The 72,089-nt window shown below is 38.1% G+C and overlaps 2 protein-coding genes across 10 annotated transcripts; both read right to left on the bottom strand.

The window, feature by feature from the left end:
* Positions 1–21,739: 21,739 nt before the first annotated feature.
* LOC132626622 (uncharacterized) lies at positions 21,740–40,276 on the bottom strand. 2 transcript variants are annotated; one of them, XR_009577521.1, is made up of 9 exons: positions 40,084–40,276; positions 39,802–40,005; positions 38,025–38,133; positions 37,566–37,636; positions 37,191–37,256; positions 37,006–37,118; positions 30,115–30,214; positions 29,052–29,181; positions 21,740–22,015 (listed from the first exon to the last, which is right to left on the bottom strand). XR_009577521.1 is itself a non-coding variant. In XM_060341551.1 (8 exons), exons 1-8 carry the CDS (start codon positions 40,193–40,195, stop codon positions 21,921–21,923), a joined length of 870 nt encoding a protein of 289 aa, XP_060197534.1. In that variant the 5' UTR covers positions 40,196–40,275; the 3' UTR covers positions 21,740–21,920. The 2 variants fall into 2 exon arrangements, 1 of the variants encoding a protein (XP_060197534.1); XM_060341551.1 differs by lacking the exon at positions 29,052–29,181 and having other exon boundaries at positions 40,084–40,275.
* A 2,335-nt stretch (positions 40,277–42,611) lies between these two features.
* On the bottom strand, positions 42,612–61,051 carry LOC132626621 (uncharacterized). Of its 8 annotated transcripts, none has more exons than XR_009577518.1 (5): positions 59,242–61,051; positions 53,271–53,485; positions 51,135–51,192; positions 45,015–45,072; positions 42,612–43,333 (listed from the first exon to the last, which is right to left on the bottom strand). XR_009577518.1 is itself a non-coding variant. In XM_060341546.1 (5 exons), exons 3-5 carry the CDS (start codon positions 53,288–53,290, stop codon positions 42,884–42,886), a joined length of 528 nt encoding a protein of 175 aa, XP_060197529.1. In that variant the 5' UTR covers positions 53,291–53,485; positions 59,242–60,344; positions 60,888–61,049; the 3' UTR covers positions 42,612–42,883. The 8 variants fall into 8 exon arrangements, 5 of the variants coding, with proteins under 5 accessions (XP_060197529.1, XP_060197530.1, XP_060197532.1 ...); XM_060341546.1 differs by lacking the exon at positions 45,015–45,072 and having other exon boundaries at positions 59,242–60,344; positions 60,888–61,049; XM_060341547.1 differs by lacking the exon at positions 45,015–45,072 and having other exon boundaries at positions 59,242–59,556; positions 60,888–61,049.
* Between the last annotated feature and the right edge of the window lie 11,038 nt (positions 61,052–72,089).

Raw genomic sequence — 72,089 nt, 5'->3', positions numbered from 1 at the left:
CGTATACATACTGTGTGACGAATAAGCGCTAAAGGTATGTGAAGCTAACCCTTCTTTTTGGCATGATCGTTGTGAAATGAATATACGATATATATATATATATATATATACATATATACGATTCCAAAGGAAATTCCTATTCTTAGAGCCACTAGGATGGCTATTGTTCTTGATTCCCATAACGTATGTTTTGTTATATATATATTGATATGTACACATGATTTCAAAGTTCCATTTTGATATGATCCACAGAGACATCCGAAAGGTATATGGTATGACTATTATTTGAAATTGCGAACGATGATTCGTGTTGACTATCCTATTGAGTCCTAAAAAAGATGTTTTGAATTGCATATAGTTTCTCACTACTCTGCTCGTGCATACCCCAATATATCTTTCACCGAGTCCCGGGCCGGGTATGTTATCGTGCACACTTCCACTGCATTGTTCGCCGAGTCCCTCATTAAAGGGTCAGGTACAATATATATGTATATATATATATTCTGGAGTTATGCTGTGTTATGGTGTTATGATGTTATGCTGTGTTATAGAGTTATGCTGTGTTACGGAGATATGCTGTGTTACGGAGTTATATTATATTCTGGAGTATGCTGTGTTATGGCGCCAGAGACGGGGTGGCGACCATATTCACCGAGTCCCATAATGGGGCCGGATCTGACATATGATATTGATGTGCATGAGTTATGTCTCAAAAGCAAGTACTTGGTATTCTGGTTATTGTACTCATTTTCTGTACCTCTTATTTCAGTTATGATCCCGTTTACTGTATTTCATGCTTTACATGCTCGGTACATATTCCGTACTGACCCCCTTTCTTCGGGGGGCTGCGTTTCATGCCCGCAGGTGCAGATACTCGCTTTGGTGATCCGACAGCTTAAGATTTCCCTTCTGCTATTTTGGAGAGTTCCGTTGTTCCGGAGCCCAGACTTTGGTATAGATCCTTTTGATCTAAATATATGCATATGTTGTTTAAGGGTACGATGGGGCCCTGTCCCGTCATATTTTACTGTTAAACTCTTAGAGGTCTGTGGACATGTGTGTGGGTCGTATTCAGACGTGATCAGTTGTGTGTGTGCTATCAGTATGCTTATTCTATCATGGTAGCAGCCTCGCCGGCTTGCAAATATTATCATGTTGTGGTAGCAGCCTTGTCGGCTTGCATTTATATGAATATTTATGTGACAGTTCTGAGACCATGGTTTGGTCGTTATATGATCCATATTGAATTTGTTGTGAAATGAACATATAGCTAAAGAGTATGTATACGGGTGTCCAGGATGGGCACCAGTCACTGCCTACGGGGTTGGGTCGTGACAAAAGTGGTATCAGAGCAGTTTATCCTCGGAGTGTCTACAGACCGTGTCTAGTAGAGTCTTGTTTATCGGTGTGTTGTGCACCACATCTATTAACAGGAAGCTACAGGATATTTAGGATGTTACCTTTCTTTCATACCTAAGATCGTGCGATAGAGCCCAACCATAGGAAATGAAATTCCTTTTTACTAACCGGTTATTTCAGCTGAAGAATGACATCGACAGAAGAAGGCGACTGATGATATTGGAAGCTACAAAGTACACAGGTAAACAACGGTGCGAAAAGGCATGTCGGATAAGGTAAGAATATCGAAATATGATTGAGATGTAAAGTTGAAGGATGAAAGAGAAGGTAGATAGGAAGGTATAACAGGACAGATCGTTAAAGGATCAGGTACGTCTCGAGGTGCGATATGTGAGGTAAGTCCCGGCATCTCTATACTTTTTGCTGGAAATTAGGAGCCTGTGTGGATATGATATGATATATACGTATATATGTTGGCCCTGTTAGGCATTGTTGGTATTTCCTGCGTGTAGGTTTTGGGATAGTAAGAAGTACATAGGAAACACTGCCTAAATTCTCCAGTAATAGAAAAAAAAAATAATGAGATATAAGTTCATAATATGTCTTGAAAATCGATACCGATAGGGTAAATTTGTTATGTTGGACTAAAGCTTTAAGAGATAAACCCACGTCATCCATAAGAGGCATCATTCTTATTTGGGAGACCTTGTTTTGAAGAAGCGTATATGAGTAGCGAATTCGCAATTCATTTGAACGGACTAGAATACGTTCCAACCACATTTTGCCTTATAAAAAGCTCATGTTGTAGGGCAAAAACGTCGAGCAATTAAGTTTCACTTTATTGGTAGAGTACAAAGCATACAACAAGTAGTTTGTGAACTGAATGGTTCGCTCTCGACCCAAGAACAAATATGGAGGTAAACCATGTGAATCAAGCACTAATAAGTCTTGTGGTGCTTATCATATTCTAGTTTTCTTCTGGTGGTGGTTGGGGAATGCTTCATAGTAACATTTTATTAGTTCTTAATCAACTAATTGGAGATGGAATTCGTGGAAAGAAAACTCAAACTTGTGAGCTGTCATGGATCATCTGTTCCACGTGCTATTGATAAAATGCTAAGATTATTTGGAAGGGCTTGTAATACTAAGGGATGATTTAGGAAAAGGTGGCAAATCTTAACAAAGCATCTTATTGAGGTATCTAGTGGACCGATAGGTAGGGATAAATTACAATGAGTTTACAGTTAAAAAGAGTAGTAGTATGATTGAGATAAAAGTACGGAGAAAGAAGAGTTACGACGAATTATGAAGGTATTGATAAGGCAGTTGTGAGATATTAAGGATTGCTCTAGGAATGAGTAAAGCCTAGCAAGGAAGTAAATAAAAATAATAAAAATAATAATAATAATAATAATAATAATAATAATAATACGATGTGACTAGTATGAAATGGAAAAGAAAATGTAGAACAAACAAGAAAGACTTACAAAGTTCTATAGGGAAAGTTCAGAATAAAAGACAAGTGGTAATGAAAGTGAAAGCGAGTGGGATTACAGTATAGCGATGCGTTATGACATATATAGCTTGGAAAACGAGTAATACAACTGAAGGAACTGAAGTAGCAACTGAAAGATTTATTAGAAAAGGGCTTCATAAGGCCCTGTACATCACCTTGGGGAGCACCGGTATTATTTGTAAGGAAGAAGGATGAGTCGCTGCGGATGTGTATTGATTATAGGCAGCTGAATAAAGTAACAATAAAGAATAGGTATCCCCTCCCCAGGATCGATGATCTATTTGATCAGTTGCAGGGTGCTAAGTGTTTCTCGAAGATAGACCTGCGGTCAGGTTATCACCAGGTGCGGGTAAAGGAGGCAGACATTCCGAAGACTGCATTCAGGACCCGATACGGGCATTACGAGTTTAGAGTGATGTCCTTTGGGTTGACCAATGCTCCAGCGGTATTTATGGATTTGATGAACAGAGTGTTCAAGCCATTTCTTGATCTGTTCGTAATCGTATTCATTGACGATATTCTGGTCTACTCACGATCAGAAGAGGAGCATGCAGATCACTTGAGAACGGTACTTAGGGTGCTCCAGCACCAGAAATTGTATGCTAAGTTCTCTAAATGTGAATTCTGGTTGACTTCAGTAGCATTCTTGGGACATATTATTGGAGCCGATGGCGTTCGGGTAGATACGCAGAAGATTGAGGCGGTGGACTTGGCCTAGACCTACGACACCTACTGAAGTACGCAACTTTCTAGGGCTAGCAGGATATTACAGAAGGTTCGTAGAGAAGTTTGCCTCAATTTCAGCGCCTTTAACGAGGCTAACCCAGAAGGCAGCTAAGTTCCAGTGGACCGACGCTTGTGAGCGGAGTTTCAAGTTGCTGAAAGATAAATTGACTACAGCCCTAGTTCTAACTCTTCCCGAGGGACTGGAAGGCTATGTCATTTATTGTGATGCTTCCGGTGTTAGGATAGGTTATGTGTTGATGCAGCATGGCAAGGTCACAGCCTATGCCTCCCGACAGCTCAAAAAGCACGAAATAAATTATCCCACCCATGATCTGGAGTTAGCAACGGTGATTCATGCTTTAAAAATATGGGGACATTATTTATATGGCGTGCATGTTGACATTTATACAGACCATAAGAGTCTCCAGTACATCTTTAAGTAGAAGGAGCTGAATTTGCGGCAGCGGCGGTGGCTAGAGTTGCTGAAAGATTATGATGTTGATATTCTATACCACCCAGGGAAAGAAAATGTTGTAGCAGATGCACTCAGCCGTAGATCTATGGATAGTTTGGTAGATGTGCAACCAGAGCAGAAGGAGATAGCCCGTGAGATTCGCCAGTTAGCTAATTTGGGAGTCCGTTTGGCCGATTCTGATAACGGCTGGGTTTCTGTTCGGGGAGTTGCTGAGTCCTCTATTATAGAAGAGATAAAGAGACACCAGTACGAGGACCCTATCCTTGTACATCATAGGGATGCAACTCTTCAAAAGGAAGAGGCCCCATTTAAGGTTGCACCTGACGGGGTACTACGATACAAAGATAGATTATGTGTACCTGAGGTTGCAGGGTTACGATAACAGGTGATGGGAGAGGCCCACTGTGCCCGTTATTCTATTCATCCAGGGTCAACGAAGATGTATCATGACCTCAGATGCTTGTATTGGTGGGATGGCATGAAGAAGGATATAGTAGAGTTTGTTGCCCTGTGTCCGAATTGTCAGCAGGTTAAGGTCGAGCACCAGAAGCCTGGAGGATTATTACAGGAGATGAAGATTCCGACCTGGAAGTTGGAGGTGATCAATATGGACTTCGTCATAGGTTTACCTCGCACTCTGCAAAAATATGACTCTGTTTGGGTCATAGTTGATAGGTTGACAAAGTCAGCCCATTTCCTTCCAGTCAGGACTACATATTCTGCTGAGGATGTCACGACCCAACCCCGTAGGCCGTGACTAGTGCCCGATCTGGGCACTCAAACACATTCTAGTATATAGCAGAAGCCGACAAGGCTTTATTTCCAATTTAGATAATCTCCAGAAAAATTTCGCAGAGTTTCCTTTGTTTTACGGACTATCCCATATACCCTGCACGCAGAAAATACCAACAAAGGCCACACAGGGCCAACAAAGCAACATTTAAATATATGCGGACCGGCCGCCGCGGCGAATGGAATCGCCCAAACACAACATAAGCACACAACTGTACAGAAAGACCCCAACCCACAACCATGTCCACAGACCGACAAAGTCATATGACGGGACAGGGCCCCGCCGTACCCATGAACGAGAATATACATATATAGAAGTGACAGACTGTACCAAAAGATGGCTCTGAATAAAAGAGCGCTCCAAAAATAGCAGAATGAGATCCTAAGCTGACGGATCAGCAAACCTGTCGTCGGTACCTGCGCGGCATGAAAACGCAGCCCCCGAAGAAAGGGGGTCAGTACGAAATAGGTACTGAATATGTAAAGCCTGAATTACAGAAACAAACCCATAACTGGTGCAGAACATACAGAAAGTAACCGGAAAATCCAAAGTATCAGATACATAATTCCAAAACATGCAGAGTGTGTACAGAACATATGTCATATCAAATCCGGCCCCTGCCAAGGGACTCGGCAAACAGAACGTGGCAACCCTCCCGACGCTGGTGCCACAACACAGAAGAATCAGAATAGGGTATAACCCCGTAGCATAGTATGTCATATCAAATGGCCATAGCAAATCATATCAGAACAAGCGGACATGACACATCATACTCCACAAACCCATGTACGCAAATACCTGCCCCCTCACATCGAGGCACGGCGAACAATGCAGGGGATCACGCTTGACAACATATCCTGGCCCGGGCTCAGTGTGGGAAACATTGGGGCATCCACGAATGGAGTAGTGAGAGACTAATGCAATTAAAATATCATGAATGTTTCCATAGACTCGATGAGGCATATCAAAGACAAACCGATCTAATGAAGTCGGAAGGAATCATAGTAAATGATTTTCGAGTATCAAAACAATTTATCAGACTTAATGGAATATTTAAAACGACGTTTATTAGGTAATTAGAATGGTAGTCAAAACATTTCTTTCAAAGACCGCTCGAAAAGAAGACTTAAGTACATTAAGGGCAAAACCGGAAATAGTGGGCCCACCTCGGAACAAGCAAGGCGGTGGGCTCAAATTATGCATTCTCAGCTTATGGGGTCACCTACGAAGGTTCTACGGGCATTCTATAACTTTTCATAAAGTTTGGGGAAGGTTTGCAAATGTAACAATTTCAGACGCGGGTTCCGATGAGCAGAATATCCTCCGAGGCGTAAATCTGATCCTAGTACTTCTAGGACATGCCAAAAGAAGACTCGGGATAGCTTTACATACCTTTTGAGCTTTTTAAGCCTATCCAAGCTCACTCCCCGTTTCGTCCAAAATCTGCAAATGGTCACATTTACCAATTGTAAGTTATAGATGTTACGAATTCAATTCAACTCATACTTGTCTACCGAAATTTCGGCAGCACTTCCCCTATACATATAGCACTCCCGAGAATTCAACTCGGCTCAGAATCATCAACAACAACCCAAACAACAACATCAACATCAACAACGAACATCAAAAACATAATATGGCACAACTAGTTCTACTTGCCGACAATTGCCATAACCTTCTCTCCAACCCAAACTTTCAAACTAATATCAATGATTTCACACTCATTATCAATCAAGGTTATCACAGTATAGATTTAGAAACATTTCATATCCTTTCCTCAAGTTATACACACGATATACATAATATACAACTTTTCCGCCAAAGTCATAATTCACTCAAAACTTCTAATCTTTAACAAACATATTCATAATATGTTTCTAGCTTCCAACTTCATCAATACTCATCATAATTTGCAACTTAATAACTTCATTTTCATAATGTCGTAAAATCATTCTAAAACGACATAAACTTCTACATTCCATTTCATAACAAACTTATATCGTTTTACTTTCATGTACCTTGCAAACATCACAACAACACTACTAACTTGCTAAACAAAATTGATTCATTATCATTCTACCAAAGACACCCCACGGCTACATCACTATTTTTCAACTTCTATTAAATTCATTCAACTTTCATTTCCAATATGCATTTCACCCCAACCACAACTAGAATATGATATAAATTCAACACATTATAATTATACACATACATATATACACGGCCACATGCCTATATACATACCCACTTGGTAAACTTCCATTTTTCCGTACAATCAACTCATTCCCACATACTACAACACAAACAAAACTTCATAACACAAGAATAAGGGATAAATTCTTACCTTTTCCTCTAGTCTTCTTCACTTGGACAAATGATCAAATTGATGAACCAAGGCCTCTTTCTTCCAAACCAACTACACCAAGTTGAAAAGGGACCTTGAATTAGTAGGAATTCAACAAGAAATTAATTTTTGGAGGGAGATTTTTTATGGTGATTTTCCAAGGCCAAACCCGAACTCCTTTCTCTTGCTCTCTCTTTGTTTTGTTCTTTCTCTTCTAACTTTTCTTGAACCTTCATATGTATATAATAGTCCCTTAATTAAATGGTCACATGGTATTAACCAAATCATGGGCTTGGGCCATTGGCTTGGCCGGCCACCTACAAAATTTTTGGGCCTCATTTTACTTCTTATTTTACAAGCCCAATTGGCTACAAATTTTATTTTTGCAATTCCCGAAGCTAATTTCTGAAATTCCACGTTTTGCCCTTAGCCTTCCTCGACACCTCCATATTAATATTCTTTCATACACAACTCCTATGTCAAATAAAAATTAATTATAACCTTATTTCTTACAAGTCAAGGATATCTCCAAATTTTTCCCAACGTGTGAAAACACGGGATATAACAGAGGATTATGCCAGGTTGTACCTTAAGGAGATAGTGAGACTTCACGGGGTTCCCACAACTATTATCTCTGATAGAGGAGCCCAGTTCACAGATAACTTCTGGAGATCCTTCCAAGAGGGATTGGGGACACAAGTGAGTCTCAGTACGACATTTCACCCTCAGACTTACAGACAGGCCGAGCGTACCATTCAGATATTACAAGATATGTTACGGGTCTGTATTATGGATTACTGGGGTAGCTGGGATGATCATTTGCCACTTATTGAGTTCGCCTATAATAACAGCTACCATTTGAGTGTTCATATGGCACCGTATGAGGCCTTGTATGGGAGGAAGTGCAGATCACCTATTGGTTGGTTTGATGTTGGTGAGACCTAGCTGATAGGCCCAGATATGATTCAGCATGATGTTGATAAGGGGAAGCTCATTCAGAAGAGATTATTGGCGGCCCAGAGTCGGCAGAAATCATATGCAGATAATCGACGTCGACACTTAGAGTTTCAGGTTGGTGACTGGGTGTTCCTGAAGGTGTTGCCCATGAAAGGTGTCATGAGATTTGGCAGGAAAGGGAAGCTAAGCCCGAGATATATTGGACCTTATCAGATTGTCCGTAGAGTAGGCCAGGTTGCCTACGAGTTAGACCTACCGGCTGATTTGGAAGCAGTGCATCCACTCTTTCACGTGTCAATGCTTCGCAAATGTATAGGCGATCCTTCCAGGGTATTCCCCGTAGATGATGTCCAAGTGGCAGAGGAATTATCCTACGAGGAGCAGCCTATAGCTATACTTGATCGGCAAGTTAGGAGGTTACGAATTAAGGACGTGGCTTCCGTCAAAGTATTATGGCGAAATAACAATAGGGAAGAGATGACTTGGGAAGCCGAAGAGGAGATGAAAGACAAGTATCCTTACTTGTTCTCTACGCCTACAAGTAACTTCAACTCCTCACTTGATTATATTAATTGCCTGATAAACTGTACGTTATAACGATAAGGGAGACGCCCCAAAATTTGTATAAGACCTTACTGGACCAATTCAACATTCGAGGACGAATGTTCTAAATGGGGGGAGAATGTTAGACCCCGTATTTTATACGTCGAGTTATTCGCGGAGGAATCGACATGAGATAGAAACCTCGGATTTCTAATTTCTAAACTAGAACTAATCGGTTATAAATTTTACTTAGTATAAAAATGTTATTGGAGATTAGGAATTACTTAATTGTGGTGTTAAGTAAAAATTTGTGACAATAGTGAGTCAACAAGAGCATCAACGTCCAAGGTAAAAGGATGACTCAAAGTCATCTAAAATAAGGCTAATGGATGACATACAAATGTGCAAATAAATGTTGATTCATCCACTACATTTTCAATATATTGTGGACAATTAAATTGGAAGAAATATACATGCTACATTCGGCCATAGGACTGAAATTTGGAGGAGAAAAAGTTAGTCATGCAATTGAATAATGAAGCATCCACTACTTTATGAAAGTATACATTATTTTGTGAAGACATAACATGGTGGAGGGATCATTTCACATTAAAAATTGATCATCCATCTTGGCATGATTACAAAGGACAAAGGGTGCTATATGAATCATTCAACACACTTACAATTGTCTTGTAAGCAATTGAAAAGAAATAAGAAAGGAGACAAAGGGGGGTGTTTGGCCAAGGAGGCTAGCCGAAAGTTGAGGAAAAAAATTAGAAAATTTTAAGTGTAAAGTTAATGGAATGACTCATGCCATAAGTGGAGCATGTGAAAACTTGTAGGCATCAAAGTTGAACCAAATAATGACCAAGAAATCAGCCATCACAATTCATTTCAACTACACAACACAAAGAAAGAAAACCTAAGCCTAGAGAGAGAGAGCATTCGGCCAAGCTTGGCTGATTTTTGAGCTCTTTGAGTCTTGATCCAAAAATTATTTTCCAAGGTGTTTCAACCCTTTAGAAGGTCCCTAGAACGTGAAGATAGTCTTTGGAGCAACAAGAACCATTTTTATCTCAAGTCACCAACTCTAGCCAAGTAGAGAAGTCAAGTTGTCAAGGTAAGATCTAACTTTTTTTTTCATGTATTAAGGGTGATGTAGATGTGTGAATATAAGTTGTATGCATGAAATAAGGTGTGTTGATGTTGGAACATGGTAATAACCATGAGGTTATAGGTGTTGATGTTGAAGTATGGTTGTAACTTGATGAACATGAATCGCATGCATAAAATCATGAACGTTGGTGTTGGAATGTTGTTGTGACCGAGGGGACTGTTTTGGTGGAATTAATGAACTAATTTTCTTTAATAAATATGGATGTTACTATCATAGATCTCATGGTAAAAAGAATGAAAAGAATTGGAAGGTTAAAGGTGAAGTTGTGTTAGTATGAAAATAAAGTGAATCTATGATTTTATGTGAGTGATGTTGAAGCATGTTGAAACCGTGTGTGGACTGTTTTGTGAGTAAGTTAGTGAACTGTTTTTACTTGATATTTTGATTGTTATTATCATGAAATTTATGATGGAAATGAAGGTGTTTAATGGTTGGAGTTGAAACTAAAGTCGTTTGTGAGTTGTTGTAAGGATTATAGAAATGACGATGTAGCGTAGTTGCGTATGAATTGATGTTGTACTTGTCGTGTGGATAGCTGGTCATAACTTACTGAAATTATATGAAAATAAGACATAAAATGATGTGTAAAAATCGTATGTGGTTGGCTTAGTATGTTCGTAAACGTTTGCAAGAATTCCGAACATTGTTATGTTGTCGGTTAGGGAATGTTTTGGATGTGCTGTTGGTTAGGGACTGTTTTGGACTTGTGTTTTCATTAAGTTGGAAAGACTAATTATAAGTTAAGAGTATACATCATGTTGTATGTTGGATGGGCTGTTATAAGTTGTTACATGCAAACGTTAATACTACGAACTATTAGAAGTAGCTTGAGAATGTAGTAACCGTATGTGAATTGTTATTGCTTGTTGTGAATGTGGGCTGTTTGGAATATTGTGTGGGCTGCCCGGATTGGTATTGAACACATAATTATTGATGTAGGATTGGTTGTATGTGGTTGGTTTGGATACAAGAGAAAATGTCGTCTAAACATCTAGAAAGGAGTTACTAACGTTAGAATACGTTTTGAATCTCCCCGTAACTTAAACGTAGTTGTTGGCATCTTAATATAGGTTGAAGTATTATTGGGCAGCATATACATACTGTGTGACGAATAAGCGCTAAAGGTATGTGAAGCTAACCCTCCTTCTTTTTGGCATGATCGTTGTGAAATGAATATACGATATATATATATATATACGATTCCAAAGGAAATTCCTATTCTTAGAGCCACTAGGATGGCTATTGTTCTTGATTCCCATAACGTATGTTTTGTTATATATATATTGATATGTACACATGATTTCAAAGTTCCATTTTGATATGATCCACAGGGACATCCGAAAGGTATATGGTATGATTATTATTTGAAATTGCGAACGATGATTCGTGTTGACTATCCTATTGAGTCCTAAAAAAAATGTTTTGAATTGCATATAGTTTCTCACTACTCTGCTCGTGCATACCCCAATATATCTTTCACCGAGTCCCGGGCCGGGTATGTTATCGTGCACACTTCCACTGCATTGTTTGCCGAGTCCCTCATTAAAGGGCCGGGTACAATATATATATATATATATATATATATATATATATATATATATATATATATATATATATATATTCTGGAGTTATGTTGTGTTATGATGTTATGATGTGTTACGGAGTTATGCTGTGTTACGGAGTTATATTATATTCTGGAGTATGCTGTGTTATGGCGCTAGAGACGGGGTGGCGACCATATTCACCGAGTCCCATAATGGGGCCGGATCTGACATATGATATTGATGTGCATGAGTTATGTCTCAAAAGCAAGTACTGGTATTCTGGTTATTGTACTCATTTTCTGTACCTCTTATTTCAGTTATGATCCCGTTTACTGTATTTCATGCTTTACATGCTCGGTACATATTCCGTACTGACCCCCTTTCTTCGGGGGGCTGCGTTTCATGCCCGTAGCTGCAGATACTCGTTTTGGTGATCCGACATCTTAAGATTTCCCTTCTGCTATTTTGGAGAGTTCCGTTGTTCCGGAGCCCAGACTTTGGTATAGATCCTTTTGATCTAAATATATGCATATGTTGTTTAAGGGTACGACGGGGCCCTGTCCCGTCATATTTTACCGTTAAACTCTTAGAGGTCTGTGGACATGTGTGTGGGTCGTATTCAGACGTGATCAGTTGTGTGTGTGTTATCAGTATGCTTATTCTATCATGGTAGCAGCCTCGCCGGCTTGCAAATATTATCATGTTGTGATAGCAGCCTTGTCGGCTTTCATTTATATGAATATTTATGTGATAGTTCTGAGACCATGGTTTGGTCGTTATATGATCCATATTGAATTTGTTGTGAAATGAACATATAGCTAAAGATTATGTATACGGGTGTCCAGGCCGGGCACCAGTCACGGCTTACGGGGTTGGGTCGTGACAATCAACACATTTGAATTGTACTGGTATATAAAGCAACTGAAGCAGCAAAGTACTGGAACTGAAACTGATAACTGATAACTGTAAACTGTGATAGCAAAGGAAGTAGAGATATGAATACTCCCTGCTCTGTATCTGAATCATCTATTTTTCTGTGTTTGCATATGTGGGGCCTCGGCCCAATAATAAATGCACGCTATGGCCTTGGCCTAGTAATGCGTTAGTCAATGGCCTCAGCCAAGTATACGTATACATAAGACTGTGCCCTTGGGACATATGTTCAATTATGGTTAATTAATAAAGACTGAGACCATAACAACAATGAATAATACTGAACTGAAATAGACATGTTGGACTGAACTGGAAGCATTGACTGTTTCTGAGCATACTGAATTTCTAAACTGAGACTCATGTGGTAACAATACATAAGTCTACAAATATTACATGCTGAGTTCATGATATTCAAATTGACAACCATGAACGAATTTTGTAACTGCAACCCTAGAAGATAACAGTTCTACAACATATCATGAAACTAGGGGTAAACTGTATTCTTAGTCAAATTACTGACAAGTATGAAGAATGAGGCATAGGGAGAATAAAAAACGCTCCCTAACGTAGATAGTTAGCCTCACATACCTGTATGCGCTTCAAGTCCTGTAACTATGGTCTGAAATTGAGTAGAATCCCAAAAGCCTAAGTCTTCAACCCTTAGATTGGTTTTCTTGAAAACCCTAGGTTAAGAACATTGAATTCGTGCTTAATCTTCATAATCTTATGTTGGAATTCACTTGGAATAATTAGAATTGACTTACAAGGCTTAGAATAGGCTTACCTTGGTGTTCTTGGTGATGGGAGAGGGTAGGAGGTCGTTCGAGGGCTTGAAGGAATGAAAAATAATGATTTGGACTGATATAGACGAATATATACTGTTTTGGAGCATTGAAGTTTACGGCCAATAAAATATGGGCTGTATTTCATTACATGGTCCGTATTTCGGGTCGTATTTCAGGACTGCTCTGCAAACCTTTAGTAAAATGGCCATAAAGTTTTGTACAAATACCCGATTGACCTCCATAATATACCGTTGGAAAGGTATGTCAAAGATATACAACTTTCATGAAGGAAGTTTTCCAAAATTCCCAATTATTAAAGGGGTTATGGTCGCTGGAAATAAGACTTTCTACAAACTCACTTGAAAACATGACCCGAAGAGTGGCTTCCAACTTTGCTTTGCTCAAAGACTCTTCTTATGACTTGATTGTTTTTCAAAACAATTCTTATATTTCCCATATTGGTGCCAAAACAATGGACAACATTAACTCCTTCCTCAATTACGATCACTCAATTACGGGTCGTATCTCAAAATACGATCCTTATTTAACTATATAATTTCCTAAGCCAAATTTCTAGAATACACAGTGATTTTGGGTGTCACTTTACGATTTGAAATACGAGCCGTATACTGAAATACGGTCTGTATTCTGGGGCGTAAATCCCCATCTGATAACTGTAGAGAATTTTCCAATTCCAACATTCTTTATCTGATATTCTAAGTCTAGAATCATGGTCAAAGCTTAAGTTAAAGGTCCGAGGTGATACACTATGCAACTCGCAAAACATGAGCATGGATATAATTGTCTTACAAGCCCATGAGTTACATAAACATGATTGTAAACATGACTCGTAAGTGTAATATAACATGAATATAGATATATATTATAACTTGTATGAAAACATGGAAACACGTAGGATTTCATGGAATTAAGCATAATAATTCATAACTTGCATTCAAGTACCCATGGAATTCAAAACATGGGTATTCATGGAGTACGGACAGATTCCCAATAACCAAAATGGAATATCAAGAATACAATAACAAACTAGTAACAAACATGGTGTAGCATGATACATGTAACTTAGGGTCGTCATGACTTTGAATGGAAACCCTAAGTTTTGGTGAATCTTTGTACTTTCATGGATGAACGTGGCGTGGGGAAGAACAAAGATGTTCTCACACGTGGATACAAGCCCTACATACCTTAATTGGTCCAAAACTTGTAATAACGGTCTGGACTTGGAGAAGAATCCCAAAAGCTTGAATCTTGAACCTTGAACCTTGAACCTTGAGATGGGTTTTCTTGAAAATCCTAGGTTTGAAACTATGAATTTCTGCTTAGAATTCATGTATATATGTTAGAATTTTCTTGGGAGGCTTGGAATAGGCTTACCTTAATGTATGAGATTGATGGGAGAAGTAAACCTTTAGGTCTTGAGAGTATGAAATATAGAATTAAAAATTGAACCCCCGTATTTATATTGTTTACTGTGTCGGGAAATGTACAGTCATCATGTATGGCCCGTACAATAATATAAGGCCTGTACAATGTGGTCATACCTCGAGTGGCAAATTCCAGAAGCTACGATTTTTCTCCTGTGAGGTACGGTCTGCAAGATACGTCCTGTACAATAATGTACGGCATGTATAATTGATATAGAACATTAATTCACTGAACTAGAAACGAATTTTGATCCTAACACTCCACGTCTTGGTTTTCTAAGCCTCTGAATCATGAATGCAATTCGGTTTTCTCATCATGGAGCTCGCTCAGTAAGCCAACCCCGTCTCAAACCTATCCTATAAATTCAACACTTACCCAAAAATTCATTATTCAGTCATTCCTACTTCGTAGAAAACCCCTTGAAGGGTGTTTTCCTCTCCTCTCAAACGAAAACATAGGATTTCAAAGATAATCCTTCTCAAGCGATTCAAAGCTACGGTTTTGGTGTTCTTCGTCAGAGTATCAACCTAGTTCACTTGATTGGAGTGTTTACAGGTATGTAGGGCTTCTATCTACGTGTGAAAATGTCACGACCTAACCGGAGGGCCATGATGAGCAGCCGGTGCTAACCCACCCGGGCACTTCTTATCGTATATCCTCCTTCATGTCTAGGTGAGCCACATAGCTTATTCATAATTTCTATACATCAATAATATTAATCTCATTGGGCAGCAACGCATTTATATCATCACCGACAACAATGCTTATATCCATATGCACAAGCCGACGAGGCTAACAAAATAATATACAAAATATGAGCCGACAAGGCTGAAAGACATCTAACCATACACAACTGTCTACGAACCTTTAAGAAGAGTATTTAACATCATATAGGCGGGACAGGACCTCGCCATGCCATATTTATGTACACAAAATAATAATACCAAAAGTTGTAGCTCCGGATGAAATGGAGCTCCTCTATGCAGTCCCTGAACAAGAAATCTATGGATCAAGCCTATCTCCCTGTCCACCTACGGGCATGACGCAGCGTCCACAAACAAAAGGACGTCAGTACGAATAATGTACTAAGTATATAAAGCATAATCAACATCATAGTAAGAGCATAAGAAATAGCATAAGATGGAAGAATCGGGAAGTAGTAGAGCCATTTGTACCTCTAGTGGCCATCATCATATTTACTTACTTGTCCCTCATAGGGACCTACATATATATATATATATATATATATATATATATATATATCATACCCGACCATGAAGGTTCGGTGTTTCACATACCCGACTATGACAAGGCTCGGTGTTATACATACCTGGCCCTACCAAGGCTCAGTGTTGTACATACCTGGCCCTACCAAGGCTCAGTATTATCTGTACCCAACTGCAGAGGTGCGCGCGCGATAAGTATCATACCCGGCCATATAAGCTCGGTGTTACATAATAGTCATATATAATTAGACACGTATACATAAAAGTCCATAAGTATCATCAACATCATTACCATCATCGTTTTCGTTATATCTATCTTTAGAGGATCAACTATCATATAAGGAAGGTAATAGCATTGTGAAAGTACCGGGGATCATAAGCTTTAGTAACTTAGAGATAGAGTCATTTGGAAGATATTATGGAACTCATGAGAGGGTATATAGCAAAGGAGTCATGCCTTAATGAAAGAAGGGTTAGCCTTACATACCTTTTTGTCCTCTTAACTAATTAACATTCACCGTCGAAGCTTGAACAATCTACATTTATAAAGATTCATATCATGGTTAAGCCCTAATGATACTCTTACATTCAAACTAGGACAATTCATGATCTAATGGAAATTGGCCAGCATTTCCCCTATTTCGTCATCTTCCACCATATTACAAAACAACTCCCAACATCCATAATAACACCCACAATATCATAATCAAGTAATCACATTCCATTGAGCCTTCAAAATTCATTCTCATGCTCAACTTATACTAACAACTTCACACCCATTCTTAGCACATTTTCATACAATGTTTCCTCATCACTATTACTACCTTCCATAACAATATTATATCCATATTATACTAAGAATCATTACTCAAGTTAGCTTACTACTCAAAATCATCATAAAAGTTGCATTTAGCCCTCGTTTTCTACTTTCTTCTTCTACCCAAGTTGTTCAACAACCAAGCATTCATGATACCATGAAATAAGCATGAAAACTAACCTTTTATCTCATGGGAATGAGCTTTAGAGCAGCTATCATCTTATGTAAAAACCCTAGCTTCAATACCCAAGAATCTCTTGTAGTCTACTAACCCTAGGAAACCTTCTAACACATGAACACTTTGACTCTTGCCTCTTGATCTTTGTTTTCTCTTGGGTTGGAGAGGAATATGCTTGGAGAAGGGTTTGGAGCTCTCAAGACTTGTGGAAATATGAAAAATGAAATAAAAGAACAAGGCCCATCCAAAAAAAAAAAAAATCTGCCCGATGGACTTATACGGTCCGTATAAGTGGACCGTATAACACTACCATGAAAAAGTCCCTTTCTGTAAAGGTCGAGTTATACGGACCCCCCTTATATGGACTGTATAAAGTTATACAGACCGTATAAGTGGTCGTATAACTCCCAGTTGTACGAAACTTCTTCTCGTTGATTCGTTTGACTGCCAATCCTCGTGGAACCTTCTTGGCACTTACATAATACTTCATTAACCATACAATAGGCCCTATAGCAGTCCCTCAAGACATCACCAAATAAATATTAGCTCAATTATAGAGAAAACCTTTCCGAACACGACTTATATTTCACTTCCTTCAACAAACTAAATTTCACATATTCGTATGACTTCAAAATCTTATGGTGCGCACTTTAAGCTACCTAATACTTCCCTTAATCTCGTAAGGATATCATAATTACCTTAAGCTCACATTAGCCTATCCACAAGGCAACAAATTCGGAATTTTTCGACGTGTAACAGGAAACATCGTTGTTCTTTCCCACGCCACGCTTAATTCACGAAAATGCTATTTCTCTTCAGAGTTAGAGAATTATGTCTCAGTTCATGATAAACCTCAGATAATTGTATGTATATATATATATATATATATATATATATATATATATATATATATATATATATATATATATATATATATATATATATATATATGCTCAATCATGTTTCAGATAATTATATTCATGTATATCATTACGGTTGCCATGAATCTGTCTGTGATCCATGTATGCTCATGTTATCATTTCCATGAGTTCTCAGATAGAAGTTATGAACCCAAATTGTTCCATCTTCATATTTTCACATGTTTTCATGTCGGGCAGATATTATTTCTATTCGTAGATATATTCATGTAAAACTATTTACAAATGATGTTTATGAATTTCATGGGTTTTAAGTAAACCATGTACATGTTCATTCATTTGGGCATAGCATAGAGTTGCCGAGAAGGGTCATATACTTAAAACTACGTATGACAGCATAGGATAAGGATCGCTCCGTCCCGTTAGGACGATTCCTCCATGTTACCCATTGCGGGTAATTTAATGGATCCAGTCATGTCATGTTCATGTCTCATAATCCGGCAAGGTACGATGACTTAGCAGATGAGGCAGATATCAGATGCCACGTGCTCACGTGGTGGTTACATGTCGGTTATACTAAGGCTCTCCCATTTAAAATGTTTTACTCATGTTACCGCTTGATCATGCTAGATCATGATCATGTCGAGGTTTCAGAGTTTACAGCCTCAATTACACTCTACAATTACAGTTTCAGTTTCGCATTACTTCATGTATCCATGTTATTGATTTGGGTTGCCCGTCCTCGAGCACCCGACTCACTGTTCATTCATTCAGTTTCTTTACATACAAATACAATTCCAGTGTACTTACGTCCTTTTTTCCCGAGCCTACATTTCACGATTCTGGTACTGATTTTCAGGACGACGGGTCTGTTCGTTAGGACTTCATCATATCAGCTCTTTGGTGAGCCCCATTTACTTCGGGGCATTGTCTTTTACTTTTCAGCAGTCATGTTATATTAGACAGTCAGGTATGATGGGGTCTTGTCCCAGCAACAGTTCAGTATTCCAGACTCATTTCAGAGGTTTCATAGATTAATCAGTATTTCATGTTGGGTATTCAGTTATGTTCAGCCTTGTGGGTTACACTATAATGTTTTCAGACTATTTTCGCACTTATGTTTTAAAATAATATTTTTAGTATTATTATGAAGCCGCATGTTTTATCCAGATTATTCATGTTTTTAAATTATTTTCCGCATCAGTACATGTCCCATGTTGATTCAACAAGCCATGTGGTTCGCTCAGTCACTTGCAGTCAGGCACCGACCTTCGTGTTACGTCTAGGCCCAGGTTCGGGGTGTGAAAGTACCATTAGCCGAAGGTTAAGGAAGTTGACATTTCGAAGACCGCTTTTAAGACCCGTTATGGCCATTTTGAATTCCTTGTCATGTCGTTTGGATTGACGAATGCACCAACAGCTTTGGACCTAATGAACAGGGGTTTCAAGCCTTATTATTCCCCATTGTCTTCATTGATGATATCTTAGTTTGCTCTCGTAGTGAGACTGACCATGCAGAATATCTCAGAATAGTGTTACAGACACCTCAAGATCACAAGCTTTATGCGAAATTCTCAAAGTGTGAATTTTGGCTGAAATCAATAACGGTTCTAGGCCGTATAATTTCTGGAGAAGGCGTGAAAGTGGATTTCCAAAAACTTGATGCAATGAATAATTTCCCCATACCCACTTCAGCAACAGAGATAAGAAGTTTCTTGGATTTGGCTGGGTACTACAGACGGTTCGTAAAGGGTTTTTCCTCTATCTCAGCTTTGTTGAATAAGTTGACTCAGAAGAAGGTCAACTTTCAATGGTCAGATGCATGTGAGCGAAATTTTGAAGAATTGAAAACAAAGTTGACTTCTACCCCAGCTTTGACGCTTGGGGTGGGCATGGTACGGTATGATACAGTATTTGATACTTCGGTATGGTAATTGCAGTTTTCGATTTATAAAAATACTATACCATTACCATACCAAATTAATTTGGTATGGTTCGGTATTTTTAAATTCGATTTCGGTATTTTGCGGTATAATTAATCGGTACCATAGTTTGTTCGACATCGACGTACATATAGAGAACTATGACTTCGACTACTCAAGAAACGTCTCAATTATATTGTATTAACACCGTACACATGTAAAAATATTCAAAAGAAAGTACAAACAATCGCCTTCGTAAGTCAATTACACAAAAAAGACATTTAAATCAATATAGAGTAGTTAAAATTTGAACGTTTAAACAATTAGTTTTCTAATACCAGTAGTTTATATATTTGTTAGTATTATAATACTAAGATATATGAATTATATATGTAACTATATACTTCAGTATGGTATTCGGTATTTCAGTATTTTCTTTATGAATACCGAATACCATACTGAATACCAAACTTTTTTAAAAAGCATACCAAATACTGTACTGAATACCATTATACCGAAATCGCGGTATAAAAAATTTCGTGTTTATACCCCTATTTGACGTTACCAGATGGGAGCCGAAGGGTTCGTAGTGTATTGTGATGCTTCAGGAGTTGGTCTTTGATGCATTCTAATGCACCATGATAAGGTAGTAGCTTATGCATCCAAACAGCTTAAGGCTCACGAAAAGAATTATCCGACTGATGATTTAAAGTTGGCAGTTGTTGTCTTTGCACTAAAGATATGGTGTGGTAGTATGGGGTTCATGTTGAGACAAACCCACCAGTATATTCAAGAAAATATAACGAAACCCAGCTTAAAAAACACATAATTTCACCTTTCCAGAAATTTCGTCGCTTTATATTGAAGAAGTTGATATGAAAATTTGAAGACTTCATTAAAGCTCATTTAAAGATGGAAAAATATCATTAATAGAATGATTTCTCTTATTTAGATTTCATAAAATGGAGTAGATTGAAAGCTGTGGATGTAGCGATTATGGAGGAAGAATGAAGATTGAAGAAAATGAGAGTGTGGTGGGGACCAGGCTTAGAATATGGGATTTTTATCTTTTCTTTATTTTTTCTTTTTTATTAACTAAATAATTTTAAAATAATTTTTCTACTCATATTTTATATTTAATAATTATTTTGGATATATATAAGCTACGTGTATTTATTTAATTCGCCACTTTAACATGTCATCGGCAAGTGTGTTACACACTCTTTACATATTTAGTTGAGTCAATGAAAATTGTCAATGGCACAGTGGAGGTGTTTAAATGGTACAAATTTTAGTTGAGATATCCAAGTGAAAGATGTTGCAAGCTTTAGGTGTATCCCAATGGATTCAGCCTAAAATAAATATGTGTAGGTTCATTTTGTAAAAAATGCTCAAGAGTATTTTTTTTTTTTTAAACTGATTTTCTAATACTAATAAAAAAAATAGATATTAAAAAACTGATTTTCTAAAAAAAAATTAAAAAAAAAATGATTTTCTAATACTAATAAAAAACACTTCTCAAATGCTTTAGTCAAATCACTAACTGTTGGTGCTCCAAATATGTTTTCGAACTCACTGAAAAGCACTTTTGAAAATGAGCATATTCCTAAATTTTCCCTAATAGATTCTTAGTGTAATTACACTCCTGCAATTGTGGTCAATTTAGCATTCATCAAGTAATTGTTTAGCCAGACAATTCAGCCAAATCAATTAATTACCAGCTGTCACATTCAAATGTAGTTCCACTTGCTTTCAAAATTAATTTTACACAGCATCTTCCGGAGAGTCTTCTTTTCCCCTATCTACCCCCACCCATCCAATAATAATCAAACACAGCTTACAAGGTGGACAAAGGGGTAAAGGGGAAGACAAATATAACTGGATATGAACACCTAAGTCTCTATTTCTTTCTCGCAGCAGCTGAAGAATAAGAACCATGGGAGACAGATTCAAACCTCAGTTGAGAGAAAAAAAAATCATTAATTTTTTTACATTTGTTAAGCCTTGATGAACAGAATTATCTAATGTAAGAGTTGGTGAGAGGTAGCCCCATGAGATATCATTGTGCATGTACGCTATCCGTACATTAACAGTTAAAAAAAGAATTTCAAGCAACGTAATACCAACATTCACTAGCATTTCAAAATGCGAATGAATGAGTTTATAATACAATACTAAATGCAGCATCAAATTTTGTTAGGCCCTCACATTTTTGTGCTCAAGAAGACCAAAACATTAAAAACACACTTCAGCTAAATATTGCTAACATGTTAATGTCAATGGGTTTCATCTCTGCACTCATTGTATACTATAACAAATCAAACCACCACTTGTCTCTACTATTACTCGACTCATTCTGATCAGCAGCAGCAGATAAGATCTAGCTTTATGCCCTGCATCAATAAAGAACCAGTTACTCTACGGCTAGTTATAGCTGGAAAAGAAAAAACAAATAAACTAATTTGACTGCAGGGAAATAAACGGAAAGGGAGCACAATGATTGGCTCTTTCTTTCAATTTCTTTGTGAACAGATATTTTTAGTGTTGTAAACATAGGTTTAAAAAAGCACACATACTTTTACAGACATACAAGCCAGCTCAATGTTATAGCAACTAATAACAAATCCTTTTATATCATACCTAAAGTTGGAGCTAATTGCATCGTGACACTGTCTGTGAATGGGAGTTCACTGATGGTAAAGAAAATTATTGCAGCAAAGGGAAAACAGAGTTCAAAAGCTAAGCTAAACTATGGCTATTTTATTTCCGCCAAAAAGATGAAAGTTGAAATGAAAAGAGCTTATTTATAGACCTAGCTAGCTGTATTAGAGAAGCTAAAATGCACTGCTAAGGTAAGCCATAATTAATTTTGCTAAAATGAGCTTAACTCACTTGGTAATAAAAGGCTATTCACGTGAGTTGGTCATCTAGACAGTTAGGTCATATCAGATCCCTCCCTTCAAACAACCCTTGTCCTCAGGGTGTGATAATATGAAAATGAAAGAACTAACACCGTCAGGATCAAATGGAAATTGTGAAGAACACCAAATATATCAGTTCTTGTCTTTGAGTCAATCTTGCAAGCTGTAAACAAGAGCATTTTCCAATTGAATCTTGCGCCTTATTTTATGCCGCCACCCTTCTTTAGCAACTCTGAATTGTTTCATTAGACCCAAAAGCTTCCATTGTACTGATATAATCCCTCTCAGACAATATGCTTATACCACTTTTTTCCAACGATAATAGGGCCTTTCTTCTTGGAATCTTGTTTTCAATTTGCAGCAGTTCCACCAACTCCTCGCCAGCAACTTCTCTGACTAGCTCATATAGCTCTTTTGGAGATGGTTTGATTGCATCGAGCATTTTTGTCCTTCCGCATTTCTGCAATAGAGTTTCCACCTGCTTGCAAATACCCCACACAGCATTCTGCCCATCTATAGCTTCAACTAACTTATCCTCAAGAAGAAAATAACAATACCCCTTGATGATTAATATTGCATTCTTGGACTGTATTCATAGATAGGCCTGTATATTTTAATTGTTCCATATGCACTAGCAGTTGCTACATTTCAAATAATCTTATTGCTCTCTGGATCATCAAATGTTCTCCGCAATCGCTCATGTTTCCAACTTTTCTGTACATATCAACAAGTGCATTTTCAACAGTTATGTTACCCTCAACACAAGCCTTTAGTGCAAGGTCATGGACAGACCTTTCCAGATCAAAAACTGCCAGCTCTTTGCAAGCATTACGCGCACTTGAAACCATGAGATCTACTGGTTTGATCTTCTTCTTCCGTGCTATAAGAAACACCATAAGAGCCTTGCAATTCGGAGGAGCTGAACTTGGATCAAAAGGAGAGGCTGAAAGCTGTTGAAAGACTGAACTCTGAACTTGATGGTCCAGTTTTTTTCCTTGCACAGCTTTGGCTTCAGCAGCGACAAGAATAGTTGGTTTAAATCCCCTGTATAACTCCCATATACTACTAGCTTCTGCAACGTGTAAACCAGAATCAAAAAGGGCATGCTCAAAGATATTTGCCTTTGAATTGCCAGTCAATGGATATGCAGAGACTGTTCGGTCAGGTTCTTGAATAAAGCTCAAGTAGTCACACCACAAAGAAACAAATAGATGCCAGACCACTCAAGCTCAAACAGCTGTGCAATTTCATGAAAAACCTCAATATCTGTACTGGCACAAACCCTGAAACTTCAAAAAAAAAAAAAAAAAAAAACTCGTTTGGGTTCAAACGCAGCTCCCTCATCTGACCATACAAATCCAATCTATCAACCCCCAATCCGTTCAATGCATAACCATTTATCATAAAATGCCACGAATTCATGTGTTGATCTCACGATATGATAAAGAAATTTAAATGAGCTTTGCCATACTACAAACACTTCGAAAGCATATTGAGCATCTTTATTGTGAAGATCACTTCCTGACTGAGTGATCATAACCACTAAACTTTCCACCACTTATAAATTCCTGCAAAGAAGGATCAACCTGTGCCATGGAATCACTCACAGTTAAACGTTATTCCATCTCTTGTCGCCAGCTCAATCTCTTTGCCATTGATTCCAAATTATAGAGTTCCCAAACAATTGTGGCAGTAAGATTAGTCAGCTGTCTTGTCACAATCATCACATCCCAAGCAGAACTCAGTTCACGACTGAACGTGAAAATGCTGAAATCCCAATCTTAGAGTTCTAGGCAAACCAGTAAACACCAGAAATGCCAGAAGATATCCTGAGCCAAATCCTTCTCCCAGAAACAGATTTGTGAAAAGTAAAGGCAGGTGAGAAATATTATTAAGATGCATTACATAACTGTCTTACACTGAGCCTTATTTATATACATCATTTACACATCACTGAGTACCTATTTTCCAATGTAGGACTCTATGCATAGCATTATATACAGCAATTATCTAATACTCCCCCTCAAACCAGTGCATATAAGTCATATATACCGAGCTTGCTACAGATGTTACTGATACAAGGACCACTGAGGGACTTGCTGAAAATATTTGCAAGCTGATAATTCGACTTCACGAATTTTGTAACAATATCTCCTGAGTATCATTTATCACTCCTCCCTCTCCCCCCCTCCCGCCTTCTTTCCCAACGGTAAGTTTAGCAACCCCCACCCCCCCCCACTCCTTCCCTGGCAGTGACCCCCCATCAGGTACGCCTCCCTCTCTCCTCTTTCGCCGGCGAGCACCGACGGTAGGCTATTTTTCCAGCCAGATCTCTCTCTTCTTTCTCCTCTTCTCTTCTCTTTTCTTTGCTTTTTGCTTCTTGTCTTCTCGTTTCTGCACCCGGAAACCCCTCACCAGTAGGTTTCCGTCCAGGTCAGCAGGTTCCGGCGGTGAACAGTAATTTCGGCAGTGAACAGTAACTCCGACGGCGAACAGGTTTTTTTATATTTTTTTATTTTTTATTTTTTCCACCCGGAGTTGGTACCTTTGGTGGCTCATATCAATTCTTGTGTCTTTTAGCCTTGTTAAATCTTGCCTGCCATGCATTCTTGACTCTTGATGTTACATTCTTGCCTTTATTCATCTAGCTTATAGTGCTATCTTTATTGTCGTAGTAACCTAACTTGCCTGTAGTCTCTCGCTAACTGTGCTTTAGTATTGATTTCTGTTTGTTTTATTTCAATCTTTGATTTGCTTATATTTGCCTTAGTGGCTTTAGTGAGCGATGGTAGACTAGGGTCATGTTCTCGATCGGGGACGGGGGCTAGGGTTAGGGGGGGTAAGTGGGTTTAGGGAGCGTCTAGGTTGAGAGTAGGGTCCTGGAACATTGGGACTTTGACGGGAAAGTCCATAGAGCTAGTTAAGATTCTAAAGAAGAAGAGGATTAATATAGCTTGCGTCCAAGAGACCAAATGGGTAGGATCCAAAGCTAAGGATGTGGACAGGTATAAGTTATGGTTCCCGCGTAAGTCGACGTATAGGAATGGGGTAGGCATTTTAGTAGATAGTGAGCTTAAGGACCAAGTCGTAGAGGTTAGGAGGGTCAATGACCGGATGATGGAGATTAAGTTAGTCGTGAGAGGGTTTACCTTGAACATTATTAGTGCTTACGCGCCACAAGCAGGCTTGGACGAGAAGGAGAAGAGGCGCTTTTTGGAGGATTTGGATGAAGTGGTGGGAGGTATACCGCCCACTGAGAAGTTATTCTTAAGAGGAGATTTCAATGGACACATCGGGTCAACCTCGAGGGGTTATGATGATGAGCATGGAGGTTTCGGCTTCGGAGTCAAGAATGGAGGTAGAGTCTCACTTCTGGATTTCGCTAAAGCTTTTGGATGGTAGCCAACTCGAGTTTCCCGAAGAGGGATCAGCACTTGGTAACCTTCTGTAGTTCAACGGCTGCGACGCAGATAGACTTTTTGCTCCTTAGAAGAGAGGATAAAGGTCTTTGTAAAGACTGCAAGGTCATTCTGAGTGAGAACCTTACGGCCCTTGGTGATGGATTTGGAGATTATGAGGAAGAAGAAAAAGAAAAAGAGGGTCGTGGATAACCGGCCAAGGATCAGGTGGGGAAGTCTGACTTTGTCGAGTGCCCAGGAGATAGGGGAGAAGTTGATGGCTATGGGGGCTTGGGAGAGTAGGGGGGATGCGAGCAGTATGTGGGATACGACGGCGAGCTACATTAGGGATGTTCTAGGAGTCTCGAGAGGTCGCCGTGGTGGACAACGAGGGGATTGGTGGTAGAATGGAGAAGTCCAAGGGAAGGTGGCATACGCGAAGTTAGTAGACAGCAAAGATGATGAGGAGAAGCGGGCGAATAGGGAAAGGTACAAGATTGCGAGAAAGAAAGCGAAGTTGGCAGTTTCGGTGGCAAAAACGACAACTTTTGAACGCCTATATGCAGAACTAGAGGACAAAGGCGGGGATAAGAAGTTGCTCAGGCTAGCCAAGGCGAGGGAGAGAAAGGCACGAGACCTGGATCAAGTAAAGTGCGTAAAGGATGAGGATGGCAAAGTATTGGTGGAGAAAGCTCTCATTAGACGGAGATGGCAGTCATACTTCCATAAACTCTTAAACAAGAAAGGTGACAGAGACATTGTGTTGGGAGATTTGGAGTACTCTGAGAAGCGTCGCGATTTTGGGTATTGTAGGAGTATAAAGGTGGAAGAGGTTAAGGGTGTTGTTCGTAGGATGCGCAGGGGAAGAGCTACCCGGCCTGACGAGATCTCTGGGAAGTTTTGGAAGAGTGCGGGCAGGGCAGGTTTGGAGTGGTTGACTGAGTTGTTTAATGTTATTTTTAAAACGGCGAAGATGCCCGAGGAATGGAGGTGGAGTATGATGGCTCCTTTATACAAGAACAAGAGTGATATTCAAAGTTACAACAACTATAGAGGGATCAAGCTGTTGAGCCACACTATGAAAGTGTGGGAAAGGGTGGTGGAGATGAGGGTGAGAAAAGGCGTGTTCATTTCAGAGAACCAGTTCGGATTCATGCCGGGGCGCTTAACTACAGAAGTCATTCATCTTGTGAGGAAACTGGTGGAGCAGTATAGGGAGAGGAAGAAGGACTTGCACATGGTTTTCATGGACTTAGAAAAAGCCTACGACAAAGTGCCAAGAGAGGTTTTATGGAGATGCTTGGAGGCTAGAGGTGTACCTATAGCGTACATTAGGGTGATCAAGGACATGTATGAGGGAGTCAAGACCAGGGTAAGAACAGTGGGAGGAGACTCGGAGCACTTCCCAGTGAAGATGGGGTTGCACCAGGAATCAGCTTTTAGCCCATTTTTATTTGCCTTAGTGATGGATTGTTTGACGCGGAAAATTCAAAGTGAGGTGCCATGATATATGTTATTCGCAGATGATATAGTCTTGATTGACGAGACACACAGCGGAGTGAACGCTAAGCTGGAGGTTTGGAGACAAACTTTGGAGTCTAAAGGGTTCAAGTTGAGTAGGACCAAGACAGAGTACATGGAGTGTAAGTTTAGTGACGTGACCTATGAGGCTGGCGTGGAAGTGAGGCTTGGTACCCACGCCATCCAAGAAAGGAATTTCAAATATCTTTGATCTATTATACAAGGAAATGGGGATATTAACGGTGATGTCTCACATAGTATTAGTGCAGGGGGGATGAAATGGAGGCTCACTTCAGGAGTGTTGTGTGATAAGAAGGTGCCACCAAAACTTAAAGGCAGGTTCTACAAAGTGGTTGTGAGACCGACTTTGTTGTACGGGGCAGAGGGTTGGGCAGCCAAGAACTCTCACGTCCAAAAGATGAAAGCTACGGAAATGAGAATGTTGCGATGGATGTGTGGGCACACCAGGCGAGATAAGATTAGGAATGAAGATATTTGAGATAAGGTGGGAGTGGCATCAGTGGAGGACAAGACGCAGGAAGCGAGACTGAGATGGTTTGGGCATGTGAGGAGGAGAGACACAAATGCCCCAGTGCGGAGGTGGAAGAGGTTAGCTATGGATGGTTTCAGAAGGGGTAGAGGTAGGTCGACGAAGTATTGAAGAGAGGTGCTTAGACAGGACATGGCGCAGTTTCAGCTTACCGAGGACATGACCTTAGATGGGAGGTTATGAAGGACTCAGATTAGGGTAGAGGGCTAGTAGGTAGTCGCAATTTTGATCTCTAGTCTATTGTCCTTTGATTCTTGCTACTATATGTTGTTTCTTGTACTTCGATTATCTTATTTATCTGTGGTAGCTACTGCTTCCTTTTCTCAGACTGCTCTATCATGACTTTTTCGCTTTCTTTAGTTTCATTTTCATTTTGCTTTGAACTGCTTGTACGTATCTGACCTTTTCTCGTCGTGTTTTCTCTTGAGCCAAGGGTCTTCCGGAAACAGCCTCCCTATCTTCCGAGATAGGGGTAAGGTCTGCGTACACTTTACCCTCCCCAGACCCCATATTATGGGATTTCACTGGGTATGTTGTTGTTGTATCTCCTGAGTATCTTTTCTCTGACGAAGTGACAGTCAATCTCAATGTGCTTAGTCCTCTCATGAAATACCGGATTTGACACAATATAAAGGGTCACTTGATTATCACACACAAGTTCCATTGATTGATTTCTCCAAATTTTAACTCTCTGAGCAACTTGCAAACTAGCTCACAAGTTGTTATAGCTATTGCTCAAAGAAAACCTAGGATCAGTCCTAATGACTTGAATTTGTGACAAAAATAGATGCGGGATAGCTAAGTTTCTACAACAGATATTTTATTAATAAATCAACAAGAAACAAAAAATTCGCCTGATAGAAGCATCTGTGCATTGCATACAACAACAACAACAACAGCCCAGTGAAATCCCACATCTTGGGGTCTGGGGAGGGTATAATGTACGCAGACCTTACTCCTACCAAGGTAGGATGGCTGTTTCCGAGAGACCCTCGGCTCAATAGAAGCATTGCATGACGAACAAAATTGCTATAGTTACCAGGGATTGAACTAGCAAAGCTGTTCAACTACACTCCATAATTTTGACAGAATTCTACATATTTTAGGGAACAAAAGGCACAAAGCTTCCGTAGTTTTCAGTCTTCAAACCCGTCATATTTTAGTTGCTCCTGTACGGTCATCCTTTTGTTATTCAACACAGAGAAGTGGCAGATATTTATTAAAAACTATGTCTCTACAGTGGAGAAAGTTCATGCTAAGATAAACTGAAAGATAAGTGCATAGAGGATTATTGTAGATGTAGGAAGTGGCTACCAATGTTTGACTAACGTAAAGACAATATACTATATTAAAAAAATGGAAAGCGAAATAACAATGGAAGCTAGTGAAATATAACCTCAACTCTATTAGAATTGGAGTGAGAAATTAACAAAAAATGATAGACAGACAGAAATAGAAACTATTAGAAGCAGAAATTTTATAGGTAATATAATTAAAACAAAATAAAGGCACTTAGTGTATAATATGTCTAGGTTAGTGTCAGGGTGGTTTCGTTGAAGAGAAGTTTTAATCAATTGTGACAAACAGTATTAAAAAGTCAAATCCCACCATCCCATTCCCCACACAGTTCCAAGAAACGTATTCCCACGTGAATAGAAATGAAGCAAATATTCCTTTGCAGGGTAACCATCAAAGGGCCAAAGTATTCAAATTCCTAGAGGATCACCCTATAACAATACTCTGAATTATATTTCCATGACCATGACATGCTTGGAATCTAATTTACAAATATATGATTTATCTAAACAAGGTACACATTGGCAATTCATATCGGATCCATTAATTTGCGGTTCAGGCAATCTGCATCTTTCAGTCATGCATTCACAGTCGATAGACAAGATGCCAACCTATCTTCCCTAAAGGAAACACCGTAAATAAGGCAAGTGGAAATTTTGTCAGAGGAACCACACCATAAAATAATTTAGAGCCATTAACTAATGCTAGAATGGAGATGTTCATTTAATGACAACTACACTTCCATGTCCTCAATTAACATAGACACAACTACAAAATGAAAAAGGAACAAAGTGAAAAATACATACCTAACCCTATTTCCGCAATTTCAGCTTGCTGGAAGGAGTATGGCCTAGTATTTTTCGTGTGGAGGAATGAGTTCATCTTCTCAACAGCAACAACTAATTCCTATAAAAGTATTTCAGTACTTTAGTGTATGAGTGGAAGCCATAAACCATGAATACAAGGGAACAAGAAAGATGAAACAGAACAGAAAAAACAAGAGAAAGAAAAGCATTACAGCAATCCAAAAAGCTTTTTTTTTGTTGAAGGTGAAAAACAAGTATAGCAACTTAGAAATAAGCATTTATCATCTTCTACAAGACTTACAGCAGTAGGGTAACTGCTGAAAGTTTAATTTTCTTTCTGAATGTCTAGAAAATGGAACGGCATTGCTCCAAATGGAATATCAAAGTTTCGATTGAAGTTCAGTTAAAGTATAGTTAAGTGTCCAAAAACACTCTAACAGCTAAGAATACAACACTCGGAAAAAGAAGTATAATGGCATTCAGTACATTAGTACCTGTAGAATTTGAGAAAGAAGTAAAGGCTTCTTTGTATTAGAGTATGTGTCTACATCCTATGAGAAGGGGTATTTACACAAGTGAATGTTAACTGATTAAGGAAAGACAATCAATTACAATAAAAGGAAATATTTTATTCCTATAATTACTGTAAAGGAAAAATAAAGTCACCTAAAATCATGCTAATTAACTAACAATCAACGCTCCCCTTCAAGTTGGAGCAAAGATGCTGCACATGCCCAACTTGCAAACCAAAGGGAAAAAAATCCATTTGTTGAGGCCTTTTGTAAGCACATCCGTTAGATGTTTTTTTGACAGTACATGAAGCAAACTCAAGGTGCCACTAGTAAATTTCTCTTTGATGAAGTGCCGATCAATTTCAATATGTTTTGTTTGGTCATGTTGAATAGGATTCTGAACCATACTGATTGTAGCTTTGTTGTCGCATTACAAAAATAGTTTTCCTTTTCCAGATAATTTCAATTCTTCTAGTGACTTTTGTAGCCAAAGAAGCTCACAAACACCCTAGGCTACAGCTCTATATTTTGCTTCCGCAGTTGATCTTGCAACTACACTTTTCTTCTTACATCTCCAACTAACTAGGTTCCCACCTACGAGTGTACAGTAACCGGATGTAGATCTTCTGTCATCTAAAGATCCAGCCCAGTTCGCGTATGAAAAAAATTCTATCTAGGTGACCATGCGTAGAGAAAAGCAAATGTTTCCCTAGATACTGCAATAATGTGAAGGCTTGCATATGAGTATCTCTGGGGTCATGCATGACAAAGTTGATTGAACAATGGCAGAGTTAAAACTAGAGTTGCTCTTAGTATAGGAAAGACCGGCAAATTCTTATCATAAAAAGGGTCAGCTTGCTAGATGGGTTTATGCCCTGTTTGATTTTATTGAGATGATGTGCATGGCGGGTTCGGCTTTGGGGATAGAAATGAGGAAAGAGTTTCACTTTTAGACTTCGCGAATGCTTTTGAGTTGGTCATAGCTAACTCGAGCTTCCCAAGGGAAGAGCACTTGATGACCTATAGTAGTGCGGTGGCTAAGACTCAGATAGATTACTTGCTCCTTAGGAAGGGTGATAGAGGTGTTTGCAAAGACTACAAGGTTATCCCGAGCGAGAACCTCACTTGTATAACGAGCTCGAGTGCAAAGGCGGGGATAGGAATTTGTATAGGCTCGCCAAGACGAGAGAGAATCTAGCGACCTGGACCAAGTGAAGTGCATCAAGGACAAGAATGGTGAAGTGTTGGTAGAAACCGCAGAGAGTTGACAGAGATGGCAGACGTACTTCCACAAGCTCTTGAATGAAGAAGGGGACAGGGATATCATGCTGGGGGAGTTAGAACATTCCGGGAGTCGTAGAGATTTTGGGTACTGTAGGTGCATAAAAGCTGGAGAGGTTAAGGAGGCTATCCGTAAATGAGGAGGGGAAGAGCGACGAGCCAGATGAGATCCCAGTAGACTTTTGGAAGAGCGCAGGGGAGGCAGGTATGGAGTGGTTGACTAGGTTGTTTAATATCATATTTAGGAAAGATGCCAGAGGATTGGAGATGGAGTACAATGGTCCCGTTGTACAAGAACAAGGGCGATATTCAGAGTTGCAATAACTATAAGGGTATCAAGTTGCTAAGCCATATTATGAAAGTCTGGGAGAGGGTAGTCGAGATAAGGATGAGGAGGGATGTGTCGATATCCGAGAACCAATTCAGATTCATGCTGAGGCGATCGACGACAGAAGCTATTCATCTTGTCAAGTTATTGGTGGAGCAATATAGGGACAAAAAGGAAGACTTACACATGGTGTTCATTGACCTGGAGAAGACATACAATAAAGTACCTCAGGAGGTCCTTTGGAGATGCTTGGAGTCTAGAGGTGTGTCTGTGGCCTACATCAAGGCAATTAAGGACACGTACGAGGGTGCTAAGACCCAGGTTAGGACAGTGGGAGGTGATTCAAGACACTTTCCGGTCGTGATGGGGTTGCACCAGGGATCAGCCCTTAGCCCATTTCTATTTTCCTTAGTGATGGACGAATTGACGCGACATAGTCAAGAGGAGGTGTCGGGGTGTATGTTATTTGCAGAGGATAGTAGTTTTGATTGACGAGAAGTGTACTGGAGTTGACGATAGGCTGGAAGTTTGGAGAACCTTAGAATATAAAGGTTTCAGGTGAAGCAGGACGGAGTACATAGAGTGAAAGTTCAGTGACGTGACGCAAGAGAGAGATGTGAAAGTGAACATCGAGGCACAAGTTATACCCAAAAGAGGATGTGAAAGTGAATATCGAAGCACAAGTTATACCCAAAAGAGGAAGTTTCAAGTATCTTGGGTCCATAATACAAGGGGACGGGGAAATTGACGATGATGTCGAACACCGTATTGGAGCAGGGTGGATGAAATGGAGGCTCGCCTCCGGGGTTCTTTGTGATAAGGTGTCATCTAGGCAGAAAGGTAAGTTCTACAGTGTGGTGGTTAGACCACCATTGTTGTATGGGGCAGAATGCTGGCCAGTCAAGAACATTCACGTTCAGAAGATAAAGGTAGCGGAGATGTGGATGCTCAGATGGATGTGTGGTCATACTAGGAGAGATAGAATTAGGAATGAAGATATACGGGACAAGGTCGGAGTGGCCTCCATGGCGGACAAGATAAGAGAAGCGAGACTGAAATGGTTCAGGCATATGAAGAGAAGGTGTGAGAACGTGCCAGTGAGGAGGTGTGAGAGATAGGTGGTTGCAGGAGTTAAAAGAGGTAGAGGTAGGCCGAAGAAGAACTAAGGGGAGGTAATTAGACAAGACATGGCACAGCTTCAGCTGACTGAGGACATTTGGGGGGGGCTAGCCTTTCCATCTCCTCTCCTCCTTTTCATAGTAGTACTATTTTGGTATCGCATAGATCATTATCCTTATGTGTGTAGTACTATGTGTTGCTCCATTTGTTTTGTATCTTGACATTTTGTTGTCTTATTTTTCTTGCAATCCTGCATTGACTACGTTTCTTTTGAGCCAAGGGTGTATCAAAAACAGCCTTTCTACCCCACAAAGGTAGCATACATCCTATCTATTCTCCTCAGACCCCACTTGTGGGATTACACTGGGTATGTTGTTGTTATTGTATGTCTAAATCTGAATACACATTTGAATATTTGGATATCACATATTCACATCTAGATCTGAACATTGAAAAATTAAGACTGTTTTTTTAAATCTGACTGGAAATTTTTTATTTACTTAAGATCTAATAAATGTAGAATTCAAATAAATTAATAATAAACATTGTATCCACAAAATGTTAGAGAAAATATTATTTTACATAGGGTTATATAAATTGTTTCATACATGAGCCACACTCTAAAAGCTTGTGGTGGTGGCGGGCAGTCTTAGTGGTTTGCGATGATAGTTATAAGGTAGTGGCTGGTGGTGTGCATGGTTGTACGGACGAGGTTGGTGACACTGGTGGTGTAGTGGTAGCCGGTGGTAATGGATATTTGGTGATGGTTCGTGATGAAGATGGTGATTGTCCAGTAGAAGTTAGCCATAGAGGTAGTAGGTGGTGGTGACTAGCGAGAAAGATCGTTGGTGGTGGTGATTATGTGGTGGAGGTTGGTAATAGTTATGATTGGTGGTGGTGACTAGTGATGAAGGTGGGGTATAGTAGAGATGGTGGTGGTAGTGCAGTAGAGGCTGGTGCTAGAGGTGGTTGTGGCTAGATGTAGTGGTGATGGTGGTTGTGCAGTAGAGACTGGTGCTATAGGTGGTTGGTGGTTGTGGCTTAGATGTAATTGTGGTCAGTGGTCAGTGGTTAGTGGTGATAGTAGTTGTTGGTGGAGGTGGTTGGTGGCACGGGTAGATGGTTGTGGAAGTGGTTGGTGGTGGCAAGTTATGAAGGTGGCTAGTGGTGGATGTGGTTGGCGATGGTAATAAATATAGTAGTGGAAAAAGTTACATTCACGAGAAATTTTAAATGGACATCTTAATAATATTAAGACTTAAGATTAGAATGCTAATAACTGGTAGTGACACGGAAAAAAATGCACTTAATATGTTGACAAACGGATGATTCAGGTTCAGACCTCCATTGAGTGCAAACAAATGGAGCCTGATGGAGGTCTGAATCAATTCAGAACTCGGCCATTCAGTGCATTTATTGTTTTTCCTAAATCAATCACTTAATAGGTCTAAATAAATCTTATTCAAGCAGATCTTGTACAAAGTCTGAAAATCATTCAGACCCTTTTTTGGCTTTGTTATTTCTTCAATGTTAAATTCTAATTATTATAATATAAACTTCTCTTTCTTTTTCAATCTAACTCCCTGAATAAGCACATCATCCATAGCGAAGGACTTCCCAACCTGCCTCTTCAATTCACTTCTATCCTTCGTCGCCAGATTAATGAAACCAATAAACTATCATCTAGCCTCTAACACAAATGACACAAGAAACATTCTTCGTATTTGAAATTGAAATGACCACAACCATTTATTTCCAATTCCTTGTATTAACTTCTATTGTTGACCATTTCTTCTTCCCAATCACACCTCCATTGGCCCAAAAAATGTGTATAACCGAAATGCATCGTCAGACAATCACTTTGATGACAGATAACTAAGCATCATTCCATGAAAAACAACAAGATTTAGAAGACCTTGAACTCTTCCAAAAATGCACCACTAATAGCTTCTCTAATCTCCTACCACCCACCACCACCTTGACAGTGGTGGTTTTTCTTGAGTTACAGCGGCAAAAATGGTGGGTCTGATAGTGCAAATAGGTGGTCGGATGGATTTTGGGGATTGGAAAAATAAATGAGTTAATAATTGAATATGTTTTCTTCTTTTCTTTGAAATTTGAGTTTTGAAGCTTAAAGAAGGATTTTAATGGAGATCTGAAAGTTCAAATTTGCTGGTGGATATACAAGGGCTACGGCAGTGGGGAAATTTCTATATGTCAATGTTGGACGCAAGGGTTAAAAGTTGTATCTTTTTTTTCTTTTTTGGTTATGTTCATTAATTCTGGAATAAAATAAAATTATGCTTATTCAGATGTTGCTAACAAACAGTCTTAATTATTTAATATTCAAACATAGAGATAACATCTTAATAATCAGATGTGTATTCAGATTCAGACATACTAATCTTAATAAAAACACATTGCCACTTAATCTCACTTAGCACTAGTCACGACAACCCCTATGCTGGGTCGTGATATATGTACATACAACAACAGATTGGTTATGGAGGATTTTGGAACAATCAATGGCCTACACAAGTTTGCTAATAGGATAAAAGGCACTAGAAACACAAAGACACGACAATTCATATCATCCTAGTGTTGGTGCCATTGGCAAGGGCGAATATGGTTTGTGATAAAGAAGCGGAAAGATAGAAAACAAATGTATGTTATCAGTCATATGATGTGAGGCGCACTAAATCACTGGACAAGAGACAATGAGTGAATAACATATGTAACTGAGTTACGGGTGCGTGAAACAGAGATGACTGAAGACGCCTTAACCACCCTGAATTTCAGGAACCTGTTGTAATCGGTAAGAGCAACAACAATAATCAGACCTCCCGAAGGTGCACAATGATTCTCTATTTGGGATATATTAACTTAGCGGGATGGAGGTCAACATATGGATGTTAGTTCATGCTATAGGGAACTCAACAAGGAAGGGGGCAGCAACAAAAGTTGGCCTTGAAGCACCTACGGACGAGAGGGAAGAGAAGATAAGTAAATGGTACCTTTTTCTACTTTTGATATTATCAAGCTTCGTCAATTTGATAGGGAGCATTAAATAAAGGTCTTGTGTACACTCTCAAAGTTCAAAGAGGACTGAGGGAGGTATCCATATTTTACCTATTTGTCAAATTTACTGTGGGAGGTATCCACATTTTACCTATTTGTCAAATTTACTTTTTGTATAACATCCATATGTGATGACAAATTTTATATAGTTGTCCTACATAAATCACTCAAGGTTCAAATCAGTTGAGGTAACACTTGAGGGAAGTAACCACACTGTTTTGAAGTTGATATACTTTAGTCTTTAGCTATTAATAATTTGACATTCATTTAGGTGTTCAGCAACCCTTTTACAAAGATCTCAAAGCACAAGGTCATGCCACCTTCCAAAACTACTAAGATAATTCTTACATGCTTCTTTTTTCCTTTTAGCTGCAGGACAACCTTTTTACGCATAATTTCCATAGTATAGTGTAGTCCATTTGAAATTTTATCTCACCAGTAAAACCTTCATGGGTGAATTCTATTTGTATCAGAGTATATTCCTTAGTCTGCTCAGTATCTACTCTTAAGCACCTTTTTTTTTCTTAGAAAAGGACTGCCAAGAAAATGAGATCACCAGTACAGAAACCTCACCTGCCATGAAGCTAAAATCTTCATATGTTTGGGGAGGTTTTCATATTCATCTTCTGACACCGTTATCAATGACTGAGTATCTTCAGATGAGTTTAATTCATCGTTCATTTTCCCTATGTTCAGAAAGCAAGAAACACATTTAGACGAGTTTGCGAAGTTAAGGATGTGGAATGTGAATTTCATACCATCACTATCATCCTGTTTCTTCTCGGTGGATAGATAGAATCCCTCTTTCTCATATATCGTATTAGCTACAAATCAGAATACAGATGAGATAAAAGAAAATATTACAAGTAAGAATTTATCATAAAGGAAAGCTAGAGCAAAGGCATCAAGAAACTTTCTTCCTCCATACAAATCTAAAGTATACTTTGAAGGGAAAGAGGGGGGGGAGGGGTGGTGGGAATATGTCAGATACGTCTTCGCGATGCCCCTGGGGTTGAAGACAATAAATGTAATATAAATCTACAAGTGAAGAATCTAATGCAATTCATGCCTCGAATTTTTTTCTTAATATTCCATCAAGATATGGCAATTTGATTCCTCAGTATGAAACTCACCTTCAGATGCTATGGTAGCTAGGCAAACATCAGAGAGACCAAGGTTCTGCAAATTCAGAGAATCATCCAGCCTAAATATGTTAAGTAGCACACATAAAAATCTCCTTAAAAAGGGCGGCCCAGTTCACGAAGCATCCCTGGTTAATGCAGGGTCCGGGGAAGGGACGCACCCCAACTTCTAAATAATCATTCAAGATTCAATTTTATGCAAGTTGATGGTGCTGCAACTCTTTCTTCGTCATATTATTTTGATTGTTTTTTTTTTTTTAAGGAAAGATGAAAATAAGCAAAACCCCTAATTTTCTAGGCAGAGGAAAGCCATGTTGAGCATGGACCTGCACTGAGTTCATCGAGCGAAAGAGTATCCATTATTGTGATTCGGCTACGAGCCTAAAAGTTTAGGAGGATTCAAGTACAAGATTTCAGCTTGATTAGAGATAAAACAATCATAAAGGATACAAAGGATCATCTTCAATTTTCTTGAAGTCTAAGCTGCAGTCAGCAGATAAATCTTCCCGAACTTTCGCGTCTTCTTCTTCTCCTCCACTGTCTTCATCAATAAGATCGACTTGTGCAGCAAAGAAAATAGCAAACCACTCAATAAGTAAGTACTAAAAAAAGTAAGATGATAATCATTCAAAGCAAAAAGCAGAATGTTATAAGAGAAACAGAATTTCTGATATTCCCCAATATGACAATTTTACAAGTTTAACGTACAACATTGGTGATAAATAAAAGGTACAAACTACAGAACACTAATACTAGCTCCAATGGGCATTCAATAACTTAACTTTTTTGAAAATTTCCTGAAACAATTCTTTCTAATATTACCTCAACATAGCTATCAAGTAAGAAAATTTTCATACTGCGAATTTTCTTGACTTGTTAACCTTCAAGAGTCAATCTTCTAGCAATTTATGTACTTACATGTTACAGCCCATACAATGACCCTTGAATATGTAATAATTCCTATCTCATTACAAGATTGAATTTAGAGCTGGTTTTTTCCTCCCTTGGACTTGTGGGAGCTTGGAACTGTTTTTTTGTGCATCATATAATGCTAAAAACAAGGTTATTTGTCACATGACCCATTTCTATATTTTTTAAGATTTCAACGGAGGTCCAACTTTGGCACACCTATGTGCCAAATTCAGAAAGACAAAAATACACCACCTCTACCAAAAAAACAATTCACTTGTTTTCTGAAAGAGAAAACTACAAGATCAAACATTTAAAATACATCAGTGATCAAAATAGAAGGTATGCCATATGTGACACTAATACTAGCTCCAATGAGCATATCCCAATTTAAAATCTTTTGAAAATTTTATGGAAACTTAGCAGGATATTCAAAATGGGTATGTGACCCTCAAAAAACCTACAATCACTAGTAATCGATGTACACTCGACTAACGAAATAACAAAATAAAAATAAAAAGTTCACTTAGGCAATTCCAATTGCTTGGGATTAGTGTTTAGTTACTATTTGTCACATTTAAAAGTAGGTCCAGTGTTAACCAGATAAGTGTGAAATTGACAAAACCTCTAGTTTTAGATCCCCTGATTTTCCAGGGCAAATTTTTATAAGCAAAGTAGCATCTCAAAATTTAGACCTGAATGGAACAGAATTAATAACAAAAAGGGGAAATTTTCAAAAATATACAGCCCACGGTAAAATATTAAGCCACGTAGCCCAGTATACAACATTATACCTGGCGGAAAGCATTATACATAATGTATCAATCTTGTATAAAAGTATATAATAGTGTATAAAAGGTGTGACACACAAATATGGGCTAAACTGCATAACTAATTGAAAGTATGGACTACGTGGCATAAGTATTATCTCCCATTATACATAGAGCCTAATTTTCCCAAAAATGCACATAGCCAACCACAACATCTGACTAATAGCTTGTTTGGCCAAGCTTAGTTTTCCTCAAAAGTGCTTATTTTTAAAAAAGAGAGGTGTTTGGCTAAGCTTTTGGAGAAAATAAGTACTTGGAGCAGAGCAGAAGTTGTTTTCCAGAAGCTGAAAAAAATAGCTTCTGCCAAACACCTTTTTGAAAAATATACTCAACTCAAAGGTGCTTTTAAAATTAATTGGCCAAATACAAACTTATTTTCGCTAAAAATACTTTTTTGAAAAGCACTTCAGAAAAAAAAAGTTTTTCAAAATAAGCTGATTTAGAAGCTCGGCCAACCAGGCTATAATTGATTGATTGATTTTACTTACCAGAAGAAATGTAGCCAAGACTATGGAGACGGTCCTGGAGGGACAGAAGATCAGTTTGGTTCTTCTTAAACACTTCATTGCAATGTCCCGACAACTCCTCAAACGACACAGGTCCGGAAGACATGGAGTCCAGCACATTGAGGTCACTGCTCAGTGAAGATACTCTTTGATTCAGGCTTTGCACAAAGGTCGTCGATGCTGAATCTGTTACAAAGCTGGACTATTTAAAACAAAATTAAAGAATGAAAAAAAAGAGGGTAAAGTGTAGGAAAGTTGTTATACCAAGAGGTATGGGGCGACGATCGACGGACTCTTTGAGGGCGTGGCAGCTGTTTTGGAGATTGTTACAGAAAATGGCCATGCTTTTGCAGAATTTAGCTATGGAGTCCTCCATTCTGAAGCTTATGGGGTTCTACGCGGGAGTGGAGATTTTTGAGCTTTGAAAAAGAGAAGGGAAACAAAAGGGAGAGTTGAGATCCTTTTCTCTTTCAGTATATTTGTCAATGGAGTTGTAGGATATTGCCACGTATTATCAAAAATTTAAAAGGCCAAGATTTTACTGACATCCCTGAAATCATTTTATATTATTTCTAATTCTGAAGTAAAAAAATAACTATTGCCGTGAACTACTAGACACCGGTGACATGAACTCACATCTATTTCTGTTTAATTTAATATACGGAAAAGGCTCAAATATATAATCGAACTATTAGAAATGGCTCATTTATGTCACTCGTCAATTGTTTAGCTCATTTATATTATCACCATTACCAAAATTCATTAAAGTTGGTTTTACAATACCAGATATGACACGTGACCTCCAATTAGAGGTGTACGTCGTTTAATTAAACCAGCACAAATTAAATACTAAATTAAATTAAAACTCGACTCATACACCCGACCAACCCAAAGCCTATTCTTATTTCCATCTCCCTGGTTCATTATGCGATTAAAAAAATGGACTATTGATTTCAACCAGCTCTTCTTCCCCGACAATCAATTTCAACCCAATCACTAACCCCGAACCTTAGTTCTTCCTTTCTCATCTTCTCCAATCATCCAGACCTAATTTTTAACTCAAATCTCTTTGTAAGAATGTTTGAGGGGTCGAGCGACTCAGTTGGTTCGAAGAGGAAGTGTCATTGTGGATTTGAAGTAAATCGTTTCACTGCGTGAACGTCAAAAAACGTTGGTAGACAATTTGTCAAGTGCCCTATGCCCAAGGTAAGTTTACGTTTGAGTTACATTTCTTCCATTTTAATTGGATTTAGGTATTATTTTGCCGATTATATTGTGGTATTTTGAGCAAAATCAATCATGTAAATTTTGGGATTGGGATAAAGATAAATTTCCCCAAGAGCTATAGAGATCATCAGCAATCAAAAGCAAAAATTGGATGCTTGTGATATTGAAAGGAATAATTTGACGAAGAAGAGAGCTGATTTTGAAGCTTTTGTTGTTAATAATGTTGTAACCATAATAGAGTTGAGGGGGAAATTGGATGCTCTTGATGTTGAGAGGAATATGTTGGCAGTGAAGGTGGCTGAATTTGAATCTTTTGCTATTGTGGATGTTGTAACAATATATTAGTTGAGGAAAAAATTGGTGCAGGAGAGCTTGATCATCTTGTGCTTGTTTGGTTTGCTTGTTACTCTCGTGGCATATGTTGTTAGGAAATGGACTTTAACTTTCTATTTGGCACATATATAAGTTTAGTATTGTGTATTGTTAGTTTGGGTTATAGTTAAGTGTTATTTAGATTTTGCCAATCAGTGGAAGTAATTCCCAAAGTAATTTTGTTGTTTTGGTACTTTGTCAACCATTGAAAGTAATTCTCAATGTAATTGTGTTGTTATGGAAGTTTTTGTAACGCAACTTTAATTTGTAATGTATGACTTCAATGGCAAGATTATTGGATTACCCCGAAGGTGTATTTGTAATGTGACTTGTTTATCTAATGAGTTCATTTGTAAGTTTCGGAAACAATGGTACAAACTTGACTTACAAAAGGATTTTATGGTCTCTACCATTCTTCAAGTTATAAAAGGATTTTATGGTCACATCAACATATTCAGTCATATGACTGGTACTACTTGGAACAAGAAGAGACATAAGTTTAGGAGTTAATACCATAGCCTAAGTTGCACCTAAGGACTTTTCATTGCCCAAATCACATTTATCAGAAATTAAGTAGTTGTGCCTAAGATTAGATTTGCGTGGTCTCACTATGCTAACCAATTGCTTTACTTAATTTCCAACACATGTTTGGTTTAGCTCTATCCAAATCTTGATTATGCCGAGACCAAATACTATAATTTTTGTACCAAGACATAAAGAACAACATTTGTAGTACTGGTGTATTATAATCTAAGTTATGTAGTTATATGATCGTTTTTTGGTTTAGAACAGTTTTATACAGCCGTGCATTTCTTGTTTAAAGCACAGCTCTACATTTTTAGTGTCTAGGTGTGAAACAACACCTTAACCAACCGTTATGTTTCCCTATATAAGTTAAAGGAAATCAAGAACACGCTTTTTAAACTCCAGTTCTTTTATGTCTTCGTCCCTTTCGCCAATATGACAATTATAGACTATAAATGTACGGTAAAGCCTTGGTACACAGAGTTACGAGTTACCCGAGGACCTGCTCCGCGATTTTGCCTCACCTGATGAAATAGGAGAAATCACTCGCGCTCAATCCGATAACACCCACATTTCAGTTTCTCACAGTAGCATGATAAGCTCTGCTTTATCAGAAAATAGCTAAGGTTCTGAAACACAAACAACAGACTTCACCAAACAAACAAAAAGATTGAAGCATCAATTCCATAACACAAGGCTTCATTAACAACATACTTAACATAATTCGCTATCATTCACAAAATACTTAACTTTACTAAGAACATACTTAACATATGAATGCTAACTTTAAAGGTTGAACTAATTTTAATAACATAAATCAACTGTTAACAACTTTAACCTCTAAATTCTAGGATGTTTGAAATGTCTAGGCATCACAAAATAAACAATATTCAAATGTCACAATCATCAGGGGCTGATTCTCCTTGCCTCTTTCTTGCCTTCATCTTGATACATTGTTTTTGACTTCATCTTGTAACTGGATGGATGTAACAGTTTCATTTTCCCTCCAAGTCATCTTTGTTGGTGAATAAGGCAAGTTCGTTGGAGCTGACACTCCACTTGCATCTCCAATGAATTGAATTCTTCTACCACTAGTTGGTGGCCTCATTCTTGTCTTTCTCATGGACAACAATGTATCAGCTTTAGATATGACTTTTGGCCTCAATGTTAGGTCTTCGTCATCACCAATATCTGGTCCATAAGCTATTGATTGTTGAGTACCAATTTGAGTTTCAAAGCCTGACTGTTGAGATTTGTTTGTACAAAATTCAGGTTCATAACAGTTGCTTCTTAAGGTGTTGCCAGATTGTTGAGGTCCATTTAAGGTCTGGCTAACTTTTTCCTTGCCCTTCCCCTTCCCCTTCTTTGGAATCTGTCCAGCCTTTTCTCTCTGTTAACCAAACAAAATTTAAAATGAGACCATTTTAACATTAGACAACTTGAAATGTCCAACAACTAATATCAGAACTTTCAAACTATTTTTGCCATACATATGGACCACTTTCACATAAAACAACTTCCTGTCACATTATGTCAAAGAAAATAAAGACATCTTTTCCAGCAGCTAAAATTTTTGGCATTAATTGATACACTTTGGTATAATATCAACTATGGTATCAACAATTTAAAGGAAGAAAGTACCAGACTCCCCATCCCCACAATGCCAAGCCAGAAGTTTGTTATTAAAAAGGGAAAGCTCCTTAGACAAAAGTTAGCTATGTGATATCCTATGTCTACCAAATACCTTCCTTTCACCAAGGATGCAATGTTGTTAATGTGCCCCCATCAACACCTCAGTTTACTTTCTGCTTGATTCATTCCTTTTTTAACCTTCTTACTTATATAACCTGCTAACTAAACTAAAATAATATTGATTTATTAACATAATATTGCATCCTTCTACTTATAGTTTCTGCCAATTCTCCATCATATAATGGAACTGTCATATCCTTATACCACTTGAATACTTCATATCAGTCTAAAGATGCTCAAACTACCATTAGAAACAAGAAAATGACAAAAAAGTGCATTTTAAGCGACACAGAGGTTTTTCCTAGGTAGTTTCTTTCTTTAAATTGTTGATACAATAGTTGTATATCAACTTCAGGCTTGGAATTACTTGATACATTTTGATAACTAATGTTTGTAATTAGGTGAAAATGCAGTCAATAATATACCACTTATGGTAATATATTACTTGACTACACATGTTTATCATTGTAATATATCCAAGTAACAAGCACATTGACACTTCAAACTTCACCATATTCTGCAATATACTATGTACATGTTGGAGATGTTTACCATCAAATAGAAGCAACAAGTGTAAATGTTAACCGTAAAAAAATTCAAACTGTAAACTGTAAAAACTGCAGAAGCAGAAGCTTAAAAATTTTCAAACCTGTGAAATGTCCGGTAACTTAAATGCTAAGCAACAAATGGAACCAAAATACTTTGGCAAAATCTGTCCAAAAGAAAAAACTGAAACCACTGTCTATTCATTTTTATCATTGTACTTATATCTACGTAATAAGCACATTGACACTTCATACTTCACCAAATAATTCAAAGATCTAACTCATAGTCTACTCATTCTATTTGTGCCATTTAACTGGTGGAACTCTTACAATAGATCATATAACACTAAATTCCACAAAGAAATGTAAAAAGATCCAAACTTTATGTCACGCCCCGAACCATGGCCTAGACGTAACACGACATTCGGTGTCGTACTGCATGTGACCGAGTGAACCATATGACTTGCTAAATCATCATGAGGCATACATGAGCGGAATATGACATAAACATGATGAGCCTAAACATGGGATATCATAAATATCAAATAAAATACTTTTTTAAGAAAACATGAAAATGGATTGTCATAGAGAATGAGCCAAAGATGGCTATACGACTCTAAATATCTGACATAACATAACTGTCTAGTCTATAAAACCTCTAACATGAGTCTGAACTGCTAAACAGAACTGTTGGGACAAGGGCCCCATCATACCTTAAATGCATAACCAACATAAAGTAAATAATGACTAAACCCCAAAGAAGATGGGGCTCACCAAAAGTTGATGCGTGGGTGGTCCTATGGAGTAGATCCGTTATCCTGTGTATCTGTAACTGCATCGTGAATTGCAGGCCCCCAGGCAATAGAAAGGGACGTCAGTACATTGAATGTACTGGTATGTAAAGCAACAGAATGAAATAAACATGGCACATGAAATAACATGATGAGAGCTGAACTGAAACATGATCATGAACATGAGTACATATACATATATAACATGTGTAAAGTATCGTGAGTAGGGAGAGCAGTTAATATATCTGACAAGATGGTCTGGTACTTGCGTCCTACCAGCAGAACACTCATACCTTGCTAGGGACATGAGATTTAATAATATTATGAAAGGATCCAGTTATTATGAGAGATCGTCCTAAGCATGGGTGGAGCGATCCTCATCCTACGGTGGCTACGTAGTTTCAGGCTGTTTGAAGTCTTCTTGGTAATTAATGCAACTCCCAAAAACATGAACATGGAAAATAAGTGGCACTTGCTGCCCATGGCTTTTCATGAATCATAACTACCATATACATGGACATCATTCGTATTATTCTTGCATGAACTTATAAAACATACATAGCTTTTCTTGAAAATATCATAATAGTTCATAAACTCGCATGTAAGAACCAATGGAATGTAAGGTACGGTTTTCATGGATTACGGACAGATTCTCAATAATCATAATGACGTATCAAGAACACAATGAAGAATTTATAACAATTTAATACATAATATAACATGGGGCATGGACACAGGGTTATCATCAATATGGGTAAAACCCTAGTTTTTGGAGAACTTGCGTATAATCATGGAAGAACGTGGCGTGGGGAAGAACAAAGACGCTCCCACACGTGGATAGAAACTCTACATACCTTAATCGCTCTAAAACTTGAATTAAAGACTTGAACTTTGAAGAAGATTTCCAAAATCTTGAATCTCGAACCTTGAGATGGGTTTCCTTGAAAACCCTAGGTTAGGAATGATGATTTCTTGTTTTGATTACAAGGATATATATTAGAATTGACTTGGAATGATTAGAATAGGCTAACCTTGGTGTTCTTGATGATGGGAGGGGGTAGGGGGTCGTTCTAGGACTTGAAGGAATGAAAAATAATGATTTGGACTGATATGGACGAATATATACTGTTCTAGAACATTAAATTTTACGCCCGACAAAATACTGGCCATATTTTGAAAGACGGGCCGTATTTCAGTCCGTATTTCATTTGGACTGCTCTGCGACTCTTCAGTAAAATGGCAATAACTCTTTGCATATATGTCCGTTTGACCCCCATAATATACCGTTGGAAAGGTATTTCAAAGCTCTACAACTTTCATCAAGGAAGTTTTCCCAAATTCCAATCACATTGTTAAATACGGGCCGTATTTCAAAATATAGACTGTACGTAACAATGTATATCCCTCAAGCCCAATTCCTCAAAATACGGTCCGTATTTAACAATGTATATCCCTCAAGCCAAATTCCAGAATGCTCAGTAATCTTGATGCCAACTTACGATTTGAAATACGGGCCGTATACTGAAATATAATCTGTGTTCCGGGGCGTAAAACCCTATCTGACAACTGAAGAGAAAATTTCAATTCCCACATTCTTTATCTGGTTTTATAAGTTTAGAATCATGGTCAACGCTTAAGTTAAAGGTACGGGGTGTTACAATATCTCCCCCTTGGGATCATTCGTCCTCGAATGATGGGTCGTGGTTAAGATTGGGACTAGTCATGGCTTGAATACATGACGTGAAAGAAGCATGACATAAAACATAAGAGCTTGACATGGTTACGTGGGAACAGGGTCGTGGATCGTGAGAACTGAATATGTGCTTACATAGAAACATCTACACGGGAACATGAAACTGAATGGTACATACATGAATGAGAATCGTGAAATATTTGTCCTCAATTTATGACTAGTAGTTAAGAATCGCTACTAACTCTGGAATCTACAAAATTTATGGCAGGAATTCCTTCATAATTCAGACCCTCACGACTTTTCTCAAACGCCTGCCAGCTAACTAAAGTACCAACACACAACTCATAGGGTATCTTAATATGCATGATGTGATATAACGTGATTACTGAATCTTGAATGTAGCTAACATGAACACTGAGCTGGCCTGAACACACGGATATGGGCTGAATGATTACATGATTACTATACATGGGATTTGGAAGGGAATCCGTAGGCACGAATGACATGAGTACTGCAAATAGGCACGAACATGACATGATTTCCTGGGCATGAGGCGCATGACGTGGGACATAAATACATGAAGACTGGCTGACATGAATACATGAGTGCGAAACTGTCATGAGATACAAATACGTGTAAACATGGATATCATAATATGGGATCTAAATGTCGAAAACATGATTGTCACAACATGAGGGTTGAATACCAAGACAGGTAGGATTGGACACTTAGAGACTTGATCATAGACGTTCGTATGTCACAATGGTAATATGAGATAGGAGTATGACTTAGGCTTTGAATGTAAGCGCAACTCGGTGTGAATGCGATAGACTTGAGTCATATAACAAGAATATGATCCTAACATAGGTATTCATAAAGCTCTAGCATTGGCATGACATGAATACGTCGAATCTGATTAAAACACTCCTGAGATAAGCACCATAGGGTGCAGGAAAGGAACTTTTGTTTGCTCTGAAACATAGATAGGAATACCTTGGCATACCTTGCTTATTATCATAAGCGGATCATAAAGGATTGAGAGAAAAGGAATTATAGGTACTAATCACATGAGATACTTTGCTTTAGAGGACAGACATGACATGGTGCATTGGACATAGATGACGTAATGTAGAACATGTGTACATGGGAACGTGATTCATATGGCATGAAATGTGAATACGTGAATAGCATGACATGGGACATGGGTACATGAAAAACATGGCGTTTACATGAGTACCTGCATACCATGCCGTATGGACTTGAGTTCATGAGTATTGAAGTAAGACTAAGGCATAAGTGTGAATTGCATGGAGCACAAGTTGTAGGCTTCACTCTTGAGTCAGAGACATAAGGCATGGATAAAACATTACCTTTAGAATTTAGATATACCGAAAAAATAGGACATGGTTCAACATAGCATACTCTTATCACCGTGAGTAAACACCCTTGTTATAAATAAGGCTCATGAAAGAATGGATTATAGGTATGAATAATTCATTCCTCGAGCATCTAAGACATGGGTAAAAAGTCACCTTGAATATAACAAGGAATAGATACTTAGAGAAAGAAAAAGGAATCATTTCATCATGATCGTAAAACATTAGCTAGAGGAACATAAGCATGAGTTACATAGAATCGTGGATAGGACATCCATCTTGACTTACTTTCATTATTGCCTACCAACATCATTTTTATGCTATTTCTATAAGTGGATGCTCGAATAAATCTATCGTGGACATGAGTACGTGAAAATGTAGTTAGTATACCCTTAATGCCGAAATAAGTCATTTACCCAAGGCATTCTCCTCTTGTCCAAGGAATAGGTGTACGTTCCATAGGATTCTTAGTCTTTAAACTATTATGTTACCTTCCCTTCGATCCTTATCAACATCAACATCATAATAGGAAATCACTTAGAAGCTAGAACGTGGACATGGGTAAAAGAGTACGATAAATACACGGGACATGAATGCGGTTTTTAACTTTAGACATGAGCACAACCTGATGTGCTAGACATGAAAGGACATTCCCTTGCATAGCTTACTATTATATGTAGTCTTCATTCTTTTATCTTAAACATGGAGTGTAAAGCTCTAACATAGGCATGATATAGGAACGAAAGGCACGAGTAGAGTACATCTGGGCATTAGTACCACATAGTGTATGAATTACTTCTGAATGGGAACCGTTACACCCTTAAAATTGGCTATTCGATCTAGAACTTTATCTCATAACATAATTACCTAGTACTTGATCTCAACAGCATGACAAAAATCACATTCTACGCACCTTATCTTGGCTACATGCAGCTGTGATCCTCTGGCATAATCTCCTTTAACACCTATCAACTTACGAAACACATATTCTATATTGGCACCTTATCGCACGATCTCCCCCTTAATTCTAAAGCTGACGTTTAAAGCCTGTGGATCTCTTAAGTTTGCGATAAGTGGTCATCTAGTGGTTCCACCAATTTCCTCTAAAATACTGACGACTCATTTCTTCGGCTTACTTCAAGCAAGTCTTACTTACTGGGAAAACTAGATTACTTAAATGAACGGGTTTCTAATGTACATAACTAGCATACTAGCTTTGTCAGTCTTGGGGAAAACTTTTTTCTGATAACTCTTAAAGGCTCTTCTTCTGTATCTTGCTCTCTTACTGCTTAGATGATTTTCTTCTTTCACCAATTTCTATACCTCGAATTTAACTTAAACTCTTTGGGTTCTAACATGCCTTCGGTGTATTCAGACGGTTACCCACTCACTAGTGTTAACTTGACTAAGCAACTCAAATCGAATTTCTACTAACTCTACTGAAAATTTCTAATTCACTGTATCTACTTGAACTTACTTACTATGCTTCTGTTAACCACTTGTTAGCATCATATTCTCTAATTCTTCTCTGAATACTAAAGTGAAACATAAAGTTATTTCTAACTTTTCCTCCTCATCTGACTTTATTCTAGGGTTGTATACTATCTTTCTGAACTATAGACATGGATCACACTTAGGGAAATTTCATCTGTCTCAAACGAGAAATTGGAACAACTAACCCTAAACTCCCTATACCCTTTCAAAATTATATCATACTATACTTATCGGGGATAGATACTTAATCACATAACCTAAGAGGGAATTGTCATATCTTTTATCTCATGGTAATATTTGCTTCCTGTACTAATTTACTAACGTCATACTCTCTGGTCCAATCTGAATAAGCTTAAATAATTTAAAACTATCCCTAAAAATTCAATATCATCTGCTCGTGATTTTCTTATCGCACTCAGTCCCTTCTTAGTCATGTGCATAGATCATATGGCAAAAATATATATCTTTGAAAAAGTCGAGACTTTCTAGTATTATAGGTGGTTTGCTCTTTTCCTATTTCCTGCTTAAAACTACTGTGGACAATTTATGCCTGTTGCGGTTAACTTCATAACATGCTACCTTGTGGGGTCTTAAATCTGAACCATCATCCTTATACTATAGCTCCATGGTCGAGTCCAAATAAACTTATTCTATAGGGTATGTAACCTATGTGTACTACCATACCGAAACTTGTCTTTCAAATGGTACTATCACCTGATAAACACGCCATGCACTATTTGGCGAGTCTTGGGTCTCGAATTTCCTTCTCGCCGCTTACGCATTAGATACATTCAGAATTCGATGGAAAAAGAATGTTACTTACTGCTCTAAGCTTCATGGCACGAGTTAGAATAATTCATGATGACTCCATCTGAAGGAAACACATCGATAATGATTAGATTTACATCTTTCTCATCCATTTAAATGAGGCGTACTCGGTAGAACGGGAAACAAAACACCAGTCCGAGTGATTTCTGAGAACATAGCTTTATTGCACGATCTAAAGTTGAAAGAAGTGAGATAATCTTAAATGTCTTGGTAGTCAACTGTTTATATGTGTGGGCGCCACACACATATAAAAGTGAACCCACTGGATACGGTTTCATAGACTCCCTAAGACACTTGAACCTCGAGCTCTGATACCAAGCTTTGTCACGCCCCGAACCATGGCCTGGACGTAACACGGCACTCGGTGCCTTACAACATGTAACCGAGCGAACCACATGGCTTGCTGAATCATTATGAGGCATACATGAGTGGAATATAACATAAACATAATTAGCCTAAACATGGGATATCATAAATATCAAATAAAATACTTGTTTTAAGAAAACATGAATATGGATTGTCATAGAGAATGAGCCAAAGATGGCTATACGACTCTAAACATCTGACATAACATAACTGTCTAGTCTATGAAACCTCTAACATAAGTCTGAACTACTAAACGTAACTGCTAGGATAAGGCCCCCAGCATACCTTAAATGCATAACTAACAGAAAGTAAATAATGACTAAACCCCGAAGAAGGTGGGGCTCACCAAAAGCTGATGCGAGGGTGGTCCTATGGAGTAGATCCGTCGTCCTGTGTATCTGTACCTGCATCGTGAAATGCAGGCCCCCGGGCAATAGAAAGGGGACGTCAGTACAATGAATGTACTGGTATGTAAAGCAACTGAATGAAATAAATATGGCACATGAAATAACATGATGAGAGCTGAACTGAAACATGATCATGAACATGAGTACATATACATATATAACATGTGTAAAGTATCATGAGTAGGGAGAGCAGTAAATATAACTGACAAGATGGTCTGGTACTTGCGTCCTACCAACAGAACACTAATACCTTGCCAGGGACATGAGATTTAATAATATTATGAAAAGCTCCAGTCATTATGAGAGATCGTCCTAAGCATGGGTGGAGCAATCCTCATCCTACGGTGGCTACGTAGTTTCAGGTTGTTTGAAGCCTTCTCAGTAATTAATGCAACTCCCAAAAACATGAACATGGAAAATAAGTGGCACTTGCTGCCCATGGCTTTTCATGAATCATAACTACCATATACATGGACATCATTCGTATTATTCTTGCATGAACTTATAAAACATACATAGCTTTTCTTGAAAATATCATAATAGTTCATAAACTCGCATGTAAGAACAATGGAATGTAAGGTACGGTTTTCATGGATTACGGACAGATTCTCAATAATCATAATGACGTATCAAGAACACAATGAAGAATTTATAACAATTTAATACATAATATAACATGGGGCATGGACACAGGGTTATCATCAATATGGGTAAAACCCTAGTTTTTGGAGAACTTGCGTATAATCATGGAAGAACGTGGCGTGGGGAAGAACAAAGACGCTCCCACACGTGGATAGAAACTCTACATACCTTAATCGCTCTAAAACTTGAATTAAAGACTTGAACTTTGAAGAAGATTTCCAAAATCTTGAATCTCGAACCTTGAGATGGGTTTCCTTGAAAACCCTAGGTTAGGAATGATGATTTCTTGTTTTGATTACAAGGATATATATTAGAATTGACTTGGAATGATTAGAATAGGCTAACCTTGGTGTTCTTGATGATGGGAGGGGGTAGGGGGTCGTTCTAGGACTTGAAGGAATGAAAAATAATGATTTGGACTGATATGGACGAATATATACTGTTCTAGAACATTAAATTTTACGCCCGACAAAATACTGGCCATATTTTGAAAGACTTTAGTCCGTATTTCGTTTGGACTGCTCTGCGACTCTTCAGTAAAATGGCCGTAACTCTTTGCAAAGATGTCTGTTTGACCCCTATAATATACCGTTGGAAAGGTATTTCAAAGCTCTACAACTTTCATCAAGGAAGTTTTCCCAAATTCCAATCGCATTGTTAAATACGGGCCGTATTTCAAAATATAGATTGTACGTAACAATGTATTTCAAAATACGGTCCGTATTTAACAATGTATATCCCTCAAGCCAAATTCCAGAATGCTCAGTAATCTTGATGCCAACTTACGATTTTGTAATACGGGCCGTATACTGAAATACGGTCAGTGTTCTGGGGCGTAAACCCCCGTCTGACAACTGAAGAAAAAATTCTAATTCCCTCATTCTTTATCTAGTTTTCTAAGTCTAAAAACCCCATCTGACAACTGAAGAAAAAATTCCTATTCCCACATTCTTTATCTAGTTTTCTAAGTCTAAAATCATGGTCAAAGCTTGCGTTAAAGGTACAGGATGTTACACTTTAATCATAACACTATTAACAATAGCAACAACAAGAACCAGGCGGATGGAAAAGAGACAGTTCTTAGACCAACAAAGCAGAAGCTTCAACACAAGAATAAGCTCAATTTCTTTTCCTGAAAAATTGGCAGATTTGCAAGCCAACTTGAATATAACTCTCACATATAGATCATATAACAACAAATTCCCCAGTGACATGTAAAAAAGATCCAATCTTTAACCATATATCAATTGTAATGTAATTTTTGTAAATTCATAAATCTAAACTAAAGCAACTTAATAATTGTAAATAGATTCTGTAAACTCATAAATCTGAACTGAAGCAGCTTATAAATCTGTAAATGTTAGAACCACTATCCAGCAACTTAAAAACTAAAAAATAGATTGCATATTAAAGAACTTTATTTATATATTTACCTTGTGACAACCCCTTGCATTGTGATTTTTTTCTCCACATTTACTTCATGTCATAATAGATCTCTTCCTTAATGCACTTCATTCATCCTTCCTCTTTTTTGCTTCATCTGTGTTCTATTTCTCTTCATTTTGGGTCTTCCAACTGCTTTGACTATTTCAGGTGACTCCATTGCATGCGCAGGTTCAACTCTCCAGAATTGTACTCCTCTAACTAGCTGTATTTTATGCTTATATGTTAGCAGATAGACTTCTTTACTGTAAAATCAGTGAACTTGTGTCACTGTATCAACATTCTTATGCAAAAATGCCTTAATGGCATAAGGGCAAGGTATCCCAGACAAGTCCCATATCCTGCAGGTGCATCTATTTTGCTCCAGGTTCACGGTATATCTATGATCACCCTATGATACCTCATAGCCATAATCACCATTAAAGTTAACAATGCAACCATGTGCTATTTCCCTATAATCATTGTACAACTTCATGCATTGTGGACTGTAATTAGTTCTCCAACTTCTAGCTTTGTCTTTATTATCTTCTAGCAAGACCATTACTTTGACCCTTATTTCCTCCAACATTTTGATAATTGGCATGCCCCTTGCTTGTAGAATCCAAGAATTAAAGGATTCTGTAAAGTTATTGTCAACCATTGAGTGTAACAACCCGTTTGGTCGTTTTGAGCTTTTTGACCTGTTTTCCCCAAAATACCCTCCCCGTAGTTTTATTTTGTTGTTTATGACTTGCGGGGAATGGTGGCGCAATCTCCGAGGCTTTTGGATGAGTTGTAGATAAGGAAAAGGATATTTTGGAAATCCATAAGTTAATTAATGAAGAAATTTGACCAAAGTCAACATCGGGGGTAAATGAGTCTAATTTGAAGTTTCGTCGATTCCATTAGGTTCAGAATGAGATTTATGACTTAGTGGAGTCATTAGTTCAGTTCCTGAAGGGTTTGGGCGTTGATGTTTTGAAAGCTCCAACAAGTTCATATGATGATTTTGGACTTGTCTGCAAGTTTTAGTGAGATTCTGATGAGTTTCAGATGCATTTGGCTTGTGCCACGCTCGTGTTTGAAGTTTTGGTGTCGTTTCTTGGGCCATAAAGGGTACCATATTGATAAAAACAACCTTATTTTTGTGTTTTTATTGAACCATTAGATCCGTATCGTAATTACAAAGCCATAGCAAAAAGAATCGTCGAATTCAGACATCGTATGAAGGAGTTATGCCCATTTTAGTGTTGGAACAAGTTGCTGGTACTGGTGCATCGCACCTACGATCCCGCAGGTGCGGAAATTCCATGTGGCAGGCCACAGGTGCAGAGTTTTGGCCGCGGATGCTGAAATCGCTGAGTATTTAAAAATCAGACTTCGTCGATTTAGTATTTTGAGCATATCTTGAGTTCTAAAGCTCCGTTTGAGTTGATTTTTGCGGCGTTATTCTCGTCTGAACAAGGGGTTAATTATCTAACCTGTAATTTGATGTTTCCTCAAGATTATTTTCGTTGACTATCGATTTTATCCGTGTTTGGTTGGGGAAAATTGGGATTTTGAACTCAAAAGTTGATAAATTGTAAATCATGGATTTGAGGATCAAGATGATGGCTTTTTGAATGGGTTTTCTGGATCTAGACTAATTAAGCTATGGGTAAACTATATATGAAATAAATTTCCAATTTTGCCCTTGCGGCCTCGGGGTTACCTTTTTGGGTTCATTTTCGGGTTCCGAATCAAAGCATGGTAATATGGGACTCATTGGACTCATTTAAACTCGTAGACTACTGTTTTGACTATATTGAACCTAATTTTGACAACAAAATTCCAGTTTTGCCCTTGGGGTGGGGTTTGACTATTTTGGGTTCATTTTGGGGTTCCGAATAGAAGTATAACAATATGGGTATTGTTAGACTCGTTTGACCTTGTAGAATACTATTTTGACTATATTGAACTCGTTTGGCGAATTTGGACGTGGTAGAGATTTCGAAAGACTCAATCTTCGTCCGGATCAGGATTTTGACCATTCAGAGACATTTCAGAAGAGGAAGCCTCAGCTTCAGGGTTGTGGCTCCTACTCGGCTTCGAGGTAGGTTATGACTTACCTTTGTTAGACTCCCATTAGAGAATCGTATGTAGTGGTAGATGGTCACAGGGAAAGCATGTTAGGCCTTAGGGCATGGTTGTGGTGATAAATCCACTAGTCTGGTATGGATTGTGACACCTCGGGTCCTCATAATAAGGTACGACTCATATTAAGAAAGTAAAATGAAATTTAGAGGGTTTCACATTTTTGCGAAAGTGGCTGAGGGGCCTACTTCGGGCAACCATAACCCTTTAATTAGTTGGGAATTTGGAAAGGAGCCCTTAATGAAAGTTGTATTACATGGAAATACCTTTCCATCCATATAAAGATCAGCCAAACGTAGATCGGAGCAAGAAGTTATGAATGTCACAAAAACGCTCAGAGCAGCAGGCCATGCGTGTTGGCCACGCGTCAATGTAACACCCAGTAAATTCAGAATAGGTGTGGATGTGTTAAATGAGTATTAATGTGGCATTTTAGACATGTGAAGTCCCATCGGTATGAGTTTGGGTAGAAATAGTTGGTTTGGAATCAAGACGAATAGTGAGGTGCTTAAGATTCGATAGAATAGGCTAAGTTTACAGCAGGCCGGCCTTCCAACCAGTTTCATGAAAATATGTTGAGAAGTTGAGAAAACTTAAAGCATTCAAGTTGTAAATCTTTGAAATACCTTTCCGACTATATATTATGGAGCCCAAATGAAGCTCTGTACAAGAAGTTATGCCTATTTTACTGAAGCATGTTCAGCAGGCGCCAAAACGAGTTGGGAGCTCGCTAAACGAGGGCCAAAGTGCGGTGTGAGCTCATCCTAGGGATCGTGTAGTGAGGGGTGAGATCTCTTTGGATCTCGCTCTGCGAGCCAAGGGGTACTTCGCCCTAGGCCTATAAAAGCGACCCTTGGACAATTTTATGTCATTTTTTACGTTCCAACTTCGTTCTAAAACCCTAAGCAGCCGTTTCTCTCCTTTTCTCATCCTCCCACATCAAGGTAAGATTGATCTAATAATTCCTAAGTAATTCTAACATTAATTCATGATTAGTAACATGATTCTTCACTCAAAACATAGGATTTCAAAGGTAAATCCTTCCCAAGTGATTCAAAGCTAGGGTTTTGGTGTTCTTCATCAGAGAAGCAGTTTAGTTTGTAAGATTGGAGCGATTACAGGTATACGAGGCTAAATGTCTACATTTGGGAATATTAATGATTCTCCCTACACAACGTTCTTTTACAACATTACATATTGCCTCAGAAATATAGTTAAGCTTAGTTTCCTGAATAGTTGCAGAACTTCTATTCTCTAGTTCATAATTTGTTCATGACTTTCATTTTGAACTTTGTGAACTCATAACGTAATCTAAATAGACTCGTGTTTTATACCCATGAGTCTCAGTCTAGAAACTCAGTATGCTTAGAAACAACCAAGGCTTCAGGTCTCATAATTAGTTTATGAATACATGTCTCAGCCTAGTTCTATTCAGTATTCTAGTATTATGTAATTCAGTACGATTCAGTATTTTAGTATTATGCATTACAATATGACTTTCAGCCCCTTAATATTTCATGAGCCTCAGTTATGACAAATCAATTTATTCTGAGTACTTGTCTCAATCTAGTTCTATTCAGCATTCCAGTATCATGTAACTCAGTATGATTTAGTATTTAGGCATCATGTACTGCAGTATGGTTCTCAGTTCCTGATTTCAAACCCCTGAATGTTGAACACCTGTATTTAGGCCTAAGGCTGTAGTTTATGTTTTATGCATATTTGGGCCTAAGGCTACAGTTATGTATACGTATACTTGGGCCTGAGGCTGCAGCTTATGCACATATATATTGGGCATGAGGCCGCAGATTATTTACTCAGATAAACAGGTGGTTTCTCATTCAGAATAGGGAGTACTTATGTTTAGTTTCAGTTTCAGCATTTATTACTTATTTGTTCTTTCAGTTTTTTTACATACCAGTGCAATTCAAATGTACTGACGCCCCCTTTTATTGCCCAGCAGCCTGTATTTCACGATGCAGGTACAAACTTATAGGTTGACGATTTAAAGAGCTGGGATTCACGTGCCAGCTACTTGCCCAGTTCTTTCATGGCATTATCATTACTAGTCTTTCAGTATTTACAGACAGTCAATGTTTTCAGTATTTCATTATAGGCTTCATAGACTAGAGTAACAGTTAGACAGATTCGCAAGCTTTTTATGTTAAGCTATGTTGGCTAAAGTTGTGCTTCAGACTTATATTTGTGTTTCTGCACTTCGATTTGTATCATTCAAACTTTCAGTATATCAGCATGTGTTTCTGCATTCAGTATGTTAAGATATCACATGTTGATTCAGCCAGCCAGTTGGTTCGCTCGGTTACATGTAGTCAGGCACTGGGTGTCGTGTTACGTCTAGGACCAGGTTCGGGGCATGACATGGATGTTGTTATGTGGGCTTGCCGCCATACTTGTTGATATATTGTGATTACTGATTGAATCGTTGTCCTTGATATCACACTTATCTCATGAAAAGAGAAGGATTACATATTGATGAGTTGGTTAAGTTCGCCATTCATGATATTCATTTATTGGTTCCATGACTTGAGATGCTGTTGAAATTGATCCGTGCAATTACATATCATCCATCCCATGCATGCATGGTTACAACGAAAACAATGATAGTTTGTGTGGGCCCAAGTGGCAATGGTAACAATGATAATCTGTGTGGGGCCAAGTGGCAATGGTAACAATGATAATCTGTGTGGGCCCAAGTGGCAATCTGTGTGGGTACATGGACTTCGCGGGTCTCCCATGGGTAATGACTTTGAGGCATAGCTCTAGCATGTGTGTACGGTTTTGGAGAGGAGGCCTGGGGGGTATTGCATAGCATCACATTGCATTGCATTGCATTATATTCTTTCATTTACTCATGACTGCTTACTTGGCATTTGATGTACTCAATCTGAACTTATACTTGAATATGCTTTCGTGACTATACTTGATTGCTTTATCTCTACTTGTTGATTACTTCCTTTTATATGCGTTATCTAATCGTTGTCGGCCTATGATGCCTACGAGTACTAGTGTTGTACTCATACTACTCTTATTGCACTCCTTGTGGATTGCAGAGTTGATCCAGGTTATTATTCGAGACCTTATGATTGATTCCGAGGCTATTCATTAGAGACTTGGGGTGAGCTACTAGCCGGACCTGCAGTCTTGAATCTCTTCTTATATTATTCTATCTTTTTTATTTCCTGTAGACAGTATCCTATTTCTAGTACTTAACTTGTAGCTTTAGTATTTAGATTTGTATTACAAATTAAGACCAGATTTTGGGGTTGTAATACTTTTAAATATTCCGCACCATTATACATATAAGGTACGTCTTTTAATATAATTGTTGTATCCATTTCTATATGTTTTCCTTTTTAATGATGCGATTAAGGGAAGGGTTCGCCCACCAGGGGATAGTGTGGGTGACCTCATGACTCGAAAAATGGGCCGTGACATTGAGTTCTTACACTTGGTATAAAAGTATGCTCTACACCATGCCTCGGGTGAAATCGTTACAAAGTCCTTAGCAACAACTTCATCCAATTTTCCTAGCTTATTGAGTTGATCTTTAAACTCTTCATCATATGTGCTCCAAGCACACCACTGCATCAACTTTCTCATTTCCCGACTCCTCCATTTTTTTAATTAACTGGCTTCAATGTGTTTAGCACAATATCTTTGATGAGCTAAAGGAAGAATATTTCTCACAAAATCCAAAAACCCATGGTAGAATCAAATAAAACAAAATCAAAATTAACAAACAAAACTTAAGAAAATCAGAATGATAAAAGAGAGAATAACTTGAAAAAATTAGAATGAAAAATGAGAAAAAAAAATAGATTTTTGTACCTTTTGCATGTCAGAAATAAAGGTCACTCCAGTCCCATCTTTTAAGTCCAAAAGCCTCTTCAAAAGTTCCACAAACCATGACCATGTTCTGGTGGTTTCCTAGTCAACCACTGTCCAATCAATTGGGTAGAATTGGTTCATAGAATCCTATCCCATCGCAACCAACAACTGACCTTTGACTTTACCCTTCAAGAAAGCACTATCCAAACCAATAAATGGTCTCAGGTCACTTTTCCAACCTAGCTTCAAAGTACTAAAACACAAGTACATCCTCAAGAACCTCTTTTAACCTTGCTCAAAAGCATCTTTTGAAATCTGGATTGCAACATCAGTCCCTGGATTAGACTAGTTTAATTCAACCCCATATCTTCAAGCTTGTTAAAATCATCCTTGAAACTGCCATCTAACTTCTCAAGGATAATAAACTTAGTCCTTTTAAGCTTATATTCAAATTGAAATCATTTTCCATCTCCCCTCTCATATCCTTAATAGTGTATGTGGGATTGTCTGTACTTTTCTCATAAAGTATTATGCTAATGTCTTAGAATCAGCCCTTGGATTTTTATAACATGGATCACAATCATGCTTTGGCTTCAAGGTTTTGATACTGAAAGTTGAACTTTTTTAATCCTATGAAATAGAACATCTAAAAGGACATCCAGCTTTACAAACATACCTAGCCCTAGTGGTATCTGTTTTTTCAATCTTCAAGCCATACCCATTAACCATTGCATAGTAATTCATTATTATTTTAGCTTCCACAATATCAGAAAATGTCATACCCTTTTCCAGTTTCTTATAATTCTTCAACCTATCACTTACTACCCTCCTCCTTTGGTTACTAAAAACCTCAAGTTCTTTTTCATCATACTCAACATCAGATGGAAAAGCAACATCAAAATTAGTATGGACTGTTAAATCAGTAACATGTACAACAAACAAGTTAATCTTACTAAACTCATAATAATTAAGGTACTGCAAATCCCTATAACATCATCTCCATCAATTATGTAGTACCTATCCGGCAACTAAGAGTTGTTTAACTTGAAAAAAAATCATCTCTTTTTTGAACTCTTCACATAAGTCTTCATAAGACAACAGATCTGGGTCAAACCCATGCAAAACATGTATCAGATTCTTATTATATAATAATTAAGGAGAAAAGACCCATTCAACCCCATAGTTTGATAACACTTTTTTTTATCTATCATTCTTCAATAAAGTTCACATGCAAAGAAAAGGACAAAGGAAAAAACGAGGGACCACATCAGCAACATTCATAGGAAATACAAAAACAATAAATAAAATACTCTAAATTGACAATACATTTCAGGATAATAAAAGAGAGGAACAAAATCATAAAAAGAAAGAAACTTTACATATTAAACACTACCTTTACACCATTTATAGAGACAAAAATGTGAATAAAATACCCTAAAATTAGAATTAAGACCACAAAAGAGACGAACAAAATCATAAAAAGAATGAAACTTTTCACGTTAAACAATACTTTTACACCTTTACACAGACAAAAAACGTGAAACCCACATGGCTATGAAACCCACATAGACAAATTTTTCACGCACCACATTAAACCCCACCCACAACATTAAATAGTCATTTTCAACTTTGAATAGAGAACTAACCTTGTGAGCTATTCCTTTAATCCTTCAAAAACGAGTTGGAAAGTCTATTTTGTCTTCTTGAAATCGTTGGAAAAAGGAGAGGAGAGGTGATGGGTGAGATTAGGGGTTTTTTTTTTAATCGTATAATGAATGAGAGAGAGAGAAATAGGATTATGGTTATAGGTCAAAAGGAATTTGGGTGGGTGGGTCGGGTGTATCTGCAGATTTTTATTAATTTGGATTTAAAATTAGGTTGGTTTAATTAAACATGTGGATCTCTAATTAGAGGCCCATAGCAGGTATTGTAAAATCAACGTTAATAAAAAATGACATGGTTGTCATTTTGATAATGAGCCAAATTATTGACGAGTGATATAAATGAGACATTTCCGATAGTTCGATGGCATATTTGAGTTTTTTCGTTTAATAAGTAAGCATTTTCATGGTAGGATTTGCTAATTTTACTAGCATCTATTTGTGAAGAACTGAAAAATTAAATTATTCTTGCATTTTCTTTTTCCTGGAAACTCCCCTTAATTATTAATGGAGATTTCAAATGTAAGATTTAATGTTGATTTAATAATATAGCAGTGACTTTTTCCATTTAGAATGTGATGAATGCTTTTATGCTTAGTATGTTATGTTTCTTTTCTTTTGATAGGTGTCCACTCACTTGCAATTAGAAGAATGTTCATAAAATGTGGAATTAGTATATCATAGAGAAGAGAAAATAAAATAATTATTACAGAATAGTGAGAGGCATCATGTTACACCTCGTAGTTTCGTCCGTTGAGATTCGTTAGGCGTTAGTTGTCCTAATCGTGAAAACGGGAGTTACTTTAGGATATATGAGATTACATGTCCCCATATTATGGTTATGGAGGTTTAAGCCCATGAAATGAGCTATGGAAGGATTTAAGAACACACAAATAAAGGAATGGAGTTTGTGGGAACTTTGGTAAAACTATGCAAAATTTTCAGACAGGATTTTGGTCCATATTGGAAAAGGCATATCTCCTAGAATATGAAGAGTTTTGGTGTGTTTATTTTGTCAAAATTGAAGTTCATCGAGTCTAGTTTCCAACACAATAAACCGTTCGTCAATGTGACGTCTGAGTAAAACGTTATAGGTGTTTTACGACAGACTGTCGGAGCAGAAAATTTTTGCGGACCATTTGACGGCCCGCGGGAATTTTGACGCCCCGCAGAAAATTCTGCGGCCCGTCAAACTGCACCAGCCCAGCGTAAAATGGTCACAGTGATCCATATTTGGCTGCGCAGTTCTACGGACCATTTTGACGGTCCGTAGGAATTTTGACGGCCCGTCAAAATGAGCGCAGAATTGCCCAACAGGATTTTAAGTTTCGCTTTATATAATTTACTCCACTTCATTTGGACATTTCATTTCACCAAATTAGATCCAAAGGCTCTCCAAAAACCCTCTCTTCAACTCCACAAACTAATCCAAGCCAAAATCCAAGGGAGATTAAATATCAAGAGGCAAGAATCAAGATACCCATGTGTTAGAAGCCTTGCTAGGGTTATTAGACTCCGAGATTCTTTGGATACTGAAGCTAGGGTTTTCATATAAGTTGATAGCTTGCTCCAAAGCTCATTCTTATGAGATAAAAAAGTTAGTTTTCATACTTATTACATGTTATCAAGAATGTTTAGTTGTTGAACAACTTGGGTAGAAGGAGAAAGTAGAAGATGAGTTCTAAATGTAGTTTTTATGATGTTTTTGAGTAGTAAGCTAACTTAAGTTATGATTCTTAGTATGATATGGATATAATATTGCTATCGAAGGTAATAATGGCGATGAGGAAGCATTATTATGAAAATGTGCTAAAATAGGTATGAAGTTGCTAGCATAAGTTAAACATAAGGATGAATTTTGAAGGCTAAGTCGAATGTGAATACTTGATTATGATATTGTGGATATTATTGTGGTTGTTGGGAGTTGTTTTGTGATATAGTGGAAGTTGACGAAATAGGGGAAATGCTGCCCAATTTTCATTAGAACGTGAATTATCCTAGTTTGAATTGAAGAGTATCATTAAGGCTTAACCATGGTATGAATCCTTCTAAATGTAGATTATTCAAGTTTCAATGGTGAACGCTAAATAGTTAAGAAGTCGAAGAGGTATGTAAGGCTAACCCTTCTTTCATTAAGGCATGGTTCCCTTGCTATATATGTATATATATATCCTTTCATGAGTTCCATAATGATTTATAAATGACTCTACCTATAAGAGTACCAAAGCTCATGATTCTCGATACTTTCACGATACTAGTACTTCCTTTATATGATAGTTGATCCTATAAGGATAGATGTAACGAAAACGATGATGGCAATGATGTTGATGATACTTATGGACTTTTATGTATACGTGTCTAAGTATATATGACTATTATGTAACACCGAGCTTATATGGCCGAGTATGATATCTATTGCGCGCACACCACTGCAGTTGGGTACGGATAACACTGAGCCTTGGTAGGGCTAGGTATGTACGACACCGAGCCTTGTCCCACTCCTCCTCAGACCAGACTGGGCTGCATTGCCGTACCTTCATACCTTCGCCCATGGCCGGGTATGTGAAACCACTGAACCTTCATGGTCGGGTATGCTATGAATGCGAATATGTATATAAATATGGATACGGATATGGATACGGATACAGATATGGATATTTTTATATGTATATATGTATGTACACAAGCACGCACTAGAAATGGAAGGTCCCTATGAAAGACAAGTAAGTAATTACGATGATGGCTACTATCTCCTGATTCTCCCATCTTATGCTATTTTTTATGCTGTCTCTTATGCTCTTGTTATGATGTTGATTATGCTTTACATACTCAGTACATTATTCGTACTGACGTCCTTTTGTTTGTGGATGTTACGTCATGCCCGCAGGTGGACATGGAGACGGGCTTGATTCATAGATATCTTATTCAGGGACTGCATAGAGGAGCCTCATTTCATCCGGAGCTACAACTTTTGGTATTATTCTTTTGTGTACATACCTATGGGCATGGCGGGGTCCTGCTCCACCTATATGATGTGACATACTCTACTCTTCTTAGAGGCTCATAGACAGTTGTATATGATTAGATGTCCTTAGCCTTGTCGGCTCATATTTTGTATATCATTTTGATAGCCTTGTCGGCTTGTGTATATAGATATGGGCATTGTTATTGATGATGATATAGATGTGTTATTGCCCAACGAGATTAGCACTATTGATGCATATAAATTATGAGAAAGCCATGTGGCCCACCTAGATGTGAATATGAGAGTACGATAAGAGGTACCCGGGTGGGTTAGCACTGAGTGCCTGTCATGGCCCTCCGGTTGGGTCGTGACACATCAAAATTGAGTTCAACAATGGAAGTTCAGCAATGGATCTTGTAGACACATAAATTTTACTGGATTCTAGATTAGATTCTACAAGACGAGTCCAATCCATCTTAAAACTCTAAGTTTTGTCTGAGTTACAGGAGGCTACTCTACCCTAAACCCTAGCTTACCCCTATATAAAGGGACATGTAGTCCCTTGAAAAGGCATATCAAAAATCTCATAAATTCCTGAGATATTACACAGAGGTCAAGACATCAAATACTACCTTCATCAAACTACCCGACGTTTTTGGAGATCAAATACATTGCAAGGAGGATATTCTACATTCGATAAATATGCTACTAATCGCCCTCGAATCATGGAGAAAATATAGGAGAGAAGAATCAAGGGAATAAACAGAATTATACCCGCATTGTATATCAATAAAATATTCATGTTTCTTCATTTTTTTTTGTGGTTGCAGTTTATTTTCCACATATCTCAAAATTGTTGCAAACAAATTGGCACGTCTAGTGGGACAATATCTTTGTCACACCCTAATCTTGATCAGGGTATGATGGGCACCCGACCTTTATTTAAGGTCGAGCGAACCCGCAGACACTTATTACACATATAATCTCTTTGGACTCTTAAATCAAAGGCAAATGAAATTCATAGTAAATGCTTTCAGAATATTCTTTTCATCTTTCTTTAATCAAATAAAATTTGTAACCACATGGACTTTATAACATAACACAAAATGACACACCGGCTGATGGAGCCGCTTACAGACTGACTTCCAATACCCACGACTCTGTCTGCAAAGTCTCTAACATTAATCAGAAATCATAACACATATACTCTGACTCGGCAACACTCCAGGAGCAAGTGGAGCTTGCTAACGCCGCTGGAACATCTTCTATATTGGCTTCTACTCATCTGGGTGTACCTGCGCGGCATGAAACGCAGCCCCCGAAGAAGAGGGGTCAGTACGGAAAATATACTGAGCATATAAGGCATGGAATACAAAAAACGGAACCATAATCGAAGCAAGCAGTACATAGGTAAGTACATCATTCAGAATACCAAAATGCTTACTTTCCAAACACAGACCGTGCGTGCCGACATCGTATATCATCACATACATATCATCATATACAAACATACATATAACTGATAGTGTTGTGGAACGTACAGCCCGATCCATATGCAATATAATAGTGCCGAGGAACGTACGGCCCGATCCATAAATATAATATATACTGCCGAGGAACGTTCGGCCCGATCCATAAATATAATATATACTGCCGAGGAACATTCGGCCCGATCCATAAATATAATATATACTGCCGAGGAACGTTCGGTCCAATCCATAAATAAAATATATATTGCCGAGGAACGTTCGGCCCGATCCATAAATATATTATATTGCTGCGGAACGTGCAGCCCGATCCATAAATATATTATATTGCTGTGGAACGTGCAGCCCGATCCATATATATATATATATATATTATATTGCTGACATCATATATCAGAAGAAATACAGAGGGTAAGTAGCTTATCCATAATATCAGAATGCTTACTTTTGAAACACAAATGATGCATATCAAAGTCATGCATAGGGCACAAGAACATGGTCGCCACTCCTGTCTCTGGCGCCATAACACATCATACTCCAGAAGATTTCATATCTCCGTCACATAACACATCATAGCATATACACGGTACCAGGGACATATCATACTCCGGGAAACCGGACACATCATACTTCGTAACATATACACGGTACCCGGGGACCGGACATATATACACGGTACCCCGGAACCGGACACATCATACTCCAGAATATATATATATGGAACCCAGCCCTCAAGCAAGGGACTCGGCGAACCATACGCACGATACATACCGGCCCGGGACTCGGTGAAGGAGGCAATGACACATGCACGAGCAGAGTAGTGAGAAACTATATGCATATCAAATAAATTTTAAGACTCGATAAATACGTACTCTTACCGACATTTGAAGGATCATAAACACGTTTCAAGTCAATTGGAGTTGGTATATGAAAGTTACAGACATTTTTACCATAGAACTTTTACGAACATTTCAAAACAAATCCGAGATCCTTTGCGAAAGTTAGGGACATTAAAACTCACAGAACTCTTTTAGAAACAAAACTCTTTATGCTCATCCCATTGTTCAATCATATAATAAGCTCGATCATATCAGACATACTTATATCAGAAGTGAATCAGAGTCATAGACGGCCTCAGAAACATATCAAACAGAGCTTCGGAATCATGGGTGTCACGACCCAGCCCCGTGGGCCGCGACTGGTGCCCTACTTGGGCACCCAAACGGACATACAAACTAAATCATCATTTTTAAACAGAGTTGAGAACGAATATTATCTTGCGCGATTGCGTGTACAAAACATTATATCAGAATCAGAAGAAGCAGCGGAATATACATCGCCGAACATATGCACATATATCAAAAAGCCGGAAAGGCTATCAAATATGTCAAAAGCCGACAAGGCTGTCAAATGGCACAACGGCCCAAAACGCATATACAAATGCATGCCGACAAGGCTGCCACAAACATATACAAAATGCACGCCGACGAGGCTGCCATAACGAATAGAGTCATGCAAACACATCCGTACAGAAGTAGGCACACACACCCACAAATACATCTACAGACCTCTAAACAGACAAACCGAATCATATGGCGGGACAGGGCCCCGCCGTGCCCCTGAACAAATACATATATACATAGCGAACGAATATATACCAAAATGTGTGCTCTGAAATGAGAAGAGCACTCCAAACAGCAGAAGAGGGTGTCCTAAATGGGTAGATCACCAAACTGTGCATCTGTACCTGCGGGCATGAAACGCAGCCCCCGAAGAAAGAGGGTCAGTACGAAATATGTACTGAGTATGCAAAACAGAATATACAGAAAGCAAATCTGAGACATAAACGAAATGGAAGTACCAAACATAAGTGCAAATCCAACATATCAAAATTTGCTTACTTTCACAAATATGTAAGTAATGCATAGGGTACAGAAGAATATGATCGCCCACCCGTCGATGGCGCCATAACACAGCATAACACCAGAAAGTTTCAAATCTCCGTATCCCCGTCACATATCACATCACAACATAACGCCATACACAGCATAACACCAAATATAGGTGGAACCCGACCCTCTTTTGCGAGTAGCTCGGTGAACCATAAACACAGTATAACTCTGGAGTATATCAAAATGCGCACGACAACAGAACCGGCCCGGGACTCGGCGAAAGGAATAACAGAATGCACGAGTAGAGTCGTGAGTAGTTATATGCATAAAATCATTATCATAAATTCAAACATAAGTAAAATGATCATATTTGAAATCGGAATAATAATCATACCAAATTCTTTCAAAGATTCTCTGAATTACATAAAGGAAAGTCGCGGGACCCACGGACGGGTATTTACCCAAGTCGGGCCCGCCTATGGAAAACATACGTATCATACATAATGCAAACTTTTATAAAAATATTGGAGCAATCCGAGCATTTATGTGAAATGTATGGCATTCAGAAATTTCGAAGTTCTTTAAAGTGAAACCTTTTTGCGCAAAGTTCGGAAAGCGATTATTTCAAATACATAAAGGTTCATATTTCATCAAATCATACATAAAAGTGCCAAGGAACATATATAGATCATATCATGCTCGGATTTCGGATTTGGAATTTCCTTAAGGCTCTAATCTAGCCTATGTAAAACTAAGACATGCCAAAAAGAAGGGAGGTTGCTTTACATACCTCGTACGCACTCCAAGATGGCCAATCTAAAGTAAATTCCAATCTACGCCTCGGGCTCCCCAAGGTCTACAAATATGCCAACGAATATCCAATATTAAACATAGGCACTTATGCCATTTATTCCAACTAACATTAAATTCTACAGAAAATTCGACAGCATTTCGCCTGTAAATAGGCCATCCCGAGAATTTAACTCGCTCAAAATCAACAACAACAACCACAATAACCAACCTAGCAACATCGATAATCAATTCGAAAGGCAAAATAATAATAGTAGCTCTCTTTTACATCATTCGACAACTTTCCAATTATTCAATTCAATGGCTTACTTTCAAGCCACAATATCGTTCGTACATTCGATTATTAACCCAAACTCATACTAACAACATTCGAGAACATTCTAAACAATTCACATAATTTTTCCAACAATCCACAATTTCTCCAAATTTTTGGCCGAAAACAGCCCCTACCCGTGAGCAGCCCACTGGGCACACTTCCGACTTTCAATTCATGTTTTGTATCACAATTCACAATATAACGATACCATTTTCATAAAATATACAAATTACATCAACGCACAATAACCCTCAAATCAACCCGTACAATCTCAACATCAATCTTAAGTCATTAAATGCTCAATTTCAAACTAGAATTCGTAACGACGACACGAAAGCGCTTAAGCGATAATAATGCGATATTCGACATAATCTATGACTCACATTCGTTCACACTACACATATTCATATGTTAATGGTTCTCATATATAAGGATTGCATTAAATGCACAAAGTTCTCCAAATTAGTCCGCAACGCTTACTATATCAATTTGGGACATTTAACTCTCATTTCCAACATACAAATCATCACAACAACCATTACGACGCTAAGCTATATTAATTCATTCTTTGCTACCATTTGGAGGCTATATACACGGCTACACTACACATATACATGTATCGATGATTTTTATTCTCTTCTCCACTCTACGACAATCAATATGCTACAAGCAATTAATTCATCAACCCAATACCACACCACACACATATACTTCACACGGTCAACACACCCAACACAAGACCCAACTTCAACATTTCATATTTTATGATTTTTATCCATTTTAGCATACTACAATATGCATACAACATTTATAACTCCAAAAACAAGATTAGAACTCACCTTTATTCTCCAATCCACCAATAGGCTAGGGTTTGCAAATGGGCAAAATGAGTGGTTGAATGACCCAAACAATACTTCCACGCTACTTAGGGACCTCCAAATAGTGGGTTTATACCAAAGAAATAATTTTAGAGAGGCAAAAATGGGACTTGATTTTTCTTGGTTGTGGCCGAGAACCATGGGGGAGTGGAGGCTCTCCAAGTCTTGTTATTTTTCTTTAAGTGTAGAAGTGGGAAATGAGAAAGATGACTTGGTCTTCTTTTTTTTTAAGTATCCACAAATATCTCCCTTTGTTTATGGCCCACACATGTGTTGGACCAATTAAAATTGGCCACACAATGTGTGGGACCATTTCAAGTCCACACGGCCACCATGGCTTTTGGTGCAAGATTTTTAAATTTCAATTTTATGAATTGTGGTCCCAATTTTTCCTAAGTGTCCAATGCCCTCAATTTCATATTCAACTTATGTCTCAAAATAAAATCAAATGGTCAAAAGTCCCGACTTCAAATCCCCGAATAGTCTTGGCCCTTAATTGTCATAGTTAATCCGGGTTGTCCCAATGTATAAAAATACGGGACGTAACAATGGGTACATATCAAAACCATATGAAGTAGCTTTTTCATTTATTAATCATACAATAGACTCAACCATACGAAACATGCTTATGACAAAAGAAAATAAGCATCGTAACCAAGCTCGGAATCAAAGAGTAGAATTACCCCAAGGTGCGTGTCATGTCATACCTTACTTAGCTCTAGGACATGCCAAAAGAAAGAAAGGGTAAGCCTTACATACCTGTTCGACCGCTTATAAGCTACGCTTATTCGTCCAAGCTTGTAAGTCTACATTTAAAAGGAATTTATGCTAATGTTAGCCTTTTCGTCGCACGTTTGTACCATATGTCAAATCATACTATTTTATATTCTACCGAAAATCGGGTAGCATCTCCCCTGTTTATATGCCTAGCCCGAATTCTCAATTCAGCAACCAACAACAACAACAACAATACCAACATTAATCATAATATTTCTAATACCAACGTATGCCATAAAACAGCCCACACATTATTTTCTAAATTCCTCAACCAACCAAATTTGCGATATAACTATTTTATTTCCGTAAGGGAGTCGAAATTAATACTAACAACATCAATAACGACATCCTCCACATTCTACAAGTTGAATACATTTATTTTCATTCAAAATTCTCTTCAAATCTCATTCCATAATTCACAACGCCAACAAACGAATTTATCACACTATTTTCTCCGTTCTAGTTCGGTAGAACTCTAAATAAACTTATTAGCAATGAAAAGGAACCTTAATCTTACCTCAAGTGTGCAGCCACCACGTCCACCCCCTTCTTTTTGGTTGATATTTATCTCAAATTGGAGGCAACGCAACATAGAACACTTTTTTCTCTTCACGGGCTTCGGGATTCGAGGCTCAGATTTTGGTCAAAATTGATCTTTTCTCTCTAAGCTCTCTTCTCTCTTTTTCTCCAGAATTTTCTGGGTGTTTTGTTCTGGAAAATGAGGAGAAAAGGCTGATATATCACTTAAATAAACATGGGTCATGGGCCTAACCTGGTTGGGCCTGGATTGGGCCTAGCCCACTGACCTTTCTGCCTTAAAACGTCCATATCTCCTTATCCCGACGTCACCTGTGGACCCACGACCTATGGTTGGAAAGCTAATTCAATTATCTACAACTTCTATTTCTCGGTATGTTCCCAAATTCCAAACTTATAATACCGTGGTTTCCCCTCGAAGTCAGATCACCCGAAAACGTTACTTAAAAATATTTGTTTGGAGGACTTCCACTTTGATTTGGCTCAAGGGTCCTTCTTGAGTTGTGTTTAACTTCACATATGTGATTCATATAACTTGTCACGTGTTCCTAAAAAAAATCTCGATGTGTGGGCCCCACCTCCGCTTACGAATAATCCGACGTACAAAAAAAATACGAAATATAATACTATCAACGTGAGTTTAAATTATGTAGTAACAACATGATTGTCAATGTTTGAGGAAGCACGTGTCACGCTCAGGCTCTGAAAATGCGGGGTATAACAATATCTACCTCTCATCTTTTCACATTAATCATCAAATTTCAAGAACACTGAAATGGCATCTAAGAAGCTCCACTCCAAATCTACTGCTGCTAAGGCTATTGATCCAAAGTTTTCCTCTGAGGTAGGGAACATACTAGGTGCTACTATGGGAAGTTTGGACCCGTCTCCAGGAACAAAGAGAACTAACTAGGACAACAAGCACATTAAGTGTCGTCCGCATCAGTTCCTATCTTTGAACTTCAATCCTCAAAAGGGGCAAGATCCTTTTCGAATGAATTGGAAGAAGGAGAGAATATCGTTGAGATAGTTGAAAAGACGCTGGCTCGGCTTAGCCCATTTCAAACTAAGAATCTCAGCACCCAAGGTGATGATGATGCCTTGATCACTAGATGTGCTCCAATCACTCTACATAACTTGTTCCACTCATAGTTTAGTTTGAGGGAAAATCTATATTTTGCTCCATTATCTACAATAGCCATCCAAGCAATGATGACTAACATCTCAACTGTTAGAACAACTTGCAATCTTGACGAAGGTGATTGGCGACTTGATGAAATATATAAAAGAGCTGTCTACGAAGCAAGTGCATATTGCTGAAAAACTGTAAGTATCCTTTGAAGGATTAATTCCAATTCATCAATTGAAGGACTTCAATATAGCGACCATCAAAGACAAGTATGATGTTGCTGCCAAGTCTTCAGTTATGTCACGACCCATTTTGCGAGTCCGTGCGGGCACCTACTTATTCTCACGTAGTAGGTGAAACCTTCTTTTACCAATACCAAATGTAACAATATATTAG

The sequence above is a fragment of the Lycium barbarum genome, chromosome 2 (assembly GCF_019175385.1).
Source record: "Lycium barbarum isolate Lr01 chromosome 2, ASM1917538v2, whole genome shotgun sequence".
NCBI lineage: Eukaryota > Viridiplantae > Streptophyta > Magnoliopsida > Solanales > Solanaceae > Lycium > Lycium barbarum.
Note: the sequence above shows the minus strand (reverse complement) of the source record. Positions and strands in the feature narration are given on the sequence as shown.

What these genes read in the sequence shown, in the direction of transcription:
- LOC132626622 (XM_060341551.1), bottom strand. Translation starts at nt 40,195, where the DNA reads ATGGAGGACTCCATAGCTAAATTCTGCAAAAGCATGGCCATTTTCTGT. An exon ending in AAAATTGAAGATGATCCTTT is followed by an intron (nt 37,637 to 38,024) that starts GTATCCTTTATG and finishes TAACATATTTAG; the next exon opens with GCTGGATGATTCTCTGAATT. An exon ending in GAAACAGGATGATAGTGATG is followed by an intron (nt 37,119 to 37,190) that starts GTATGAAATTCA and finishes TTCTGAACATAG; the next exon opens with GGAAAATGAACGATGAATTA.
- LOC132626621 (XM_060341545.1), bottom strand. Translation starts at nt 53,290, where the DNA reads ATGCAAGGGGTTGTCACAAG. An exon ending in ATGCAAGGGGTTGTCACAAG is followed by an intron (nt 51,193 to 53,270) that starts GTAAATATATAA and finishes TTCACGATGCAG; the next exon opens with GTACAGATACACAGGACGAC. An exon ending in CACCCTCGCATCAGCTTTTG is followed by an intron (nt 43,334 to 51,134) that starts GTGAGCCCCACC and finishes TTTGGTTAACAG; the next exon opens with AGAGAAAAGGCTGGACAGAT.